Source organism: Castanea sativa, chromosome 12 (genome assembly GCF_040712315.1).
Source record: "Castanea sativa cultivar Marrone di Chiusa Pesio chromosome 12, ASM4071231v1".
NCBI lineage: Eukaryota > Viridiplantae > Streptophyta > Magnoliopsida > Fagales > Fagaceae > Castanea > Castanea sativa.
The window spans coordinates 10,060,989-10,133,077 of NC_134024.1; the positions used below are offsets into that span (position 1 = coordinate 10,060,989).

A 72,089-nucleotide genomic window follows, 5' to 3' on the forward strand; every position below is an offset into this window, starting at 1 on the left:
TCATGGCAATGAAACTGCACTTTTGGCTCTAGAGAGCATATCTAAACTTCAGAGTGCTCTCTAACTTACCAATGAAAGGGAAAGGACAGCTCTGGAAACAGCGGAAGAAGCTAGGCAAATGGCAGGATAGGCTCTTGAAGAGGAAGCCAAAGCCAAGGAGAGGAAGAGAAAGGCTTGAGCTATTTGTGCAAAAGCTAAGGAAAATGTCGTGTTTGTTGAAGAGAAGTAGAGAATGTGGAAGTTTGCATGCATTTTGTCATGGATATTTTTTGTTATTGTTATGTTGTTGTTTTTGTGTTTTGGCTCAATTGAGTTCTCTAGAGTGAAGAGACCGAGGTTGTTGCCCTGAAGTAGTTAATTGGTTAGTAGAGATAGTTATGGCACTGTAAAGAATGTTGTTAATGAATTTGCATTGTAATGTTGTTGTCCTAAAGTAGTTATGGCATAGTTATGGCACTAGCCTATTGATGTAATGTTTTGATGTGTTAATGAACAAAGAATTTGTCAATTATTGAGTATTGTTTTATGCATACCATAACAACCATTCAATGAAAGAAGTATTGGTCATGGCACTAGTCTCTGGGCATATAATGAAAGAAGTATTGGTCAATTATCAATGACCTGCGCATACCATAACAACCATTCTACAATAACAACTTACATACATTCTGTATTGGAAAAATCTACTTGAACACAATCTGTAATAGCAAATGAATAAACTTCTATATAATCCGGTTTGGACAAATAATGTTCCATACAAACTGAATTTCATAAATACCACAACTTCCACATAATACCACAACTTTCATATAATACCACAAAATTTCATACCATAATAACAACCTGGAGTGTATTGTACCTTAACTTCTAGTAAATTACAAAGAAGATAATTACAAAAAGCCAACAGTGGTCTTAACAAAAAACACTAGCTGCAGGCCAACATGTTCCCTCTAGCTTTACTCCCAATGCTGGCATGCGTACCCACAAGCTTCATTTCTTGCCTTTGCTCCTTCCACCCACTGAATTCATTTTTGGTGGCCTTTGTGCCACAAGCTGTCACAACTTCCATATAATACCACAAAATTTCATACCATAATAACAACTTAGAGTGTATTGTACCTTAACTTCTGGTAAATTACAAAAAAGCACATTCCAAGGTCAACTATATATATATAATTACAAAAAGGTGATTGTTTTTTACGCTAATTGATAATTACAAAAAGCCAACAATGGTCTTAACAAAAAACACTAGCTGCAGGCCCACATGTTCCCACTAGCTTTACTTCCAATGCTGGAATGTGTACCCACTAGCTTCATTTCTTGCCTTTACTCTTTCCACCCACTGAATTCATTTTTGGTGGCCTTTGTGCAGCTAGCTGTCCTCTAGTCCTCACACCACCAGTGCTCCTATTTGTAGGTGAAGGCTACAAAACAAAAAGTAGATCCACTTGTTAAAAAATATCCCAGTCTACACAACCATCTAGGAAAAAGGTAACTACGCTAAGTTACCTGTGAAGAACTTGGTAGGGTATCCCAGGTCTCCCTAAATGTGTGAAACTCTGGCTGTGAGAAAGAGAACCATCCTGCTCTCATGGGAGATGGCCTAGCTTGATTTCCTTGCTGTGAGGATGAAGGCTGAGTGGCAGACCTCATGTTGTAAGTTTGGGTAGGCTGCTGGGATGGTGGCTGGGGTGCAGCCTGAGGTGCAGATCTAGATCTGGTACTAGGTGCAGGCACCCCTCCCCTTGCCTGCAACAAAACTCAATTTTAGTAAATTAATTGTAAGTTTAAAAACAAGTTTTTTTTTTTGCCATTTAAATGTCAATTACTTACATCTTTTTCTCTTTCAAGCCTCTATCTCCTCTGCCATGGTGTCTCCTGAGTGATGCCAGCCTTGCACCCTCTTAAGTTATGCCCTTCCTTTTTGCATTTCCCACACCTTACAAGTCTGTTCAACCAACTTGCTTTTTAAGGGTTCTTATGCTCATCAGGAGCCCTCTTTATTTGCTTGGGTGGCTTGCCTGGTGGTTTGTGTATGTGAGGTGCTAGAGGAGCAAGCTGTCCAGTCTCAACCCATTCTGACTGGCCAGGCATGGGAGGAAGTACCTCCTCGTACATCTCCATGTAAGTTTCTTTGTGATAGCATGGGTGGGTGTAGGCTTCTGGTGTCTCAATGTTTGTATAAATGGTTGTTATGGCATGTTTGCATGGAATGCCATTTAAATCCTAATACCTACAGCTACATGTCTTCTTGACAAGATCAACTACATGCCTTTCATATTGACTGGCTACCTCATAAAGGAAACTGCCAGCTGGGGTAGCACTAAATGGCTTGCTTTCAACCTTCAATTTCTCCAACTTATCTTATATGCTTGGACACACCTTTCTAGCATACTTCTGTATCCCTTTTTTTTTTTTTGTAAAGCCTAGTCATAAGTCTAACCCTAATCCACTCCAACATTGTCAAGATAGGCTTGTCCCTAGACTTCAATATCATTGAGTTAAAAGACTCACTCAAGTTATTTACCAAACAATCTGTTAAGGCCCTAAGAGTGAAGTGTGACCTTGTCCATTGTGCAGGTGCAATGTTTGCAAGATACTCATATACCTTTTCATTCAAATCCTTTATGTACTACATGCATCTCTCAAACTCCCTTACTGTTGTGGCAGCAGCACACCTCTATAGTGCATCCTTCAGCTCCAATCCCTTGTAATCTACTTTGAAATTGTTGTAGATGTGTTTCACACAGTATCTATGCTCCACAATAGGGAATAATGTCTCTATTGCAAGTATAAGCCCCTGCAAATAACCAAACAAACAAACAAAGCATGTTAGTTCAACTACATATATACTAAACTATTCAAGTATAACTGAACAAAACTTGCATACCTTTTGCCTATCAAAAATGAAGACCAACTGAAGCTCCTTTGGCCTCCCTATATCATCAGCAAAAATTTTCAAAAACCATATCCAAGACTCCTTGTTTTTTTGTTCCACAACAACCATGGCTACTGGAAAAACGTTGTCATTTGCATCCCTAGCAGTGGCAGATAAGATTTGCCCTCTAAATCTGTGCTTTATGTGATAACCATCTAAACCTATAAATGGCCTGCATCCACCTAAAAATCCTACCTTTTGAGTATTGAACCTAACATACATCCTCTTAAATTTTGGTTGGGAAGTCTCATCAACCATTTATGTCTGGAGTATAACCTTACTCCCCTTGTCTATAGTGTTTATCATTTGTGCATAGTCCCTAAGGACACCATACTACAGTTGTTCATCTCCATTGATCAAATCCTTTGTCTTTCTCTTTGATCTATACACTTGGTTTACACTTAGGTCAACAGATAAATTTTGCATCACATAGTTGTGTACACCACTCACCTCCCAATTCGGATTTTTGCTAAAATCCTCAATGAACCTCTTAGCAACATAAGCTGATGTTGCTTGGCTATTTTTAAAAGACTTAGGGTAAGTACAATCATCAGTCAAGGTCTTAATCTAAATGTTAGCTCTCCACTTATTTGAGATGCATAACATCTCCACCCACACCCATTCTTACAGTGAACTGATATCTTGGTCCTCTCATTTAGCTTGAATTTGATGTCAATAGGTTTTCTAATTGCATACTCCCTCAAAGCAACTCTAAACACCTTTGCATTAGGAAACTTCATCTCCTTCTTCAGTACAATATTTCTCATGTCACTCTTAGCATTAAACTCTGGTTGCTCAGGTACCTGCTCATCATCAGACCCATCCATGCTTACCAGGTCATCCTCAAGAGCTGGCTCAGCCCACTCAGGGTCTACATGGGGTGCATTGCTTGATTCTGGGGTTGTATTGGGATCATCACTTAATTTTGGAGCAAAACTTTATGGAGCTAAGTTTGGAGCAGCAAATATGTCATCACCAAAGTCATCCCCCTCTAGGCCTTCATATAGCCAATCATCATCATCATCTCTATCAATGTATGTACAAACCCACCCACATATTGAAGGGTTGGGTCCTCCACAAAACATTCTCCAACATGAATTTCAATGTCAAATGTGAAGTCAACCATCTACAATTAAAATAAGTAGTTTGTTTATATACTGACATGCTGAAAACGACAACAAGCCAAAAGAGACAACAAGCGAAACATAGTACTATTTTGTTTTCATATAAAATTTGTTTTGTTGTTGAGAGACAACACATAGCCAAATGACCACATATAGCACATGCAAAACCAGATTCCCAACAAATTCATAAGGACCACACTACCCATAGTTCACAAACAAGTGTAATCATTGACTAATAAACTTGATTCTTTCAGGTATACGCATTATATAAACAACCATAGCAGTAAATAACAAAATGCACATTTAACATATACCAATTTTGAGAAAATTTTACAAACCATAACTACGTGGGTGGGTGGTGGGAAAAAATGCCATCAAGAACCCAAATGCAGATCAACAGCAGTCACACATATCTTCCCCTAGCTTCAATGTTGCTCAAATTGTGTTTTCTCCCCCTCCAGACACTCCAAACCACGAAGAACACTACGATCTCACCATAGGTCTCTCTCTCGAAAAGTTTTTTAGTTTTGGGTGTTTTGATCCGCGTTATGTTGTGTTTTGGGATTAAGAGGTGTTTTTGTGACGGCTGGGACTGAGGTGGGTTACGGAGATTGACGGAAACATACCACAGGTGGGTTAAGTGATACTTTTCAAACCACGGATAGGCAAAGTAATTTTCGCCCAAACCACAGGTGGGTTATGTGTAATTGCCCCTATTTATATTTATTATTTGAAAGTGATTTAAATTTTGTAAGGTTTTTTTCAAGGAAACATAATACATTTTACATTTAATTACTATATAAGCCGAGATATTTTGTAAATAATTTAATGTATGGTTGGAATTTGTTTTCAATACTCCTTACACACGGTTCATCCCCTATACGTCTTGAATGACCTAAAGTGAAAGCAAATATAAATAAATTTATTACTTATATTAGGAAAAAAAAAATACAAGACTTTAATAACAAAAAACATATATAATTTTATCAAGAACCTATCAACATCAGTATATATTCATATTTCGAATTGCATATCAGGTAAGGTCGCATAGTGGTGCTTAAGGCTATATGCTATTATGCTTAATCCGCGTGGTAAATTTCACTTTGCATGAAGTAGTTCTACTTCTAATTCTATATATTTAGTGCATCAAGACTGATGGTTTTCTTTTATCTTTGATGCTAATATCAGGAGTTGCTGCTGCTGGTGCTCACGTCCAAATAAGTGTCAGAAACACCGTTTGTAACATTTGTGTGGCTGTGGATCTATATTATGCTTTGTTTCATTGCCTTTCTCAGCACCGTCATTTCTTTAGTGGCTACCTCTTTTCAATTAAGCAAGTTAATTTACAAAGTGTATTGTGTAATTTGAATCTAATTTAATGTTTGAGTGTTACCATCCTAGAATATTTGTACTGTTACCTTTGTTGTTTCATATATATATATATAGTGCGTGTGTTTTTTATTTATTTTCTTATCAAATGTTTGAATTTGTCAACAAGTAATCTGATAGAAATTGGGAAAAGGTTTTGATTGATAAAAAGAATTACATATATATATATATACACACACGCACACACCTCTACTAAATTTTGTATCCCTTTCACAAATAGATAATAATAAATAATTAAAATATAGTTAGAATTATATTATATGAGTTAATTAGATAGATTGATAGACTAATTTTAATTTCCTTTTACAAATTTATAGAAATTAGATTGACTAACATTGCATTATTAAAAATTATATATAATTTTTAATATGAAATAGACTATCGTATTTGCCAATAAATTACCAAAAAAAAAAATTACAATTCTAATCTTAAATATAAAAATATTGTTATCACTTATACATATAAACATATATTATATTAAATAATAGTATATGGACAAAATTATAACTCTTTTTCTCTAACTTTGTCTTGTTTCATTTTTGTCCCTATAATTTCAGTTTTAATGTTGCGGTAACTTTTTCTTTTTTTATATACAAGATAGAATTCTACTCTAGAATAATCTAAGTATATATGTGTGTAAAGTTCCGTCTTGGAGACTTGAACTCCGACCTTTGCCCCCCACACTCCACAAGCACTTATACTTGTGGAGTGACACTTGTAAAGTGACCATCGCACCAAGAGTATGCGGTGGTATGTTGTGGTAACTTAAATATGTTTTCAATGCAACTCTTCTATCTATATCACTGTTAAGGCCCATAAAATAATGTAGTTTTGCTTTGATACAAAATATAAATTGCATCTTTATTGAGCTCTCTGTCATTTACTACAAATTAAGAATTATTTATTTTTAACAGAAATTACCAAATAAAAAAGAAGTGGAAGTGAGAGTAATTATTAATGAGAGAGAGAAGAGAGCTATTAACTACAAGTTTTTAAGCAATGAATGAAGAGAACCGAGTGTAAATATTAAGGGCATCCATAACATCTACAAAACCTAAGGCAACAGCATATTGAAATTCTGCTACGCAAAAAATTAGGAAAGAACACCACCCTCTCTCTCTTTCTCTCAACACACACAGATACTTTAGCAGATATAAACAAATTAAATAGATTATTAAATAACTACATCAATGAATGGCTAGTAAACTATAAACACCCTGTGCAACCAATTATATAACAACATCCATACAACCCAAAGCTCAGATGCACACCAACGTGAAACTCATATTAAACCAACCGAGTAAACTTCATTCCAACTGACCCAGAATAAAAGAGAGATATAGAAGTGAGAAGCCTTTTATAGAATAGACGTTACTCGAACTGAGTTATCAGCTGATCCAGTCAAGAAGATGGGCAAAGTCGGGTGCCAATCAACCGTTGTTATAGCAGCAGTGTGTGGAAGAGTTCTCAACCCATTTCTCTGACCACGAACCTGAGCCAAGTTAAACAAACGATAAATTAAATTAGAATAATCATTACTGCAGAAAATCAGCATTTGTAATTCTGGTCAATATATTGATCAGGGTCAATAGCAAGTCAACACTGATTTCCATAGATTAAAGAACAAAGGAAAGCCAATGACATTGTGTGCACTTGGACGTGTCTTCATGCACAGGCACAGGCACACACATATGAGAATGAGAAACAAGAAGGTTGGGGTGGGCGAGAGATCAACCTGATATATAGGTGCTCTTACTGAACCAGATGTCACCAGTAGCCTCCTCCCGTTAGCATCTAACGCCATTTCATGTCTGCAAAGTTTTGAGCTCTCAGCATCACAGAACCTACAGAATGGAAAAGAATCAAATTATCAAGGTTCCTTCTGCTAACTATAACACAAAAATATAGAAGATGCAACTATAATAACAAATACCAGAACATGACAGACTTTTACAGGGCAACAGCATAAAACAATATGTGCAAAGGCAGTACCAACATTATAAAAAGTAAAGGGTTCACCACCAGGAAAGTGAGGGAGACGGATTATGCACAGCACACGATCCTCCACAAAAATTAGCGGAATCAAATAAATGACAGTTATTTTAGTATTTATGTGATTTCAATCTTCCATGAACCTTCACTAGTTACAAAACCAATGAATTAGGGGCGGAACTAGGATTTTCTGAATGGGAGGGCCAAAATTATAGCAAATACAAAATTGAACTAATTTAATTGAGTCGTTCAAGAAGGAAAATTATGCTCATGTAGATTAGGCAAATTAGACCATAGCCCCACCATAGCGCCTATATCTAATAACATAAAGGTCCTATGATATTGAACAACATTATAATTCCATAATCCTCCAATTTGAAATATAAGTAGTATAATATCCCAGTTCCACAACACATTGGCTATTACATCATTGAGTACATAGAAAGCATTTAATGAATCTCACTTTTTGTGAAAGTTCAAGAACTAAGATGACAGTTAAATTGCAGAACCAGTCAGTACAGCTAATCTTAACCAATATACTCTTTTCCTAAGGATAATAGTCTTAACCAAAATTCACTTTAGGTAACAGAGTGCCGGCAAGACAAATACCTACTACAGTTTCTTGACCATAGGACTTGACCTTGGTTTTGCAAGCTCCATTCAAAAATCTAACACCAGAAAACAAATTCTGTGAGGGTTATATTAGCATAATATAGCAAAACCATATACTATATCAAGTTCAAAGAAAAAACTAAGCTGTATTTACAGAACTCCGCCTAAATTTGAATTGAAAACCAAGATATACTTGCCTTTCCATCTGACCCCAAGCTAAAAATGCTTGTCTCATCAGGCCCAAAAAGAAGAGAGCTTATCGCAGAATCATGTGCAGGCCATCCAGTAATTTGTAGACCAGCAGCCATGTCTTTGACAAGTTAAGGGGTATGCATAATAATGCGGATATTTCTGCTCAGGCACCCTCATCCATGATTATTGGGCAACATTTTCTTTTCATTAACCATTTAATTTTCCATCAAATGACTAGGTTAAACCCCTAGTTAAGATACAAGTAAGCCTCCGAAATGCACTTAAAAGGGCCGGGTTAGCAGAAAAGGAGTTTGTCTTCTTAAGTATGTGCAACCACAAATTTTAAAACCAAAGGTTTCTGTTTTCACATGCAAACTGGATAACCACTAAAATGCAGATTAAGAAACCAGGTCATATAATCATTAAAAGGATACCAAACATGTGAATCATTCCATCAGTAGCAGAAGCTGCTAAAATCTTCCCATTGTGATTGAAGCATAAGGAAGTTATTGCAGGTGGATCTTTACCAAGAGGAAGGACTGTCTTCACGAAAGGAAAAGATCATTAAGGGATAAAATAAAAACTGGCAACTGAGTGCAAATATAAAGTTCTAAAACAAACAGTCACGAACCACAGCCTTCCAGGTTTTCATGTTCCAGACAGTTAAGGAAGCAAACCCTAAATTGTCGTTATAACTTGAGCCATTCCTACAAAGAAAATGAGTTCCTATCAATCTATTGCACCAGTAGAAAGAACAATAAAATTGATAAAATAAGAAAAACTAAAAAAATGGTAAATAATAGATAAGAAAGATAAACCCATGTTCAATCTCCTGAAAATTGCATGATTGGGAGATCAGGGTCCATAAGAAATACTCCCAATGGTTTTAACCAATACTAAAGTCATTTCAGTAGCACAATGCAAGCATAATTCTCTTTTTATATTATTATTATTAATAATTTATTATTGAAATTTTACACATGCATCCAATGGGTCTTGAACTCTAAACCTTAAACTCCATCCCATTCCTTGAATTGTTTTTTTATTTATTTATTCATTAATTTTTTTTGGGGGGGGGGGGAGCTCATTGGCATAGCAGTAGCATCATACTTCTAGTAGAGGTGTTATTGAACAGATCACCAGGCGACCACAGAATGTCATATTTTAACACTTCCATACAAACATTTAAGACTATTAGAAGAAAATACCCTTTGGAGGCTGCCGCAGAAACAAAAATTGGTTCTACAGGGCTGCACTTTAGATCCAAGACACTGCAGCACCAAAAAGATGTTAAGAGCAAACACCAAGGAAGAGGAGAATTGCAGCCATAGCATATATAGGATAAACCTTGGAAATGCTTCAGTTGTGCTGAGATCGCAGACAACTCTCTTTGCATCAACATTCCATGCTTTAATGCCCCCATCAGCTGTGCCTATGAGAAGCTTTTGTCAAAAAGAACCACAAAACTTAAAAGAATGAATTTCGATCTCAAATAATCAACATCATTCAATATCAAACCATATATGCAATCACTCATAAAGGCGAATTTACATACCAAGCGGTCAGATTTACACTCCCAGTCAAGTGACATGATCTCTGCCCCACAATAAATGGTCGCATTTCTTGATGCCGGAGTTGAAGAGTCATATGTCCATATCCTTTGTTTTAAATGTAAGGAGAATAATAAGGAATCAACTTGAAATCAGCCCATAATTAGAAATTTAAAAAAAGGGACATGCACCAAGCCTTCTCTGGCATGCTCAACAACCAAGGTAGTCACAACTCAAATCAATAACCCATCTATGCAGGATAAATCTAGAAATTGTTTCTTTTCTTCTTCTTTTCCTCTTTTTTGAGGAAAGGGGTGGGGGTCCGTCTAAATCCATTTTAGCAAATAGGAATTTCAATATATACAAGCCATAAGGGACAAGGAATCTTAAACCCTTACATTAAATCTTTATTAAGTTTAATGTTACCTACTTCCAAAAAACGAATACCTTACTGTACCATCTATAGAAGCACTGGCTATATTGTTCCCTGATGCAGAAAAGCGGCACCGACTGATTGGACTTGTGTGACCCAAAAATGTCTCCTAAAAAATCATGGTATTCCAGAAATTAGAGACACTCCAATAAAGAATAGCTTAGACATTCAGGTAAAGAACAAAATGTCTTTGTAGAAAGGATTAAGGAGCAAGGTACAAATTGATAAATGAAAATGATCTAAATCTAAAAACTTCAAATTTTGAAATATGGATTTATCAGATATTGTACCTGAAAGTCTACTTTAACTTCTGGAAATTCTTCTTCTATGTGAACTTCCCTGCCATTTTCTGCCACATCAAATTCAATAATTACTTAACCAGCAATGAGTTCATAAATATTGTCACAATTAACTCACATATTCAAGTGAAAAACAGGAAATCAGAAACCAGATTAAAAAGCTCAACCCACAATACCATACAGTGAAAAAATTAATTTGACTGTTTCCTCAGAAAAAAAAAAAAAAAACAAACAAATAATGAGTTCTCAAACTAGTTCAGTAAAATAAATGATGCTTTACATTACCATGCTGTCAACCACTCATACAGAATCTTGATTCTCTTTAGATCTCTTTAAAGATTATATCTACATTTTAGCCTTCTTTTGCTGTTCAGATTGACAATACCATTTCACACATCAACTCTCTTGCCACCGAAGTCATATTTTTTTCTTAAATATTCTACATTAGCCAATGGATCTGCTCATATAATGAAGCATAAATGTAGGGTTACTTTACACATTTTTTAAATTCGCAAATTTTTTACATTATCTGCCCTTATCTTTCACAACTGCTCTACTAGACTTCTCTAAATTTACAGGTTTCTGATACCATCTATCTTATCTTCCCACTAATGAAAGCTCAACATGTCACCCCATAAATGTCAACTACTCCTATAATTTTTATAAAAACAACTTCCATTAGCTTGTTCCCTAGCATGAACTTATGGAAGAGAAAATGTACAGAACAGCAATCTACCAATACAGGGGCCATCTTGCCACATTTGACTAGAATCACCAGTTCTACCATCTCCCATATCAAGATTTGATGAAGTGGTTGAATCATGAAACAACTTGGATGTGGTAAGCTCAGATTGAACTTGAGAAGGCCCAGTAACAAAATCTTGATCCAGCACTGTTTCAGCTAATTGTGGAGTAGCAGGAGCACAGGCTTCATGTATCTCCCTGTATATAATAGGATCTTCATGCATAAAACTTGATGAACTTTTGGTTTGTCCTGTGCTTGCATCCGGTAGTGAGGAAGCATTACTGAGTTCCAAAAAAAAAAAGAAAAAAAGGATGACAGATATCAAAATAGTTGTGTCTATAGCTGTTATAGTCATAAGTCAAATAGCAAAGACCATTCCTTACCACTTTAACCGACCTAATTGAGCTTCTTTTTCCTCCAGTAAAGCTTGAAGTTGTGACAACTTAATATTGAGTTGCTTTATATCCTTTCTGAGACGGTTGGCGGTATTCTTCTCTGCACTGATCTTTAATAGGGCAGGGAGGCGTGGTGTGGTTAAGGATATATTCTCAAAACTCAGTCAGTAATAAATTGACTTTAAAAAAAAATAAGTTTTTAAAAAATACCCCATATCATGATGATATCATGTAATTGTTGGCAGAAACAAATCAAAGAGAATAAATGAGCTCACCTTTTTTGAAGAAGCACATATGAATATTGAGGAAAGAGTGGCATAAAAAAAAAATGGCTTATCGTTATTTTAGAATTCCATTTAACACCCAAGGACACACTTCACAATCATCAAACTTAAAGGCGTTTTTTTTTTTATGAGTAAACTTAAGGGCATTTTTTAAACAAAACTGTTTTTAAAATGATAGTTGTAAACTAGTAAATGCATTAGAATTTTTTTTTATGACATGAAACCTCACTAAGGTAGGGCCTTTTGGATCCACCCCTAGGGAGTAAATGCATTGGAAATATATGGGAATGGTGAAACCAAAGTATCAAATTATATTATATTCTATTATATATATATGACTTGCTCTGAAGGATATGAGTTCCATTGAAGATCTCACTAAAGAAGTTCCTCACAGAAAGACGTAAGGCCTCATACCATTCCTTTGAGAAATAAATACGAAATTCAGGATCCAGGTTTGGGTTCTTTATATACGGAATGGCTGCACCACATGCCCAAAATTATAAATCAAGGAGAAGGTAGTCCAATAGAACACAATAGAATGAATAAAAGAGAAACCCACCAAACCATGCTGTCCAGTCCTTGCCCCTCTGCAAAAATTCATTGCCATTCATCTCGAACAAATCTACAACTTTGTCCCTCCTCCCTGATTGTATGGCATGGGCAATATAGTATCGCAGAATTGAAACCTCCAATTTAGACAAAGTAGCAATAAGTACAGTTTCAGATGCTGAAGAAAAGCACTTCTTGAAAAAGCTCAAGAGACCAACTAATTTTTCTGCCTGAAATTTGGGTACGTATACTGAGAAGATTAAGTCTAAAATCTTATCCACTTGAAACCCTTTACCAATATCTGTGCCTAATTCACTCTCAAAAGTTTGCAGAGTATTAGTAAATCCTCTGAAGACAAGAAACTCCCTCACAAGTTCCTCAGCATACTGAATGTTCTCCATCTTGTTCTGCTACACCTACAATGATGAAGATACCTTCAGCCCCATAATTATTTACATCATTCACGTAACAGAATTTTTTTTTTTTTGGGGTTTAAGTCCCTGAACAGGAGATTGCACTATACACATCTCACTAATCAATAGATGTATGAAATGTAAACAGTAAAAAGTATATGCCTTCATATGGGATTTATCTAATAGTACATTTCTACACTCGCTAGAAAAGTAAATATGACTATATTAGTTTCCTACTTCAATTAGTTCGTATGTCATATCCACAATCTCTACATGTATGCACATAACTGCTTCATTCTGCGATTTATCAACAAACAAAAAAAAAAAAAATGCTTCATTCTGCACATAAGAGCAGTCCTGTAACATATAACAAATGCCTAATTGCAAAAACTAATTAAATCTTATTTCAGTAACAACAAAAGCAACCAAAGAGTACATTAATGAAGACACTGATGATAATGGTGATGGTGACAACAAAGATGACATAAATAAATGACAATGACAATAAATAATAATAAAAAATATTTCATTGCAACAACAGCTTAATGTAAATTCAAATAATACACAAACCCAAGGGTAATGCACCAGGGCTTAAACTCAAAATGAGTATTCAACGTCAAAACAACATCCATAAGCCCTGATATTTACAACCAGGGCATGTCCTTCATACAGGAAAAAGGAAACTAACATATTTATGGGAAGTAAGATATTGGGACTCCAAAGATGTCAGTCTAGAAAAGGTGTGGAAAGGGGTTGAACTAGGTACAGTTAGTATCATACATGTGTTCAAAGAAGCTAAAATTATAAGAAATAGGACAAATTTCAAACATTGATAGTAATAAGTTCATTGAGCTACCTTGCAACAAATCAAACTTGCTCGATACCGTTTCAATTTCAGCAGATATGAATACTTGCTAAATACCTACTCAGTACTGAATCTAATACATGGGGCTATCAGAACTTGTTAATTCTTGTATAAAATCACATTCCAATTTCCATTTCAAATTCGCAGTTTGCGCAGAGGATCACACAAACAGGTAACTCCAGTTCCTTCGATAGCAAATCACATAGCCTCAGTATCAAAATTAACCAAACTCAGTGGACCCAAAATTCAAGATTGACAGTCTAAAACACCAGCTCTACCAAATTAGCCATTCCACATGGGAAAGTGCCAATTTTTTTTTTCTCAAAAACACACAAACATTCACATCTTAATCCAATTCAAACACGCCCCACAAGTCAAAGTCCCACTTAACAGATACTAATTCCAATCCCCTATTTACCCATTTGATTTTCTTTCAAAATTTATCTAAAAACCACACAAAAGCTATCAAATTTGAAATGAAAATCACTTCAAGCTGGAATTTTTGTCAACAAATTTAGGTTTCTTAAAAGATCTACCAGGGTTCGCTTTGATAAACAGTTCAAATATAAAATGGAATTGGAAGAGAATTTGTGAGGATTGTACCTTACAGAATTGCAGAAGAATCGAAAATGCACGAACTTCAAGGGTTTCGAAGAGAGATTTTTATGATTTTCAGAGAGAAATTATGATTGGATTATTAGTAGGGCTAGTTGATTTTGATTTTGGTTTTTTTTTTTTTTTTTTTTTTTCTGCTGAGTAAAATAAAAGCGTAAGCTCTGGCACTTATGGGGCTTTGGCTAAGATGCGCTGCTAATGTGCGCTGTGAAACTCAGAAATATTTGTAGCTTATAAAGCCTGGCCAGGATTATTGCGGTCCTTGCGGATATACAGTGTAGTGTGGAAAAAACTTAAGTGATCTAGTGCAATGCTTCCTCGTCTTACCTGAGAGGTGAGCTTTATGAGTAGGTCTCGCTGTAGAGTATAGGTCCATTCCTTCTCATGTGAGAGGAGAGAGGATATTGCTATCAGAGTATGTAAGAATTATCCGTATTGTTAATGATTATTTAAAAAAAAGTTTTGATTTTATTTTTATAAAAAATATATTAAAATAATGGTGAAAATAATTATTTTTTAAACTAATACCCTTAAGTTATTCATTAACCTTTTTCCTAATTATTTTACTATCAACAATCTAATTGCATAACTTTTCATAAATTGTTACTTTGTTATTGACATATTTTTACTCGTTGAGATTAACTTGCATTTTTTTTTTAATTTAATGGTTATAATAAAGAAGGAGGTGATTTAAATCTTGGATATTTCTATTAAAAACATCAAAATGTGTTAATTAATTGAGTTACAATACTCTTAATAATTATCTTGCATTTTTATGAACGTCTATTTCCACTTCTTGAGATCCCTCTTATATAGAATTCTTACATATCCATTTATGATTCCATGGTCATTCTTTTATATAGTATACAATTTAATTGTTAAACCAAGTGGAGGAAGGGAATTGAATATTAATTCTTCTCACAATCTTTTTTTTTTTTTTTTTGCTATTGTTATTGTTGCTATCATTTGTATCAACTTGATTGGGGGTCTTATTACTATAATATTAATGTGACCTTCGGACCGTCAATTACATGCATAATAAAGAGTGGGGAAGAGCAATGACATGACACTGAAATTATATATAAATAAAGCCTATGATAGAATAAAAAAAATAAAAATAAAAAATTCCACTCTTTATATATGAATAAAGAGTGGGGAAAAAAATGATGCAAAAACTTGGCATTAATGAACAGTGGATTGCAAAAATAATGAAATGCATCTCAACTGTCACATATTTAGAACTTATGAACGGTGAGCCAAGTGGCTAACACTCCAATCCAGGGGACTCCAATAAAGGAGATCATCTACCACCTAATATCTTGCTTTTGAGGGAAGAAGGGATTTCATTATTACTAAAGAAAGCGAAGAAGAGGAATTGCATGAGTGATTTTGCCATGAGTAGAATTAAGAGGCCCTAAGATATTACATATATGTTGTTCGCTAATGATAGTATGATCTTTCGCAAGACCACAAAAATAGAATACAGAGAAAAAGATAAGGTTATGTTTGGTAACAATTTTTGTTTTCTATTTTCAAAAACTTGTTTTTGAAAATATAATGACAGTGTTGGTGCAAACACAATGATAATAGAAATAACACGAAGAGAAACTGAATAATACTTCTGAATTTTTATTAGTTTAAAGAAAGAGATTACACAACACTATTTGGACTGAGGCGCGGCACTCGCTCTCTTTAAGGAGATTCAAGCCCTTGGTTGGCTAAATTTTGTAACCGGTGTAGACCGTCTCTGACTTGTCTCCCCCAGGATACAACAGCCCAACAAGTGTCGTATAGCTAGAACAACATCTGCACAAAGTGTTCAAGCCCAAAACTCCACCAGAATGAACACCCTTTATTGCCAAGAATCTCTCTATTTTTTTAGTGTATATTGTAGTAACTTGGATTATGTCTGAATGGGTCTTTTTATAGACTCAATGGGCTTCACGAAATTACTACCCAAATTAATATGATTAATTAGGTCCATTATTCTGATATAGTGCGTGTGCAGACCGTCTCTGACTTGTCTCTCTCAGGATACAACAGCCCAACAAGTGTCGTATGGCTAGAACAACCTCTGCACAAAGTGTTCAAGCCCAAAACTCCACCAGAATGAACACCCTTTCTTGCCAAGAATCTCTCTATTTTTTTAGTGTATATTGTAGTAACTTGGAGTGTGTCTGAATGGGTCTATTTATAGGCTCAATGGGCTTCACGAAATTACTACCCAAATTAATATGATTAATTAGGTCCATTATTCTGATATAGTAGGTGTTACAAGATTAATTATTGGATAATAGGAGGATCCAAGGTGCTGATTCATTTTCAAATTTGACACCTCCACCCTTCACCTCCCCCTTGCGCACGTATCTAGCCCAATATTTGAGACAATTCATGTTAGCCCATTAATCACCACAATTAAAAAGAACAAAATAGTCTCTCTCCTTTTCAATGTGGGATTAAACATTTTCACTAACTCCTTATCTTCCACATTCACTCCCACATCTTTACATTTATGTTATAAAATTTATTCATTTTAATTATTTAATATTAAAATGCTCCAACAATCCCCCACTCATTTTAATATTAAATTTTTAGTTAAAGAGAGATTACCAGGCAAAGATGGGTCACTATGCATCATGAAGGTGTGCTCTGCATTAAACCTTCACTTAATAAAACAGCGATCTCAACTCCAGAGTCGTAGTGGTCTCCGACTTGAACTAGGACTGCTTTAGGGAAATTAAGTGTCACTGCTTACACATAACAACTCAAGTGTTGACATGAGCTTTTATAGCTAGCACTTTACGGCCATGTGTTAATCCCGGTTTCATGAGTGTATTTGAAATTAAGTCCAAATCTCATAGGGAGCGGCCCCACCCCCACACTCACATAGGTGAAATTTTTTCAAGGGTGCTCCTGTAATTCTGACACCCCACTCATACGAGTTACAAATTTCATTAAGAGTTTTTTACTCAACCTCTTCACATTACAAGATAAATGCACTTACATCATAGGAATGAACAATTAAAAAATTATTTACAAAATAAATAATTAACAAAATAAATTGTGCATTTCTTACGACCATCGTATGATTCGTTTTTTCTATTGAACCTAATTCTCAGGATCTCTGTTCTTTGGGTTGGGTATCCTCATACATGGCTCATGATTCTATGGATTTTAGTCCCATCCCCCTCGATGTATTCCAGACTCTATCTTTTGCCAAGGCCTTGGTAAATGGATCTGCAAGATTATCATTAGATTTAATATAATCCACAGTTATGATGCCACTACTCAAATAAGATCACACAGTACTTTGCTTTCTTCTTATAGGTCTGGATTTACCATTGTAATAACGGTTTCTAACTCTATCAATTGCAGCAGTGCTATCACAGTGAATTAATATAGGTGGAATTGGCTTTTTCCAAAGTGGAATTTCATATAACAAATCTCTAAGCCAATTTGCCTCTTCACTAGCTGAAGCTAATGCTATTAATTCAGCTTTCATTGTTGAATTAACAATTATTGTTTACTTTTTAGATTTCCAACAAATGGCACCACTACCTAAGGTAAAAATATAACTAGTAGTAGAGAGAGAATCACCTGACAAAGTATTTCAATCGACATCACTAAAACCTTCAATCACAGCAGGGTATTTTTTATAAAACAAGTCATAACTTTTGGTACCAATTAAACATCTCATGACTCGCTCAATAGCTAGCCAATGATCTTTACTAGGCTTGCTAGTAAACCTGCTTATCACTCCTACTGCATATGCAATGTCAGGTCTAGTACAATCAGTAGCATAACGCAAACTACCAATGATGCTAGCATAATTATTTTGATTAAAAATCTCATCATCATTATTCACAAGAAATAAATGAACACTAGAATCAAAAGGAGTAGCTACACTTTTGTGATCATGAAAATTATATTTTCTCAATATTTTATCAACATAATGTGATTGATCAAGATATATTCCATTACATGTTTTTGTAATTTTCATGCCCAAAATAAAATTAGCCCCACCAAGATCTTTCATATTAAAATGGCTTTTAAGCATATTTTTTGTCTCATTTATAACATGCATATTTGAGCCAAAAATCAACATATCATCCACATAGAGACTAATAATAACATATAAATTATTCCATGATTTAGAATAAATACATTTATCACATTCATTTGATTTATAACCATTCTCAATCATGCAGGAATCAAACTTTTCATGTCACTGCTTAGGTACTTATTTTAAGCCATATAGAGATTTAGTTAGCTTACATACCTTGCTTTCTTGTCCAGACTCTACAAAACCTTCGGGTTGATCCATATGAATCTCTTCCTCTAGGTCCCCAATTAGAAAAGCAGTTTTTACATCCATTTGATGAATTTTCAAATCAAAGATTGCAGCAATAGCAATTAACAATCTAATAGATGTAATTCTCGTTACTGGAGAAAAAGTATTAAAGAAATCAAGATCAGCTTTTTGTTTAAAGCCTTTTGCAACAAGTCTATCTTTAAACTTATCTATTGATCCATCCGGTTTCAACTTTTTTCTAAGGACCCATTTACAACCTATGGTCTTACAACCCAGTGGAAGATCTACTAATTTCCAAGTTTTATTAGAAATTAGAGATTCCATCTCATCATTGACAACCTCTTTCCAAAATATAGCATCAGGTGATGTTAAGGCCTCTTTTAAATTTTGGAGATTTTCCTCAATGTTAAAAACATAATAATCATGACCAAAATCCTTTTCAACTCTAACTCTTTTACTCTTTCTAGGTTCCATTTCAAAATTTTCTTGATTTTGTAAATGTGAAGTAGAAGAACTAAGTTGTGACAAAATATTTTCTTTACCCCCACTATTTTTCAATTTAAAATGAAATTTTTCTTCATGAAAAATTGCATCATCAGATTCAAAATTTTTTTTTTTCAAGATCAAAAAATCTACAGGCTGCAATATTAAATGCATAACCAAGAAAAGTACAAGTAGTAGCTCTTATACCTAATTTAGGTATTTTAGGGTCTATAAACCTTACATAAGCAAGACAACCCCATACTCTCAAATATCCCAAATTTGGCTTATGTCCTTTCCACATCTCAAAAGGTGTGGTGTGTGACTTTTTATATGGCACCCTATTCAAAACATGACATGCAGTTAAAATAGCTTCACCCCAAAAATGTAAAGGTGCACCAGATTCAATTAACATGGCATTTGTTAACTCAATTAAAGTTCTATTTTTTCTTTCAGCCACACCATTAGAAGCAGGTGAATATGGTGCAGTAGTTTCATGGATAATCCCAAAGACTGAACAAATGAGTTGAATGCACTTGATTCATACTCACGGCCTCTATCACTTTTTATTCTTTTTATTTTTCTACTGAATTGATTTTCAACTTCTTTTAAAAAATCTTGAAATTTTTCAAAAGCATCACTTTTATTTTTCAACAAATAAATAGTTGTATATTTTGAGAAATCATCAATAAAAGTGATAATATATCTATTTCCTCCACGAGTTAAAATTCCATCAAATTCACATAAATCGGAGTGAATTAACTCAAGCAATTCGGTATTTCTTACAACACTTTTATGAGGTCTTTTTGTAATCTTAGCTTAACTACAAGTTTCACATTTTTCAAAAATTTTTGACAGTCTTGGAATTAATTCTAAACTACTCATAATTCCCACATATCTACTATTTATATGACACAAACGAGCATGCCAAAAATTAACAGAAAAAAGCATATAAACTAAACTGGTAGATGGTTTATTATTCTCAACATTCAATTTAAACATTCCATCACAAACATAACCCTTGCCCACAAATAATCCTTTTTTAGTGATTACATAATTATCAGATTCCATAGTTTGCTTGAAGCCAGCCTTGTTAAGCAAAAAGCTTGACATCAAATTCTTCCTCATGGACGGAGTGTAAAGTACATCTTTCAATGTTAGCACACATCTAGAAGTGAATTTCAACTCAACCTCACCACTTCCAAGAACCTTGGTTTTGCTAGAGTCACCAAGCATAACAGTTTTTTCTTCTTTAAAAGGAGTGTTCAACTTGAACCAATTTTTGTCATAGCAGACGTGCCTATTAGCACCAGAATCTGCCCACCACCCTTCAACATATTGCACCATATTGATGTCTGTAATCATAGCCACTAAAGACTCTTCAATTACGTTAGCCTGCGAGATAGATTCACGTTTCCGAAATTTGCAAAATTGAGCAATATGCCCACTCTTGCCACAGACAAAACAGGATCTATTAAATTGATCTTGTGAAGGGGGTCTTTGGTTCTTATTGTAATTTTTATTCGGGTTTCCCCTTCCTTGAGGTGATCTATTATTGTTTTTAAAGGCTTTCTTTTTTGGCTTCAATTGACCATTTTTAGGAAAATGATTTTTGGACATATTATTATTGGATGAAATAAGGTTTACCTTTGTGGTGGAATTACCATTGCTCTCTTGTGTCATGAGTGCATCTTGTCCTCTAGCCTCCTCCTCCACACGGATGCGTGTGATCAAGGTCTCCAAAGATGTCTCCTTTTGTTTATGCCACAAAGTCTTTTGGAACTCCCTCCAAGATTGTGGTAGTTTGTCAATTATACCAACTACCACCAAATTATCTCTGATATTTACGCCTTCGAATCTCAACTCTGCTACAATTGTTTGGAAGTCTTGTGCTTGATCCACCACTGATTTTCCATCCACCATTTGGTAACGGAAAAATCTACTAGCAGCGTACTTCTTTGCACCTGCCTCCTCAGTATCATACTTGCTTTGTAAAACTTTCCAAATTTTTTTAGCAGACTTGTAAGTTGTATCATAATAATCATAGAAATGATCGGCAAGACAATTCAATAGATAAGAGCAAAAATTATATTAATATTTTGTATACTTATCTATTTTTTCTTGATGAAAAATATATTCTTCGTCACTCATTTCATCGTTAGAAACCTTTGATGGATTCTTCTCAGTGAGGATGTAGGCAACTTTGAGAAGGCTTAAGTAGAAGAGGACCTTTCCTTTCCACCTCTTGAAGTGGGCTCCCTTAAAGCGAAAGGGCTTGTTGAGATCTCCAACAGGCTCATTTGGTTTTTCTTGTGTAGGCTCCATGTGTTGAATCTCCTTAAAATTGTTGGTGCAAACACAATAATAATGGAAATAACATGAAGAGAAACTGAATAATACTTTTGAATTATTATTAGTTTAAAGAAAGAGATTACACAACACTATTTGGACTGAGGCGCGACACTAGCTCTCTTTAAGGAGATTCAAGCCCTTAGTCTTCAAGCCCAAAGCTCCACCAGAAAGAACACCCTTTCTTGCCAAGAATCTCTCTATTTTTTTAGTGTATATTGTAGTAGCTTGGATTGTGTCTGAATGGGTCTATTTATAGGCTCAATGGGCTTCACGAAATTACTACCCAAATTAATATGATTAATTAGGTCCATTATTCTGATATAGTGGGTGTTGCAAGATTAATTATTGGATATTATTCTGATGGGCTAGATTTACACAATTAATGGTGAGATAAGGAGTTTTCTGAATAATGAAAAGGCCCAAACGGATAGTCCATTAAGTGGGTTAATGGCTCATTATTTTCCATAATAAAAATGGAATATTTATTCGGGTCATTTACTCACCAACGGATATGGTAATTACTCTGAATGGGCTGTCAAGTAGGAGGATCCAAGGTGCTGATTCATTTCCAAATTTGACACCTTCACCCTTCACCTCCCCTTTGCGCACGTATCTGGCCCAATATTTGAGACAATTCATGTTAGCCCATTAATCACCACAATTAAAAAGAACAAAATAGTCTATCTCATTTTCAATGTAGGATTAAACATTTTCACTAACTCCTCATCTTCCACATTCACTCCCACATCTTTACATTTATGTTATAAAATTTATTCATTTTAATTATTTAATATTAAAATGCTCCAACAGACAGTTTTCTTGTATTTTTAAAATCAAAAATATGTTTGGTTGGTTGAAATTACAAAGATAATTTTTTGAAGAAAAAAATAGAAATTACTAAAATATGATGTTACTAGGATTTGAACTCTAATGCTAACTCATTTAATGAGACGGATTTATTAAATTAAATGGGCATTTTCATTGACTTTTGAAAATTAGAAACCAAAATTAGCATTTTGCATGTTTTTAATTTTCTTTACAAATTGAGTTTTAAAAACAGTTTTTGTTTTCTGTCCATTTTGGATTGCTAAACAAGTTCTTTAGTCTCAAAAATAGAAAATTATTTTTGAAAATAGAAAATAAGAGAAAAAATCAGTTACCAAACATATCCAACTCTGAAGGAATATGAGGAGGCCTCTAGTTAGCAAATTAATAGGCGCGCAACCACCATCTTCATTAGAAAAAGCACAAGCAACAACTCTGTGACTTGTTGGGGGAAAAGTAGTTAGAGACTATAAGAGATACTTGGAGTTGGGACTATTGTCGCTGATAAGTAGATTAAACAAGCAAAATTTCTCCACCATAAATGAGCAAATATGGAAGAGAATATACTAATCTTGTGGAGATGTGGTTCAGCTTTTTGAAACTGAACTTTTTGAAAAAGTGGAATTTTTAAAAAGTACAGTATGAAATTGGGCTTTTTGAAAAAGCTGAATGTTTAGTAAAAACTATTAAAAAATACTTTTTGAAAAATTTGAGTGCCTGGCTAATACTTATAAAAATGGCAGTTTGAGTTATAAATTACCACAAAGGACAAGATATATATAAAAAGAATTCTTTGTTTTAATTACCTCTCTTAATGCAAGTTATGGACACAATATTTTCACAAAAATTTCACAATAAAGTTTATATGACAAGTTGTTAATGGTAGGGGAAAAAAAATAATGTCACTAATAGGTCTAGATGAGAACCAATAACAACTTACTATGTAAATTTTATTATGAAATTGTTATAAAAATATTCTATCAATAGCACTATTTTTTTTTCTAAAAAAAATGGTACTAATTTAAAAAGTTTAGATATATAATAAAATGTCACAATATGTTTACAATACTCTTTGTTTTTAGTTGTGGTCAATCCTAGTCTAATATTTTATTAATTTATTTAATTTTATTTTGACATATGAAATATTTGATACCCCAACTATTATGAAATTTTTTTGTGTCTTAACACAATTGTAATTTTTATTTAGTACATTTCCCTACATCATATCCACGTCTCCCACTCACTACCAAATTTTTTTTCCTTCCCTTTTTTCTCATCCACTCGTTTCTTCCCCCATTTTCGTCAAATATATTTTCTTTTCCTCCATCATCTTGTCTCTTCTCTTCTTCAGGTCTTCTTCCTCACCCAAAATACAATTCTTCTTCACCCAAAAGACAAGATAGAAAGAAATATATTACATAAAAAAGAGAGAGAGAGAGAGAAGAAGCCGCAATTGTAGAAGAAGAAGCCTGCAGCAGTAGTGAGTTTATGGGTTTATGTTGGAATTGAAGAAGAAGCCTGCAGCAATAGAAGAAGAATCACGGTATTTTTTATTTTATTTTTTTTGGCGTGAAGGATGGTTGATTTATGGGTCTATGTTGGAGTGAGAAATCTGGCATAAAGAATTGTTGATTTATCAAAGGGCAAAGTTAGAGTTTTAAGTAAAAATGAGGGCAATTTGGTAACTGAACTAATAACCCAACGGATAGATTCATCAACGCGCAGGAGCTTTTGTAAAATGCTCCTCACAGCTCCATTATGCAAATGCGCATTCTCTTTACAAACTCAAAATGCAACTTTTTTTAAAACGTTGCTTTTTATACCTAACCAAACACATATATTATATTTGTAGTTTCAAAACGTGCTTTTTGAGTTGGGAGAGCTGAAACAAACAGGCATGTTAGCATCGCCTTATGAGAAAAAATATATAGTTAGTAGGTATATTTTTGGTCTATAAAAAAATATAATTATATTTGGGCCCCCTCTTCCAACTAATCTGCCCCCTTTCCTCTAAAATCATCAGCCCAACCCAACCTAGAGTCCAGCCCAAATCCACGTAAATGTTTAGCCCAAAACAAAACAAATTTTATTTAAAAACAAAACAAAATAAATGTACAAAATAAAAACCAAACTTAAAGGAAACTACATGATGGTGGGCCGTGGCGGAAAGTCAAGGAAGAGACTAACAAAATTAGAAGATGAGAAATAAAAAATTAAAGATGTAGAAAGAAGTTGAACCGAAAATGACATTCAAAAAGAGAAAAGGACGAGAGGTTAGATAAGAGAGTTACCTGGAGGAGAAGATGAGGGATGTGATGACTTTGAGAATATGAGAGGTAAGAGAGAAAAACAGAAGTAAAAAAGATTGAACAGTTGGTGATGATAAAATGTGGGAGGGTAGATGGGAAGCTCCTAGGAAGGGGCTTCCTTTACAATTGCCATTACATTCTTTTCTATTTTCAAAGATACCATTACTTCAATTCATTAGTCCTTTTATATATTTCATTTGATAATCAATTTTAAAATTTTAGTTTAGCAATAATAATAAGTACCATAAATAATAATAATAATAACTAGTCTCATCACACGCGCTTTGTGCGTGCAATGGTGTTTTTTTTTAGTGGTCTTATTTTGTAGAAATTAAAAAAAAAACTATGTTTTTTTTATTTTATATATATAATTTTTAGTTTGAAAATCTAATTTATAAGTGAATAAAAGCAATTTAAAAATTAACAGGGGAGTGATCATATTTTTTAGGCAATATTTTAGTAGGAGTTAGAGTTGCATTTTTATCGGATTGTCCTTTAATTTTGTCTCTACTTAAACATAGAGGTGTAGGAGCATTTTTGAAATAAAAAATGAGGAATCCAAATAGGAGAAGCCTCTTAAATAATTGTATAGGTAATAATAATAATACAAATATATATATATATATATATATATATATATATATATATATATATATATATATATATATATATATATCTGGTGCATAATTCTGAAACGGTATAACAATACACACCGATAACAAAATATTCTATTATAGTAGCCAATTTGGAAAGGTCTTCGAAATAGAATTCAAAATCTTCTTGATATCCTCATTTGGAATTTTGTTTGCTTATACTTCGGGCCCTCCCTAGCTTACAATCCTAGGTCCATCACGCTCATGCACTAATGATGTGACACAGTAATGCCTAGTTGGCATGGTGGGATCTTGTGTCAACACATTGTAAAGCATGGCAAGTTGATGTGGCCAATTACATGGCTAGGGTTGATGTGGTAAAACCGTCTGACGCCACATCACCATGCAATTCCTCCCCCCCCCCCCCCCCTTTTTGTTGAAAAAATTGGTTTTTGCTATTCACGATTCAATGCTTTGCCAAGTGCAAATTTGGCTCTAATACATTAATTTTATTGAGTGGTTGAAAAAAGGGGAAAAAAAAAATGAAAGTAAAGAATTGAACATGGTTTAGCTTGATGGCCTATGCTCATTGTAGAAAGCCCTTGGTAACCATATCTTTGCATGTGAAATTGTTTTTTTTTTTTTTTTTACAATGAATCCAATGCAAAGTTTATATAGTAGAGAACTTTAGAATTTGTTTGCTTAGAACAAAGGTCTCAAACTCCTTAAAATAGAAAACGAAGGTCCCCAAACGCCTTAAATTATTCTCCTTCAATGAAACCTTTATTGGGGACCGCCCGCGGGGGGGGGTGGGGGGTTGAAGATCCTTGTTTATTTGTTTCGCCCACTATGAAACTTTTTCTTTTTCCTTTTAACTTCCCAAATCAAATATCCCTCTTCCATGAGAAATTACTAGTACTTTGCTTCGAAGGCTATGTACACAGGGCCATCTGTTAAGCCTAGTGATTAGCAATACAAGTCAATCTCATCTAGCTTTACAATTTATAACTTGGAGCTTTTAGACACACAAAAAAAAAAAGAAAAAAAGAAAAAAAGTTATAACTTATGACCACTATTATTTAGGTATATTAAATTAGGTTCTTAATTAAATTGCTGGAAAATTGTAATTATCTTTGTAAAAAAAAAAAAACCACTATTTCAGTTTTTATTTTATTTTATTATTATTGATAAGACATTTAAGTTCCCAAAAGAGGGGGGGAAAGATAATAAAATAAGGGAGTGTTGCTTAATCAGCTAGATCCTGGCATTATTTAGCTCTCTTTATTAAGTACATATACCTCTGTCTTCAAAAAACATCATTTCAACACAAAAGAAACCTGCAGGTATATAATTGGATAACCGCAATAGCAATCAAAGCTGAAACGATAATGCCAATATAGAGTTTTCGTTTGAACAGCACCAAAGGATCAAGCTTCTGTTCACTCGTACTGTGACATTTTGACTCGAATTCAGCTTCCCGTATCCTCATATGTATCACTTGCAGATCCAGATAGTTCAGGTCTAGATGATACTGTGTCCAGTAAAACTTGTTCACAGTATTTAAAAAGGTCATGAAGTATATTATAGAGGACGAGAGGGAAATGGCAAAAGGAACCCACCAGTTTTTGCACTGCGGAGACGTTGATGATCTGTGTGAGATTGCTATTGTGTATATTCCAAGCAGTATGAGGTATGCAATTGTCAAGTTTTGAGCTCTAGTCTCGTGGTACCGAACCCGCCTTTCTTGTTTCTCGTTGACGATGGCCAGGTCGTTGCAGTAGAGTCTGGGGTTGTTCTTCATGTCCATAACATCTCTGCTTGAAGTGGCAAACAAATGACGTGAAGACTTTAGAGAGTCAGTGCGTGAGTAATTTACTCAGAACCATAGATTAAAAAATAAAAAACAATGGGGAAATTATTGTGAGACACTCACAAACGTAGATTCATTGCCATACTTTTTTTTTTATACTTTGTAGGTTGTAACATTAAGCACGAACACTATTTATTCATAAACCAGTTTGAATAATCAGCTTTATGAAGTTTCCTTGAAGTACAAATTTTTTTTGTCATCACTGGGCCCAAGACAGAAAATTATCAGTTGTAAGTTTCCACGAAATTATTTCTGTGACTTGTAAGAAAATGCTTATATTCCAGATAGAGATGGTTAAACCTAGCTTTCTGCATTTCCCCTGTTTTGGTTTGAGTAATACAGTTTATTCAGAAAAAACAAAGACAAAAGAAGTCTATTATTGTGTTGTTGTCAAGAATTGCAACAAGTCCATAACACGCTTTTTTTTTTTGCTTGGCTATAAAGGCTTGACTGGAGAAAGCAAGAGATAAGCCGAAGGAGAGGTGATAGTTACACCAGGGACACAGATTCAACTGAAATTGTGAAATTTCACAATCGTAATTGAAAATGGTGTTTTGAAAATATCATTTTACTAATATAACTAAAATTGTGTTTCGTGTTTGAAATATGACCGTGTGTAAGTTATGCAAAAATAAACAAAAACAAAAAAACAAAAAAAATCCTAGCGTGATCAGAGGAGATCATCTCGGACAAGGATTTGTATTCATGTATCTTAATCTTAGTCCACTGACACTCAAAAGAATGAGAAAAATTTCAATCCTACGGGAGGTGTCTTCACTTATCCTTCCAAAAGATGTGGGAATCCTTGTAGGAAATAATTTTTGTCCAAAAAAGAAAATTCAGTTGAAAAGGACGCGCGCAGACGCGTCCTTTGAATGGTTCAACCACAGACAGGTCACATCTCTTCATATCTCTATATTTCTCTGGCATTTCCTTCCTCAGCTTTCAAACCAGATCATGATCACCACGTACACGTCGACCCACATGGTTCAGGTCTCCATACTAGCAAGACGACAGCCTAGTGTTGATCTTGATTGGGTGTAGTGATTCCCTGCTGTGTATTCCTTCATAGGTGGATCGATTTTGGTGTTTAATTGGGTGAGTCCAACCTTCGACATGGGTTGTTGATCTTGATGGTGGTGATAGTTGAATTCTCGTTGAGATGAATATTGTTATGATTGGTTGTGGTGGTGTTTTCCATGTGGAATGCCAGCTGCTATTGGAGTTTAGCCTTCATGGCAGTGGCAGCAACAATATCATCTTCATGGCTAGGCAGTACTGGCCGCAAATTTCTGGATTTTTTTTTCTTGCCTCTGCAATAGCCATTTAAAGTTTAAACCTCTTCTCCATTCAATTGAGCTAATATCCATGGACTGATCTTTACGCCTCCAAGATTTTTCTTTGAATTGGTTTCTTTAGTTACCAGTTTAGATCCCAAATTTTATGGCTTAGTCAATTTTAGACTTCTAGAGAAATTAAGCCCAATTATTAATGTACTAACCAATTGACATGAGAAAGAATAAATAAAGTAATAAACACAATAACCATGTGATAAAATTCAAAATTTCTTATGCCTTGATACTGAAGACTTGGCTCCATAATTATGTGAAATTCTGAGTTAAAATGCCATGCTTTGTTTTTAACAATCTAGTTAGTTTATGAATTGGCGGTGTGTAGCAAGCATGGTAAGAAGGTGTACTTGACTGCTACTCCTCAGTGTCCTTTCCCTGATCATTGGAGATGCCCTTCAGATTGGAAAGATTATGTTTGGGCTCAATTTTACAACCCACCATGCCAGTACAGTCCAGGCAATTTGCCTAACCTTGAAGATGTTTGGAAGCAGTGGACTTTCAGATATTCCTGCAACCAGGATCTTTTAAGGACTGCCTGCTGCATCTCAAGCTGCTGGAAGTGGCTTTAATTCCAGCAGGAGCAGCCAACCTCACATCAGAAGTTCTTCCTGCCATTAAGAACTTGGCTAAATATGGAGGAGTGACGCTTTGGTCAAAGTATTATGATGATTTAACTGGCTTTAGCTCTTCCAACAAGAATGATGTCTAAAACTCTAAATTACTTCCTAATGAATTCCTGTACTTCCTTTGCTGATTTGGTCATTGAGCTGATGCTTGAGTACTTTGGTATTATAATTTGATGTACATATATAGTGTATAGAATCACTTTAAACTGTCGACAACTTGTTTATATATGATCTCATTTTGACGCAAAGAATGCAATAAATACGTATACAAAAGTTTGATGAAATTTACGTATGCTCAACGCAATATTAGGAACTTTTAGCTATTTGACAATCCATGGTACCAATTTCATGGCCCAAACAAAAATTTGTTTTGAGTCACCTTTACTATCTAGGTGACATTGTGGAATAACTACATGTAGCTTGAGATGAATGATGGCTATTGATTGTGAAGGAGCTGAACTGAGTGACTTCTCTCTTCATTGTTTTGTATACTTGATCCAGGCCTTCCTCAATCAATTCCAGAACCGTCTGTGGCATTGGTGGCATGTTGATGTGATCAATTGATCCTTCCAACATCTTCACCACTTCCCCCATTGAAGGTCTTGTAAATACCTCATCCTGTATGCACCAGAATGCGACTTTCAGAGCTCGCACAAGCTCCTCGTCATCTGCTGCCCCTTGTAGTCGCCTATCTGCAACTTTTATTGGCGTCCCATTTGTCATCTCCTAAAAGGAAATAAACATTGATATGGTTAAGAATTAGTCATACAACTAGTACTTTTGTTTACGAGTACAAGCAATTAGAAAAAAATGAGTAGACCATGAATCTATATATGTTGTGCCTAAGGGTAGACTTCCATATGTCACTCGACAATATTGTGATGTTGTCCTGAAAAACACAATTAGGAATACTATTTTGCTTGGAAGTAAGTAGCAAAATAGACCTCTCTCCACACACACACACACCAAAAAAAAAAAAAAGAAGAGTAGCAAAATAGACACATGAATAGAAGTAGACGGGCTGTTATGCCTATCTAATGTTTTGGATGAGAACATTTGGTTATGCTCAATGCACAAGCTCCTATTTCTACAGAGAGTTTCCAAGGGCTGGTTAGTAGATAGAATGACAGTCTTGTGGGATTAACCGGGCATATCTTCACCTTAATGATTATTCTTAAAGATCGTTTCTATTTATCATGATTATGAGAAGTTAATCTCGAAAGTTTTTTTTTCCTGAAGAATCCAAAAGTATTGCATTGATCTAAGTTGAGAAAGACATCAGAGGATACCTTAAAAGCCCATCCAGGGTAGAAGAAGTTCTCAGCATCAAAAGACATGTCAAGATTTCTCCTTCCCCCAATAATCTCTAAAAGAAGCATTCCATAACTATAAACATCAGCCTTTACAGTTATAGGGCGGTTACTAACCCACTCTGGAGCTAAATAGCCTCTAGTTCCTCTGACCATAGTGACGACTTGTGAGAGCTCTCTTCCCATTAACTTAGCTAGTCCAAAATCAGATACTTTAGGACAGAAATTCTCATCTAACAAAATATTTTCGGGCTTTATGTCACAGTGTATTATTCGATTTCTGCACTGCTCATGGAAATATGCAATTCCCTGTGCAGTAGCCACAGCTATATGGAAGCGTGTTGGCCAATCTAGTAGCCTGTCTCTGCAATTATATGAAGGAAAGATCCATTTGTCCAAGGACCCATTTTTCATGAACTCATAAACTAGAAGCCTGCCAAAACAGCCAAACAATAAAATGTCAATCATAAATAATTTTTCTAGAAAGAATTTAAATTTCAAATTATATCAATATTAAATTATGAGGTGATCTAAATGCAAAATCTCAAAATGTCCACTACAGCTTTAAACCATATCATTCATAAATCTCAAATACCCAGTGGACATTTTAGATGTTACATTTATGTCAAAATATAACAAAAATGACTACCTAGGAACATTGCTTACCGTTGTGTTCCCTCAGAGCAGTATCCACAGAGCCGAACCAAGTTCATGTGATGCATGGAGCCGATAGTGTTTACCTCAGTTATAAATTCCTTCTCTCCATGAGGCAACACCCTGTCTAGTTTCTTCACTGCAACCAAAGTCCCATCTGCTAGGCTTCCCTTATATACACTCCCAAATCCTCCTGTAAAAGAAGCATTACTTATACATGAAAAAAAAAAACCATATAATTAATACAACATCCTCTGTTTGTTGAAATTAGCATTGTATTCTATGCTTACCTATTCCAAGCAACTGGCTAAAATTCCATGTCCTGGTTTGTAACTCACGGTAGCTAATATTCAATGGAGCACCTGATAAGATCAAGGAGCTCACCAAGGCTCTCTTTAAAGCTCTTCTTCTATGAATGTTATAGTACAATAAGAAACAAAGCAGCCCAATGAGTACTGTCATGCTGAGAACAATTGGAATGACCAAGACCTTCGTTCTTGCATTCTTGGACCCTTCTAAAGAACCCCCAGAATTTCCTTCTAGTATGTTTGAACCATTAGACCTAACCTTCACAAAGAGAGTTGAGCCAGCGTCCTCAAACCCACCAAAGTCCAGGCTCCTCAACACCCAACAATAAGGCTTCTCATCATCAAGCCCATAAACAGAAGCAACACACTCACAATCTGATAAACAAGCGTCCCCACACTTTGACACAGTGGCAATATCACTATAATTTGCTATTACAGAAAAATCAGAATAATAGTAACTGGTTTGCTGCACCGTTGAAATCCTAAACTCAGATGTTGGATATTTATGCTGTGAATCACATTTACCAATCAATGAGGAGTTTTCCGAGCACTGACTACTACCTTCTACCTTAGAAGTACCCGGTAAACATGTACAAGAAGCATTGGTCTTGCTCCTATCCAAATAACATACCCCATTGCCACAAATTCCAGCAATATCACAAGGATTTGAAACTGCAGCCCATTCTGGCACCCACTGGCGCGAGCCATTTACATCATCATCCCATCTATACAAACGTATATTTCCATTAGTCTCAAGTGACAATCTTCGAAGAACCGCTGACCTTGTTGTCATGTTTGAGGTTGCTGACAATCCACCTTTATCATTATCATTCTTGTACACATACACAGCACCATCCGAGAATTCCCCATAAAAGATTCCAAAGCTTCCAGCATCATCTAAGACTGCTACAACATCCCCAGTCACATTTGATATATCAGGTGCTTGCCAGTAGGAATAATTGGTGAAAGATTCTGGCAAGTTGTTATAAGTTTCAGGCAAATTGTATGTTAACGCGAGGGTTAGTGAATTGGGTTGTTGAAGCATTTTGAGAGTGTAATAGCCACCTTGTGAAGCTGAGTTAGATGTTGTTAGCTCTAATGAGACCGTGAGAGGTTGGTTTGGGAGTAAAGTGTCAGTTGGGTGTGAAAAACTCTGCCATACAGTGTAGTTGGGCGTGTTATAGAGGATGAAGTTGCCAGACTCTGACATGACTGCATATTCTACGCGTGCACCGGAAGTGTTGGACATCCAGACAGTGGTGTCGCCATCGATGAGGACAAGGTTTCCGGTGCTGTCGAGCTCCAAGATTGCGTTGTTGGTGACCGGGGAGCTTCTATAATATTGGATTGAGAAGAAAATGAAATTTGTTGGCTTAAGGAATCGGATCATATATTACCTGCAAAAGCCTTAGTAAAGACTAGAGATGGAGGAATGGTTCATGATTTTTCTCTTTTTTTAAGTTAGAAAACCAGTAACCATATCCACTCTATTAAGTACCAGGCTCTTTCAAGGACTCTGCAACACTAAAGTTCTACAAACTTGGGTGATGGGGTACTATTGCTTTGTTGCAACAGTCAAAAACCAGTAACTATCAGTGGGGTGTGTCGGTTCGGTTTGGTCGTTCATAAACAGTAAAACGTGAAAAAGCAACTTTACAAAACGCAACGTGCATCCGGGCAATTTATTATATACTTCTTTATTTATTTACTTCTTTCTCTTGACTTATATATTTTGTCATGTTTTTTATTTGCTGTTATTATTATTATTTTTTAAAGTTTTCTTACTTATGAGTTTACGGGTGTGTTTGGATACCGCTTATTTTGCTAAAAGCTGAAAATTGAAAATACTGTAGCAAAACAATTTTTTAATGTGTGAATAGTGTCGAATGACCCATTTTTAATAAAAAAGTTGCTGAAAAAAACAGTGCACAAGACCCACTGATAGACACATTCTAGTGAAAATTTTGCTGCTCAAAGAGGTAGTGGGTCTCGCGCACAGTACATGAGACCCACTGATAGACAAAATCCCATGTGAAATGCGCTTTTCAATAAAATAAAATAAAAAAGGAAAACGCAAACGCAGAATGCCAGAAAAGCAATCCAAACGCATCCTACGTTTTGTCGGTTTGGATACAGATTATTGTTGCCACGTTTTGCAGATTCTGCATTTTGTCGTTCTTTTTTTTTTTTTTTTTCAACGTGCATGAACAGTAACCGGTGTTGTTCATGCACGTTATTTCAGTGTGCAGAGACCAATTTCACTGTTCACGCACCGTAGCTGTACTGTTTACGCACTGTTCATGGGACCCACAAGTACTTTATTAAAAAAAAATATTAAAAATTGGTTCCACATCACTATTCACACATTTAAAAATTATTTTGCTACAGTGTTTTTAGTTTTCAGTTTTCAGCAATAAGCTCTATCCAAACGGACCCTACATGTGTGTTTAGCAAAAATTATTTTTGCCAATTTTTTTTTCTATTTAGCTTATTTTTGCTACTATTCATGGGTCTTACTACACTTTTTGGTACTATTTATAGGTCTCGCTGTACTATTTCAACTAACTTTTACCTTTATGTACAACACTTTCAGCAAAAAGTTTTCAATTACAATAAAATAAGTGAATCCTAAACAAACCCTATATATCTAAGACCTTCTCGTGGACTATGCAAGACAACTATCATGCTGGTATATGCCCCGTATTTCTTAGAAAAACAAGGACAATATTTGATTAGTCTAGTTTTGATCCTGTGCAAAGTATTTTTGTTTATATACACAGAAATGGGAAAAGTATATTATACACGGTGTATTTACATAAAATTTTGTTTCACACTTATTATTGCACAATTTATATAATCAAATATGAAATATACACACTTTTTATTAATATCCATATACATTTAAAATGTAAAATGAATGATAAGTCTAGACATAATATACTAACGAGTGTGAGGTAATCTATGATTATATATATATATATATATATATATATATTACTAATAGTAATAGCTTAAGTTCTTTTAAACAAGTGGTAGTTGATAATAAATTAACCAAGACCATCAATGCACAATTAATAATTAAGTAATAACAACCAAATCTATAAAGGACTCATTAAATAGATGATGTCCATTGAAACTTACCTGTTTGCTGACCACACTAACGTTCTATCTCCAGGAAGCTCCGCAAACCAAATGGCCAGTTCAAACTGATCACGCCTTTCAGCTGGAGTGAACCCGAAAGCAAACGTGCCATTATCCGAAACCCATGTCTGTTCTTCACTAGCCAACAGTCTCGAACCCAAACCAATGTGGCTAGCTGCTGCCATGCAAGCACCAAAACTGGCTAGACATAAGCAGAGCAAAATCCAAGAGGAAGAAGAAGAAGAAGCCATGGGATCAAGTTTAAGCTAAAGTGGAAAGTGGTATTGATGTTAAAAAAAAGGTTTAGCTAGTCTTTTTGTATGGAAAAAAAAGTTGATGAATTAAAACTTACAAGCAGCCGAGAGTTTTATGCGGCCAAAAAAGATGGATAATAATAACACGTATATAGAGGTAGGTGAGCTACACTTTGAAAATGGTTGCATGAAATATTGGTCGGTAAAGAGATATAATTGGATATTGCGGCTGTGGCACGTGTTTATTGCTGTGTGGTCTTTAAATGGACTGTAGAGTTTGTGATCAGTCCGAAAGGCCAAAGGCCTTGGACAGTGGACACGTTCCTCTAATTATTGGCAAGCCTTAAAATTCAGATATTCACACTTTAGCTTAGTTGGAGTATATATGGACTGGTACGACTTGGTACCAGACCTTTGGGGAAGGATGATGACTTTTTGAGCTCATGTTGGCCGGTTGGCGTTACATCAAGACTTGGATTGCTTTAATCTGAAATTATCATTTGGCTGAGATGGTTATAGTGAAACCTGTTGTTTTGGCCTTAACTCAAATTTGGCAGTAACTATCAGAAAAAGGATGGCATCTAGTGTGCAACTTTGCCTCCAGCAAGATCAGAAACTCACAATAGCATTGCCACTTAAGAATTACAAATGGCATTTAAACTTTGTGTGCATGAGCATGATATATATATATATATATATATATATATATATATATATATATATATATATATATATATTTTCTCTCACATATAAGATTTACATTAGATACATGTTTATTTGTATATACATTTATATATGAATGATGCTAGTGTACATACTTTTACCAAAAAAAAAAAAAAAGATGATAGTGTTCATACAATATGTGAATGATTATAGTATACACATTGTGTGTACGAGATATACAACTAAAATCGTGTTTTGAGTTGACTATTTCAAAATTATAACTCATAAAAACACAATTTTAATTGAAGTGTGTAAGGTAGCGTGTACAACAATAATTAACATTTATATATAATTGTACTATGAAGCTCATATAAGTTGGTTGTGTGTATCATGGAGAGAGCAAGAGGTTAAACTAACTTTGAACTTTTAAGCAGGAAATTTCTATTTATATCGGATGTAGATTTCTGTATTCTCTTGTAATGGCACGACATATCAGACATTAACAATAAATAAACCAAAATTGATATTGAAAGGGAATTCATGTGCAATTCTTTTTCAACATTTATCAACTTTGTAAGGTGGATAGTCATGTCTAAATGGACCAAGGGAATCAACTATTGAAATTTAGTCACTTATATTATGACTCTGCAAAACCATATATCATCTGAGGCTCATTAAATTTTATTTTGACATTTAGATCAAATGCGTCAAAAATTTCTTTGAATTGAAGTATAAAATCCTTGTCTGGCTAGCCCATCATTTTCAATTAAACGTGCAGAGTAAGATACAACCACAAGTGCGCAAAAGAAAAAATCATCAAAACCCTTGATCATATTCCATCCATAAATATTAAATAAGTCAATAACTAATTAATATCATTTCAAGTTGTATATATATTTATGTGGTTTCCAATAACTCAATAACAAAGTTGTGTATTTCAAACTTTCAAATCCTATTTTAACTACAATAAGAATATTAATATAGCTTGTCGTCGTATCTCCAATGCGGGTGGGTCTCCAAATTAGCAATAAGGAATTTGTCTAATGGTATATTGTAAGGGAGTACTGTTTTTCACGAGTTGGAACTTGGAAGGCATTCCCACGAGCATGTCCTTTGTAGGCGTTTGGTAATGCATTATCAAATCACACCCTTTCAAAGTATAGCATTTTTAACTTCACTGTCTTTGTAGGTACACCTTATTCAAACAACTCTATTCAAAAGGTTGGAAAATTATAATGTCCTACTAAATGCATTAGTGATCATTTGGTACATTAGAAGTTATAAACACACACTAACGATTTTATTTACAATTTATTGACTTGTACAAGCGTGATTGATTGATGTAAAAAAATAGGTTCATCATTCATATACTCAGTCGTGAACAAAAAGTTTCCATTACTCATTATTATACAAAACAACAAATTGTGAAATTAAGTGTAAAATTAATTGAGTCAAATATCGATAGATTTATTGAGCTCCAAATTATCATTTGAAACTGCACTGTCTCATGGAAATTCTAGAAAAAAATTATTTTTTAATAAAAATTCTTCTTTTAAATTTACAGTGTAAAGACACAAAAAGTGACAAATATTATACTCATTTTTTTCAAATATGTAAAACACTTATCATATTTTCCTAATCACAATATTCACGTGTGTTTTGACTTTTTGACAGCACGATTTCAAACGGCTATAAAACCAGAGGCGCGTGTAAGTGTTAACTGTTAATAACTGTTTAAATAGTAAAATCAAGGAACTTTATGGCATTTCTCTCTATCAAAACTCAAAACGACATTGCAAATTCTCTCTCTGCCCGTATTCGTTGAAACTTCTAATAGTGGAGAAAATACACCCTGTTACAGGTGTATGTTTCTCTCCTCTCACAGTTGGTGGGACCCACCGATTGTGGGTCCCACCAACTTGTAAGAGGGAGGAAATATATACACGTAATAGGATATACTTCCTCCTAATAGTGATAGGACATCATTATCTATCTAAAAAATTTAGATTTTTAAATTTCCTATATCTGATTCATAATCTAAGCCCTAACTTTAACCCTAGTCTCATCCAATTCTCTTTCAATCCAACCCTTCCTCCTCTCAATGCAAAACCCTTTACCTCTCCAACAAATGTAAGCTCTCTCTCTCTCTCTCTCTCTCTCTCTCTCTCCATTTGTCTAGTGAATTTCAAATTGGATGTTTGTTTGCCTAGAAAGTGAGGAATTTGAAATGAAATTAGGTGCAAGTTTTGATTTTTTTTTTTAATGGGTTTTTGTGGGGTTTTGGAATTTGTTAATAGAAATGATAGGATTGGAATTTGGAATCTTTTGAGGATTAAATTAAAGCTGTTCTACTTTTTGTTGCCGAGAAAAGCAGGGGGGAATAGAAATGGAATATGATTTTTTTTTTGTTTGGATGTTTGAACTGAATTTTGTTAAAGGTAAAGTGATGAGTAGTTGAATATATATACTATTGGACATCTTAGAGCTTCTGTTGGAGGCATAAGAAGCTAAGTACAAAAGTTACTAACTTTCTATAATATGTGAACAATGGTGTTTGCAGTAGCAATTATAAAAAAGCATGGTTGGTACTCGGTAGGTAGTCTTTCTCACAAATTTGGAGAGTCTGATTCCCGGACTCAAATCCGTAACATATTTCTTTGGTGGAGGGTACTTGCCCTCACACAAGGGTCCAATGATTATTAATATTAGGTAATTCCATCAGTAGACATTGTCCTTGTTTCTTCTTTATTTAAAAACACATCATGCACCCACTGTTTGAGAATAAATGCCTTTGCCCCAAAAGTCAAAGGACTCTGTTGTAGAACTTTCTATTTGAAGGTGCAGTACCTTCTTTATATAATACATTACCAATTGAGGCATCATTCCATTCCTTGATCTCAGTTTCCACGTATGGAGTCCTCCTTTATTTCTGTTCTTTTTTATTGGCTTTTAAATTAGTCTTTTTCGAAGATGTGTCATTAACATCATCCTTCTAGGTGCTTATTGGACCCCTTCAGCAACTCATGATCTTTTACTAGTCAAATCAAAGAATCCTTTGTCTCACTGACAAGTACAATCAGCTCTCTCATAAATCACTTATGGGAACAAACCCCTATTTATTGAGCTGAATTTTGTGTTTTCTTAAATGTGTATATGGTCCGTTTGGATAAAACTTATTTTGTTGAAATTGAAAACTGAAAATTGAAAACATTGTAGCAAAATAATTTTTAAATATATGAATAGTTTTGTGGGACCTATTTTTAATGAAAAAGTTGTTAAAAAGTAAAATTTGTGGGATCTATGAACAGTGCATTTGTGCACTGTTCATAGCTGAAAAGTCAAAATAAGCTGCTGGGTAAAAAAAAAAAAAAAAAAAAAAGCAAAAACGTAGACGCACAAAACGGCGGATCCAAACGCCCTCGAAGACGTAAAAAGCTCTAAATTTGTTTTGTTTGATTAGAATACATACCTTACCTCCATTCAAACATTCTGTTAGCAAGCTGGAATGATAGAACAATTTTCTCCACATGACTGATCCTAGCACAATTATTTTCATTTGTTGGGTTGAGCTTTCTATATATACTAAGAATGCAAATGTTACTTCTCCTTAAGTTTCATTAAAATTCTCTGTGGCCAAGTTGCGGGATATGTAGCACAGGATTTGGAATAAATGATTGATTCATCAGGTTTTTTTTTTTTCATAAGGATTGATAAATTTTTATTAATCAAAACACAGGTACAACTCCTTCTGAGCATAAACCACAAACTCCAAACAGAAAACAAGCATCTCAGCTACACCAAGTTCCTACTAAAGTAATCCTACAGCTAGACAACTGGCAAATCAATAAATTCAAACACGAAATAAACAACTTATGAAAGCAGCACACTGTTAGGAATCTCCTATACGCTACACAGAAATCCTGTTCTGGATTGTCCTTCATATGCTTACACTACATAATTCTTCTCCTAACATTCTGACATACTCTCTGAATCAGCCGCTCTTCTGAGTTAAAACTTCCCCCCATGCACGTGTTTATTTACTTATATTTGATTGTTAAGATAATTACACTTTGCCCACTTGTGGTTTGCTTCTAATTTGATGTGCCTACTCGTGGTTTAACTTTTTACACTTTACCCACTTGTGGTTACCACCGTTAGTCTCCCGTAGCCCACCTCTCCCCCAGCCGTTACTCTAACATAGAAAATGTAAAAAATCAAGGCCCAAACAAATCAAAACACGCTCACTCCCATTCAAACCAACTTGCTCACCAAACGAAGATCTCAGAAGATGTTTTCAAGTGCATGACAAAGGTGGAGTTCTTGTACATGTCGTTTGGGGTTTGGTCCGAAATGATGAAGATGTTAGAGATGAAGTTTGTGAAATCGGTGGCGATGGAGCTCTACTAGTGGGCATCAAATCCAGAAACTTGGATAGAGCAATGGTTCTAGACCATTTTGAATTAGAATTGGAGGTCCACTAAGGGGCTGGATTTGGATCCGCATGGGAGAGGAGGATAAGGAGGAGAAAACCCAAGAAGGTCAGTTTCAAAGGCATGAGATCATGATCTGGCATAGTTGTGGTAGTTGAGGGTGAGATTTTTCTTTCTAATTTTGTTTGAGTGAGTGGTTTGGAGAGAGGGAAAGAATCCATAAAGGAACTGATCTGGCTGTTTCAAATTTTGATTCCATTGATAAAAACATTTTATGTTGTACACTTGTACTTTATCAAAAAGATTAGGAATTTTCAACAAGTACAGCATTGACCTTTTAAAAAAAAATGTAAGCAAGCATTACTGCATTGCTCAGACTCATTCAAATCAATACCCAAAACGATCCAAACTTTCTTTTAATATATAAACAGCCACACCAATCAACAACAACCACAAACTACAAACTGCTAATAAGAAAGGTAAACACTGAACTGCAAGATGGTATCCACGCCGTCCGTGGTGTGCTGATCCTCTTGATGCGCGACCCCAACGTGGTGTACCCTTTTGCATTCTCATACTTCCCGGTCCCACCAACCACCGCTATCTGAGACTCATGTGACGCCGTCCGATGCAACCCAAAGAAACTAATCGTATCCTCCACCACCGTCTGGTCTTGGTGTTGTTGAGATTTTTTTCAGATTTGGGAGTTTTGATTGGATGTTGATGATATGATTTGGTTTGGTAAATGTTGATTGTGGTCGATTCCATTGTTGGGTTGGCTAAGTTGCGGTTAGATGGTGGTGTATGGGTGATATCTTTTCTGGGTTTTGGTTTGAGGTGAAGAGAGTGAAGAGTGGGTTTGAAAATTATGTTGGTTTTATTTGGGTTTTTTGATTGCAATGGACTCCAAAACAAGATTAGGTTTTTACTTTTTATTTATTTTTACGGCAAGACTGGGGTTTGTTAATTTTTCTGGGATTTTTTGAACTTTTCTAGGTTTTTAGTTTTTGAACTTTTCTGGGTTTCTAATTTTTGTTGGCAAGAATTTTTTTTTTTTTTTCATATTTTCACTAGAGCAATTGTACATGAATAGTTCACTGCTCTGTAAAAATTGGATCTTAATTTGGATTTATATTAAGTTGTTATTTTTCTTTTCTCATACGGCTTTATCACGCTTTCAGATTTATAATTTGTTATTTGCTTGTGGTTGAGATGATAGGTTCAAATACAAGTTGAAGTTCTAAGAAATTGCATAATTTTTTTTTACCAATAGCACATTTTGATCTTGTTTTCTCTTGAATTTTTATGTTTTTTATGTTTTGGAAGGAGAGAGACATAAAAATAGTGCAAAAATACATATTTACCCTTCTTTTTAACAGATGTGGATAACAGTAAACTAACGGTGGTAACCACAGGTGGGTAAAGTGTTAAAAGTTAAACCACGGGTAGGCACATCAAATTAGAGGTAAACCATAGGTGGGTAAAGTGTAATTATCCCTTGATTGTTAGATGAATTATTGGTTTTTTTTTTCTTGGTCCTTACTATTCTTTGCTAAATCATTATTGTTTCGTAGAAATGGAGATTTTTGTGTCTTAGGAATGAAGAATTTTTATCTGCAATACCTGAGTCCGAGTTTGTAGAAGATAAATTATCAGAAGAATTGGTGAAGCCTGGATTCAATCAAATAAATGATGTGCAGAAAGATTGGCTTTCGAGACTTAAAAAGGTAGGATTTTCTTTTACAACATTTGTTCAATGATCTTCAGTCTTTGGATGAGGATCATTTGTTTGCTCCTTTTTTCTGTTGTTTTGGGTTTTGTTACTGATTAATTGAAGTTTATGCCTCTAAGGGAAGATTGATTTTGAATGCTCTCTCTCTCTCTCTCTCTCTCTCTCTCTCTCTCTCTCTCTCTCTCTCTCTCTAATATTTTTATTTTTTATTTTTTTTATCTCCATGCATCAATATGGTCTTAATGGATGCACTACTTTGTTGCACATACCCAAAATGATTTTTGATCTCATTTTTATATTTTTTTTCCATTAAAAAAAGGATTGTGGTATCATTGTTCAGTTTTCATGTCACTGTGATGTAAATGAATTCATCTGTATATAATTTTCTTCCTAATTAAATCCTGAACCCATTAAAGACTAGAGGCATAAACATAATGTTAATGCCTTTTTACTAGTAAAGCCTGGTGCTTACTCACCCTTACATGTTTTAGTTAATGATTTCTGTAGTCTGAACCCCGTTCCATTATAATGCTCTAACCAAACAATATTTAATATTGGTTGGTGCATGAATATTATGGACCTATAGGCCATAGCCTTAGTTTTGAAATAGACATGATCTTTTTTAACTTATAATTAGATGAAGTGTTCGTTAATTTCAGTTTAAAGAATTGTTGCACATAGTGTTGTTCACTAGTATAATGTTTTTCCTCTTTAAAGAATGATAACCAAGTGTTTTGCACATTTTCAGGATTGATGACTATTTTGTGATAATTTTGCAAGTTACAAATGCACTTTTGGTGCATAACCTTAGACAGTGCCATGGACAGCAAAGAACATAATGCAAGTAAAGCATTCTTTTTATATTACTTTGATGTTATGTGGCATTCATCTTTTGGTGCTAATTTTTCTACTTACTAGTTACCATATAAATTTATTTGCAAATTGCAACTTTATTGAAGCTAATCCACTCAACAACTCATGCATAGATTTTATAGTTTCCTACAAGACCATAAATAATCTTTGCTTCAATGTTTCCCTGTCTCTCTGTTTTTCTTCTCCATTTGGTGAGAATTATATATATGTCTACTTGTTGGGATGAATCTCTACTTAAAGGGGCATTCTTTTGACATGTTGTACAAATAAGAGTTGTCTATATGACAGTATGAACCTAGTGTTCCATGTCTGTGGTTCAAACCCCACATTTCCCTCCCCCATTATTTACCTATTTAAAAAAGTTTGAACCCTATATTGTTATCATGATTTTAGAGTTCATATTTATATTCAAATTTAGTTATGTCCAAGATTGAGGAGATATGTCCCATGTCTGTGGTTCAAACCCCACCTTCTCCTCCCCTATTATTTACCTATAAAAAAATGTTTGAACCCTATATTGCTATCATGGTTTTAAAGTTTAGATTTATATTCAACGTTAGTTATGTCCAAGATTAAGGAGTTATATCCTAATAAAACTGTTTTCATGCTGGAGATCTTGCAAATAAGAAATGCTTAGATATGATCGATTTCACTAGCAAAATTTAATCCTATAAAAAATTACATAAATCAAGAAATTCAAGAAAGGAAGAAAATGATTGGTTGCGCAAAGCTAACAACCAATCTACTAAGGTTCTAAAGAGAAATAACCTGATGTCTGATATGGATCTCTCATTATCTTCAAAAAACCTGCTATATCTCAGTTTTAGGCCTACAAAACTATTTTGGGGAAGGATAAATCAGATAGCTAGAAGCTCTGAAATCTAAATGGCCTGTTAAGCTAGACCGATCTTCTGGGATAAGCTTCCATAAGGATCGGGCAGTGGTCTCGAATGGCACCTAGGGAGATGAGTGACTTTAGCATTTGGGTAAAGCACACACCAGGCTGGGTTCATATAAAATCTGTCAAACCGTTCAAGAATAAGGTTGTTGATATCCCTTTTGTTAGTCTAGGTGAATCTAGGCCTGGAGAATCCCATATCCACCATGTTGCATTTGTCCAGACAATCTTTAAACAGCAAAGATCAATTGATACTCACTCCTTTACCCCCGAATTTATCTTCTTCAACAAAAGGCTCATTAAAGTCCCAAGCCATTATCCAAGGATTATTGTGTAAATTTGCAACTTTTGTTAAATTTTCCCAAAACACATCTATCTGCACTTTTAAGACTAGCATAAATAGCAGAGAAAAGCCAAGTAAGGTCAAAGGATTATAGCTTTACCTCCATGTGGATCTCTTGTTCAGTGTTTGCAAGGGGTACCACTTCCACCTTATTAGAGTTCCAAAGGAGCCAAAGTCCACTAGCATATCCAATTGTTTCGGTGTGTATTGCACTGTCAAAAGAGAGTTTGTCCTTGATTTCTCTTGCCCTAAAACCACCAAGTCGAGTTTCCATAACCACTAGGATCGCAGGATCATGGTTCTGAGCAAGCTCACAGAGTTGATTATGAAAGTTGGGCTTCAAAGTGCCCCTACTATTCTAGACTATAATTGTCACGACCCAAATCCATGGAACATGAATTTAGATGCATGACTAACCTACTGAACTTATATAACTCAATAAACATCATTAATCCAAAATAAATTAGAACTCCAAAGAAACAATACTCTTAAAAATCTCTTACAAAAATCTAAACTCCACAAATTGGAAATAATCTCCATTATATAAAACATGAATTACAAAATAAAGGTAACTAAAATTTTATAAGTCTTCAAGTAATACTGAAGTCGCCTACGACTTCCACGCTCTACCTTGCACATTACAAAGCGATCCAAATGTTTTATGTTCCCAACTATACTTTAATCTGAAAACAATAATTGATAGGGTGAGCCACACATCTAGTAAGTAACCTTGCACATTACAAAGCGATCCAAATGTTTTATGTTCCCAACTATACTTTAATCTGAAAACAATAATTGATAGGGTGAGCCACACATCTAGTAAGTAATTATATAGAATACACAATGGAATAGATTCAAGCAAAGCATGAGTTTGATTTCACAATTTCACTCAAAATATCAAATATAGTTTTCCAAACATATAAAGAACCACTTAATACACATATAATCAAATCTTAAAGTCATTCGAAAACATATACAGATAATTGATCAGAGCACTGTGTCACAAATACACATATCACATATTCTCACATACAATCCTGTGAGCAGATACTAACAACTAACCCCTACTAGTGAGGGATCAACACTTATTCTCACATACAACCCTGTGAGCGGGCTTACACATGTACCTAATCAATTCTAAAAACACTTATTTTGAGTCACATATCACAAAAAACAAAGTTTATACAACATAGAATAATTTTCTTAATAATCACAATTATTCCAACAATAAATGCATATCAAATATCTCAATATTAAATTGATACATAAATCAAAGGATGCTTGACTCTCTTGGGGAAAGAATAGGAATTGAGGAGTTTATATTTTACAATTCTTGAGTATAATCTGAAAATTCAATTTGCTAAAAGAAACATTTTAAATACGATTTGAAGAATAAGAGTATGACTTTGAAATCACTTGGTTTTAACAAATTTAGAAAACAATAACCTTTTTAGAAAACTTATTTTGAAACTCAATTATTTTCGAAAAATAGTTTAGTTTAGAAATCATCTTTTAAATGAGATTTGGACATTCAAAACGTTATTTAAAATCCGAAGTTTCTCTTTGAAACATTATCTAAGAGTCGAAGTTTCTCTTTCAATGATGTAAAAATAATTCTTTCGATAAAATTTAGAAAATGCAAGCTTTAAAAACATAACTTTTGAAAACCTTTAACTTCTAAGAACCTAAAGAACAAAATTTGTGCATATTATGCATAATTACTTACAGCACTTGAATCACTTTGAAAATCCAGCTGAAACACCCTCCAAATAGTCTCAAAATACTCTTAAATATGACCTATAATCAATCATGGAAATATACTTAATATCCTCTACAAAATATAAAGCTTATAGAACTATACAAATAGACTCACTAGGATTATACTTTGCTGAAGTAATAATACTTTCAACACTAAATTAACGTTTCTCTAATCAATAATACATCCTTGCATTAATCGAAACTCATTTTACCATAAGGGCGGATAAGTGTTGTTCAAGGGATTCAAATGAACTCCCTGACTTGAAAATAAAAATATTATATATAATTTTTTTATTAGCTTACTTTACTTTAAAAAATATATTTGAACACCCTGACTTAAATTTTGCACACCTTAATCATAGATAAGTCCAACTCAAAACTAAATAATAACACAGGCCAACCCAGTCCAATACTAAAACAACACAGATCAGCCCATCCCAAAACCAAATAACAGCACAGATCATATAGATCCCTCTCTCATGAATCTCATCTCATCTCAATTAATTATCTAACTATCTTGGTATCTTCAACTCTAAGAATAAAGAGTGAATATTTGTGAGTTGCGAGTGTCTATTTTATTATAAATTTTTATTATATGTGTGAGTGTGTTTAATATTGATTATGTACATTTTTTTAATAATTTTTTTGTGTGAATTGGGATGTGTGCGAATGTGTGCATGTATAGTATAAACATGATATAACTTTATATAATTTAATATTTAGGAAATACAGAGGGTTTGTAATGATTCAAAATATGAAAACTCGTAGAAAGAAATTGTAAAATTTTATGCATTTGCATGTTTTTTTGTTGGTAACTTGATATAGTCAAGTTTTATTTTAATTCAATTTTGTTTAACTTATATTTCTTAATGAACCCTCCGGATAAAATTCCTAGAGCCACCACTGTTTTACCATGAGGAATCCAGTAGCCAACACAGGATTTAATACATAATCCCAATGCAAACAGTGGGCCAAAACCAATATGATTCTGTTCATGAATTTAACATTCATTCACCCTACGGATTTAATATAAGAATTTGGGTATGAAATCTCAAATCTGTCCTTATCCTTTTAAAAGAATTGTAGACGTGTTGAACCCTTTTTTTTCCCCCTAGATGTGTTGAACTTACATGGTTCATTGTGTTTGGGAATAGTCAACACCTAGGCATACACTATCAATAAGAGAAAATAAGACTTTGACAAAATAAGAGCTAGCTAGTGAAACATGTGTGGGGTCGGGTGCAGATTTTCCAACAACTCAGAATTAATATTATGGTATAAATCAGCACCCCAAAAGCTCTTATAGTCCTACGAAAACAATGCAAGCCTTATTCATGGATTTAATAATTTCGGCTTTTGTACTAGAATCCGAACAGTGGCAACCTAGGATTCAAAAATTATTGAAATAGTGTAAATCGTAACCTAAGAAACTACCAACTCAATAATCTACACATCACTAAAGTTTTCCATGTTAAAATTTTAACTCCTTAATTCTTTGTTTCAATCGGTGAGAAATCTTACCTTGAACAATTTGATAGTCTCTTCAATTGTATGTGCTCTAAACTCCAAGGAAAAACACATTTTAGCCTCTTTGATAAAACCCATCCTATGAAAACCCTGATTATCTCTTCCTCTACCCTGTAGTTCGTATTAGAGATGTGGGCTTAGTGGGGTAGTGGGCTGTAGTTACTAATAAAAAGAATACCTATGACCCATCAATTATATTTAAAAGAAAATTTAATAATAATCTTAAATAAAATTATGTGGGGTATTACAATAATATTCATGGATAGAAGATGGTTGAGGGTAGGACATTCATTAAAAGGAGGGAGCAGCTCCACCTCTTTCCTTAGATTCTATCCAATCTTCATCAGCATCTCACTCATCTGGCCCTTCCCTGGGATCAATGTCAAACAATGTTTGAGAACTACCATCTCCATCTTTCAAGCCACTGAATGCAGATTGAACTCCAATGTTGGCTTGAAGACTTAGATGAACTTGGTGGTGTGTCAATTTCCCATTATGGAAGTGGAAAAGGGTTGGATTTCTGGCATCCTCCTTTCGGATAGTGATTCGTTTGGGTTCATATTGCATAAGATCGAAATTGGAGAGATCTGTGGGATTGTTTGCCAAACTATTTTCCTTTTTTCCTCCGAAGATAGTCTGTCCGCCAAGAACTGCCACCATGGGTTCGGCATCAAGCCCCAGATCGGATTCGTGAGGGAAAGATGGCCTATCCTTGCACTCTTCTCTATTAGTGGGAAAATGAGTCTCCATGCTTTTCTCAGTTTGTCGTTGAACCACCCTATCACGTAGGTGGGGTTCGCCCTTATCTTCCCTATGACAATTTTCCAAATTTTGATCACCTTTCCATCTAGGTTTATGGCCTATCTTGGCTTTGGTAAAGGCCAAGAACTTGAATGGTGAGTTAGGGGAAAGGATGGATCCATGAGTGAGAAAAGAGGTCAAGGTGGGCGAGAGACTTTAACTGAAGTGGAGCGGCATTGTTAAGGTTAGCTTTAGAGACCTTACCCCTCGAAATTACTTTTTTACCCTTGATAGAAGACTTGGAGCCATGCTTATGGGCTGAAAAGGAGTCAGATGGGGGGTTCGAGTTGGTGGGGGCCAAATAGGACCCAACTTGTTTAATAAGGCCCAACTCATATGGCCAGGGGATTTGAGGGGGGGGGGGGTAGGGTTACGTTGGTTTTATGAAGGGTGTCACCATTGCCATTAGTGTCCAAAACACTACTGTCTTTAAATAGCTGGGAAGGCGCCGGCTTCAAGATTGATTTGGTGGGGCCCTCTAGGCCATTACCTTTCCTTGTCCCCTTGTGTTCAGCATTTTTCTTGGTCACTACCATCCAAGGGCTATACTGTCCTTCACCCTCCTTTGTTCCACTCACTTATGGCGTACCACTACTTTGGCCACTACAGCGAACTTCATGCTTCTTGAGCGAACTTCATGCTCCTTGCGTGGGCTACCCATTGAACCATCAGGAGCCTCTTAAATCGCGGACGCCAGTTCTATTTCCTTGCAGATGGTGAAAGGGCAAGCTTCCCTCGATCCGATGCCCCAACAAGAGAAGCAAAGCTTTTGAATACCTTTGTAAATCACCGCTTGTTCAAAGTTTCCAATGAGGATGGTGTTAACTAAGGGCTCATTGATATCAATTTAAATACAGAGTCTGGCATACTTACCTCGGGCTTCCATAGTTATGTGGGTATCAATCCTCAACACTTTCCCAATAAACTCCTTAATCTGCCTAAAGACTTTTACTTCGTATAATTCGATAGGTAACTCGTTAAGCCTAACCTAAACTGAGATTGAAGAGACATTTTTCATGGAGGGCTTGAAGAACAGCTCTCATGGCCTGATAGAAAGGGAGTGGCCCCCCTATAAACCATGAACCTTTCTTAAGTATAACGTAGAGAACATCTTTGGTATCGAAGCGTACCAAGAAGAACCCATTTCCTAGGTTTATGTAGTCCAGTCTATTGGTTGGCTTTTAGAGTTGGTTGAGCTTAATTTGTAGATAGTTGAATCCCATAACCTAGTATAAAGCTTGACGATAAGAGCTTTTGACCAAGGCTTTCTGATTCGGAGCTTGGTTTCCTTGGTTAACTTCACTGCAACAAGTCCTTGGTTTTCCATAATGCTTATCGTTTTCTGATTCTACATCAGCCTCCATTTGGTCTGAGAAGTTGAAAGATTGCGCATAAGCTTCTGGTATTTATCCTACCAGCTTGTCTTTGAAGGATACTTTAGGGGGAGCCCATGAGTTTTGGTTGTCTCGGGGGAAGGAACCCTCGCTTGACCCGTCATTGAAATCGGCATGGTGGCTATCCTTAACTTTCTTGTTGCTTCGAGTGAGCTTTGCTTCCTCTTCTCTAGAGAGAACGCATGGCTTCATTCTTTTCCAAACCCTTTTGAACTTTCGGCTAAAAATTTTTATGTACTTTTCCTCATCCATGGATTGATCTTTATGACTTTAAGATTTTTCTTTGAATTTTTTCCTTTAGTTACCAGTTTAGATCCCAAATTTTACAGCTTAGTCAATTTTAGACTAACTAGAGGAATTAAGCCCAATTATTAATGTAATTACCAATTGACTCACGCAAGAATAAATAAAGTAATAAACACAATAACCATGTGATAAAATTCAAAATTTCTTATGCTTTTTTTTTTTTTTCTTTTTTGAGAGTGGTAATCTCTTATTCCACCACAAGAGACTTTACCAGTTGAGCTAACTAGAACCCACAGTTCTTATGCCTTGGTACTAAAGACTTAGCTCCATAATTATGTGACATTTAGAGTTAAATGGCATGCATTGTTTGTAACAATCTAGTTAGTTTATCAATTGGGAGAATTTATCAATTGTCAATGTATGGCATGTAGAATAGGGCTTGAATTTAATGGTCATGTGGGATTCCCATGACATGTGGACTCAATATAAGTGTTGGAGTCAAAGAAGGTCTTTATTTGGTTTAACAAGTTTGCATATTTGTAGGAATATAAGTCCTACAATATTGCTTTGGAGAGACTTGGAATAAGAGTGATTCTCCTTGTGATATATATATATATTCCAAGTATCAATTTTGTGTTCTAGCAATTAGAATTTGTGAAAAAAGGTTTTTGTTTGGTTCTTTAATATTTGTGAGTTGCAATTTAGAATAGTGAGAGAGGTTTTGTTGCCACTTGGTTTTGGTTTTGATTTTGCGATCTCTTGGCCTGTTACAACTTTTGAATTTGATTTGTGCTCTCTCTCTTTGGTTTGTGTGCAATTGTGTTTGGTATTTGTGAAGCTTTGGTTCTTCGGTTTGTGTTTGTGAGAGAGAGCTATTTGAGTGTATTTGGGATTTGGGTTTGTGTAGTGTCTCTACACTAATTTGTATTATCCCAAATTTGATATAGTGAAATTTCTTCACCGTTGCCCATGAATATAGGCTATTGCCGAATTGGTGTTTTGTATTTATTTTTCTTTTGAATTAATTTTGGGTAAACTACATAAATGGTCCCTATCCTTTACACTATATTTCAATTTGGTCTCTAACCTTTCAATTGTGTCAATTTGGTCCCTAACCTTTTAGTGTTGTGTCAATTTAGTCCCTGCTATTATTTCATGGATGGAAAAGTCTGACATGTCAAACGGCTTAAATAAAAAATTAATTTATTGCCACATTAACGAACACATGTCCTACCACGTTATTTTTTTTTAACCCAAATTAATTTAACCCAAATCAATATTTTTTTTGATAAGAAAATTTGTAGATTTTATTAAACAGGGGCAGACCCTCCTTCCAACGGCACCTTCTCTCTTCCGGCAACGCCTTCTCTACTTCGGCACCGCTTTCTCTATTCCAGCAGCACCGGGTGTGTCTCTCTCTCTATCTCGCGATTTCTCTCTCTCTCTCTCTCATCCTTACTTCATGTTTGGCTCCCTCAAAATTCAATGATTTAGTCTTTTCCTGCTCTTAATTTCATGTTTTCATTTGGCTCAGCTTTGTGTATTTTTCGTATTTTCCTACTTCATGTTTTGGCGTTTTGCTTATATATACTCTTTTTTTTACTTGATTTTTATAGCAACCCCCTCATACCTAATTGGATCGCTCAAAAATTTCCTACCATGATGAACTTCCACAGAAAATTCATCCATTCTTGCAAAAAAAAAAAAAAAAAAAAAACAAACAAAATAAGATACATAAACAATATTATTTTTCACTAGTACTAGTTAGGCTTTCATGCACTTCTTTTATTTCATTAAAGGGACAAAAAGATAAATACAAATTTAATCTTTTGTTAACATTTTTAGAAACAGGTCCTCAATTTCAATAACCATCTTTGGAGAACATGTTAACTTTGGAATTTAGTATATATAAAGAATGATGTGTCAACTTGACCATCTCCATGTCTTGACTCTTTTGTTGAATTTTCTATGTGAATCTGGTACCTTTTGAATCATATGACTTATCATGCAGAGGTTCATTTGAATGTGTCTGTCTGTATGTGTATATTACTACAAGTGGGTCCAACCATTTAGGGTAGAAATGGTTCCAAACATATTCACGGTGGACTATAGCTGAGTTAAAGGGTTTAAAAAAAATGGAGTTTCTACATTGCAGCAACCATAGGGCCAATCTCCACTATGCGAGATTGAGCATAAAAAACAAGTAAGAAAAGAGTATATATAAGCAAAAAAATCACAATATAAAGTATAAAAATACGAAAGACACAAAGCTAAGCCAAATGATAATACAAAATTAAGAGCAGGAAAAGACTAAATCATTGAATTTCAAGGGAGCCAAACATGAAGTAAGGATGAGAGAGAGAGAGAGAGAGAAATTGCGAGATAAAGAGACAGACCTGGGGTTGCTGGAGTAAAGAAGGCGCTGCCAGAGGAAAGAAGGCGCCATTGGAAGAAGAAGGCGCCGCCCCGTTAGGGATTTTGGGTTTTAGGAAGATATGTTTTTAGATTTAATTTTGGTCTGCCCTTGTTTAATAAAATTTGCAAATTTTCTTATCAAAAAAAAAGAAAATTGATTTGGGTTAAATTAATTTGGGTTAAAAAAAAACTAGCATAGCAGGACATATGTCCGTTAATGTGGCAATAAATAAATTTTTTATTTAGGCCGTTTGACACGTCAAACTTTTCCATCCATGAGATAACGGCAGGGACTAAGTTGTCACGTTACTAAAAGGTTAGGAACCAAATTGACGCAATTGAAAAATTAGGGACCAAATTGAAATATGGTGTAAAGGATAGAGACTATTTATGTAGTTTATCCATTAATTTTCTTCGTTCATGTTATTTGTTTGGAGATCTTTCTCAAGCCTAGAATATTTTCACAATCAATTTTGATAATTTGAGCTTATTCTATTTTACAATATAGCAAGCATGATAAGAAGGTGGACTTGACTGACTGGGAAGATTTTGTTTGGGTTCAATTTTACAACCCACCATGCCAATACAGTCCAGGCAATTTGCCTAAACTTGAAGGACTGCCTGCTGCACCTCAGGCAGCTGGAAGTGGCTTTCATTCCAGCAGGAGCAGCTGACCTGACATCGGAAGTTCTTCCTGCCATTAAGAACTTGGCTAAATATGGAGGAGTGATGCTGTGGTTGAAGTATTTTGATGATCTAACTGGCTTTAGCTCTTCCAACAAGAAATCTGTCTAAATTACTTCCTAATAAATTCCTGTACTTCCTTGCTGTACTGGTCATTGAACTGATGCTCGTGTAGTTTCGTCTTATAATTTGATGTATTACAAATATAGTGTAGAATAACGTTAAACTGTCGCCTACTTGTTTATGTATGATCTCATTTTGACATAAAGTGTGCAACAAAAATATTTACAAATATTTGATCAAATTGATGTATGCACAACACAATATTGAGGAGCTCTTAGCTATTTGCCAATCCATGGTACCAGTTTCATGGTCTGAACAAAAATCTGTTTTGCGTTACCTTTACTATCTAGGTGACATTGTGGAATAGCTACATGTTGCTTGAGATGAACGATGGCTATTGATCGTGCTATTGATCGTGAAGGAGCTGAACTGATTGAACTGTGTCTTAATTGCTTTGTATACTTGATCCAGGCCTTCCTCAATCAACTCCAGAACCGTCTGTGGCATTGGTGGCATGTTGATGTGAACAATTGATCCTTCCAACATCTTCACCACTTCCCCCATTGAAGGTCTCGTGGATACCTCATCCTGTATGCACCAGAATGCAACTTTCAGAGCTCGCACAAGCTCCTCTTCTTCTGCTGCCCCTTGTAGTCGCCTATCTGCAACTTTTATTGGTGTCCCGTTGGTCATCTCCTAACAAGAAATAAACATTGCTATGGTTAAAAATTAGCATACAACTAGCACTTTTGTTTATGAGTCACGGCAATAAGCAAAAACTGAGTAGTAGTCCATGAATGTGCCAAAGGGTAATTCTAGAAGCATCTTCGAGAAGATTGACTTCCAAATGTCAATTGACAATATTGTGATGTTGTCCAGAAAAAACACAACTAGGATTACTATTTTGCTTGGAAGTAATAGCAAAATAGACACATAAATAGAAGTAGACAGGCTGTTATGTCTATCTAATGTTTTGGATGAGAACATTTGGTTATGCTCAATGCACAAGCTCCTATTTCTACATAGTTTGGAAGGGCTGGTTAGCAGATAGAATGACCATCTTGTGGGATTGTTATCATGATTACGTGATTACGTGAAGTTAGTCTCAAAAGTTTTTTTCCGGAAGAATCCAAAAGTACTGCATTGATCTAAGTTGAGAAAGACATCAGACAGACAATACCTTAAAAGCCCATCCAGGGAAGAAGAAGTCCTCAGCATTTAAAGATGTGTCAAGATTTCTCCTTCCCCCAATAATTTCTAAAAGAAGCATTCCATAGCTATAAACATCAGCCTTTACAGTTATAGGGCGGTTACTAACCCACTCTGGAGCTAAATAGCCTCTAGTTCCTCTGACCATAGTGACAACGTGTGAGTGCTCTCTTCCCATTAACTTAGCGAGTCCAAAATCAGATACTTTAGGACAGAAATTCTCATCTAACAAAATATTTTCTGGCTTTATGTCACAGTGTATTATTCGATCTCTGCACTGCTCATGGAAATATGCAATTCCTTGAGCAGTAGCCACAGCTATATGGAAGCGAGTTGGCCAATCTAGTAGCCTGTCTCTGCAATTATATGAAGGAAAGATCCATTTGTCCAAGGACCCATTTTTCATGAACTCGTAAACTAGAAGCCTGCCAAATCAGCAAAACAATAAATTGTCAATCCTAAATAATTTTTTTTAAAATTAAATTTCAAATTATTTAAATAGTAAATTATGAGGTGATCTAAATGCAAAATCTCAAAATGTCCACTCAGCTTTAAACCATATCATTCATAAAGCTAAAAAAAAAAAAATTTATATCCAGTGGACATTTTTAGATTTACTTTTATGTCAAAATTATAATAAAAATGACTGCCTAGGAACATTACTTACCGTTGTGACCCCTCAGAGCAGTATCCACAGAGTCGAACCAAGTTCATGTGATGCATGGAGCCAATGGTGTTCACCTCAGTTATAAATTCCTTCTCTCCATGAGGCAACACCCTATCTAGTTTCTTCACTGCAACCAAAGTCCCATCTGCTAGGCTTCCCTTATATACATTCCCAAATCCTCCTGTAAAAGAAGCATTACTTTAATGCAAATATACATGATTAAAAAAAAAAAAAACAACTATATAAGTAATACAACATCCTCTGTTTCATTTCCTCTGTTTGTTGAAATTAGCATGTATTCTATGCATACCTGTTCCAAGCAACTGACTAAAATTCCATGTCCGGGTTTGTAACTCACGGTAGCTAAAATTCAATGGAGCACCTGATAAGATCAAGGAGCTCTCCAATGCTCTCTTTAAAGCTCTTCTTCTATGAATGTTATAGTATAATAACAAACAAAGCAGCCCAATGAGCACTGTCATGCTGAGAACAATTGGAATAACCAAATCCTTCTCTCTTGCATTCTTGGACCCTTCCAAAGAACCCCCAGAATTGCCTTCTGGTGTGTTTGAACCATTAGACCTAACCTTCACAAAGAGAGTTGAGTCAGCGTCCTCAAACCCACCAAAGTCCAAGCTCCTTAACACCCAACAATAAGGCGTCCCATCATCAAGCCCATAAACAGAAGCAACACACTGACAATCCGATAAACAAGCATCCCCACACTTTGACACAGTGGCAATATCATTATAATTTGCTATTACAGAAAAATAAGAATAATAGTAATTGGTTTGCTGCACCGTTGAAATCCTAAACTCGGATGTTGAATATTTATGCTGTGAATCACATTTACCAATCAACAAGGAGTTTTCCGAGCACTGACTACGACCTTCTATCTTAGAAGTACCCGGAAAACATGAACAAGAAGCATTGGTCTCGCTTCTATCCAAATTACATACCCCATTGCCACAAATTCCAGCAATATCACATGGATTCGAAACTGCAGCCCATTCTGGCACCCACTGGCGCGAGCCATTTACATCATCCCATCTATACAAACGTATATTTCCATTGGTCTCGAGTGACAATCTTCGAAGAACCGCTGACCTTGTTGTCATATTTGAGGTTGCTGACAATCCACCTATATCATTATCATTCTTGTACACATACACAGCACCATCCGAGAATTCCCCATAAACAATTCCAAAGCTTCCAGCATCATCTAAGACTGCTACAACATCCCCAGTTACATTTGATATATCAGGTGCTTGCCAGTAGGAATAATTGGTGAAAGATTCAGGCAAATTGTATGTTAAAGCGAGGGTTAGTGAATTGGGTTGTTGAAGCATGTTGAGAGTGTAATAGCCACCTTGTGAAGCTGAGTTAGATGTTGTTAGTTCTAATGAGACTGTGAGAGGTTGATTTGGGAGTAGAGTGTCAGTTGGGTGTGAAAAACTCTGCCATACAGTATAGTTGGGCGTGCTATAGAGGATGAAGTTTCCAGACTCTGACATGACTGCATATTCTACACTTGCACCGGAAGTGTTGGACATCCAGACAGTGGTGTCGCCATCAATGAGGACAAGGTTTCCGGTGGTGTCGAGCTCCAAGATTGCGTTGTTGGTGACCGGAGAGTTTCTATAATATTGGATTGAGAGAATGAAATTTGTTGGTTTAAGCGATCGGATCATATATTACCTGCAAAAGCCTTAGTAAAGACTAGAGATGGAGGAATGGTTCATGATTTTTCTCTTTTTTAAGTTAGAAAACCAGTAACCATATCCACCCTATTATGTATCAGGCTCTTTCAAGGACTGTGGAACACTACAATCCTACAAACTTGGGTGATGGGGTACTACTGCTTTGTTGCAACTCGAAAACCAGTAACTATCCCAGTTTTCGAAGAATTTATTATTTACTTATTACTTGCTTACGTCTCTTTACTTTTATATTTTGTCATGTATTATTATTTGTTATTATTATTATTATTATTATTATTTTAAAGTTTTCTGACTTCTGAGTCTGTTTGCAAGACAACTATCATGCTAGTGTAAGCTCCGTATTTCTTAGAAAAACGAGGACAATATTTCACGAGTCTAGTTTTGATACTGTGCAAAAGTATTTTTCTTTATATATACGGAAAAGGGAAAAATCTATTGTACACATTGTATTACAGACTTTGCACATATCATTTTTAAACATACCTTAAAAGTTCATTTGGATACAATTGAAAATTAAAAATTAAAAACTAAAAACACTGTAGCGAAATAATTTTTAAATATATGAATAATACCGTAAACCTATTTTTAATAAAAAAATTATTGAACAGTGAGATTTGTGAGTTCTATGAACAGTGCACAGATTCCACTGGTGTGCACTGTTCACACAGAAAAATCAACAACCACAATTCAAAAAAAAAAAAAACCACAAACACTGGAAGTGGGAAGCACGTTTAAACAAACACTAAGGGTCTGTTTAGATAGAGCTTTTTGTTGAAAACTAAAAACTGAAAACACTGTAGCAAAATAATTTTTAAATGTGTGAATAGTATTGTGAGACCCATTTTTAATATTTTTTTCTGAATAAAGTGTTTGTGGGTCCTATAAACAGTACGTGAACAGTAAAGTTACAGTGTGCAAACAGTGAAATTGGTCTCCAATACAGTGAAATAAGGGACGCTTTTAGTGTATTTACGCAGCAGCACACACCGAATACAATAAGCACTGCCTTATGGTAAATATTGTTTCACACTTTGTAATTGTACACTCTATATATACAAACATGAAATAAACATACCTTTTATTAATGTCCACATTTAAAATATAAAATGTATGGTGAGTTGGACAAAATATACTGAGATAATCTATGATTTTATATGTACTTATCCTACTGCAGCACAACAAAAATCTAGTATAATAGTGGGAGAAGTTTTAGGACAGTAATTAATTATTTATAGTATAAAATTGTTAGAATTAATAATATTAAATGATTAAATATATATTTTGCTAATAGCTTAAGTTCTTTTAAACAAGTGGTAGTTGATAATAAATTAACCAAGACGATCAATGCACTATTAATAATTAAGTAATAAGTAATAACAACCAAATATTTAAAGGACTTATTAAATTGATGATGTCCATTGAAACTTACCTGTTTGCTGACCACACTATTGTTCGATCTCCAGGAAGCTCCGCAAACCAAATAGCCAGTTCAAACTGATCACGTACTTCCGCTGGAGTGAACCCAAAAGCAAACGTGCCATTATCCGAAACCCATGTTTGGTCCTCACTAGCCAACAGTCTCGAACCCAAACCAACGTGACTAGCAACCATGCAAGCACCAAAACTGGCTAGACATAAGCAGAGCAAAATCCAAGAAGAAGAAGAAGAAGAAGAAGAAGCCATGGAATCAAGCTTAAGCTAAAGTGGCCAGTGGTATTGATGTTAAAAAAAAGGTTTAGCTAGTCTTTTTGTACGGAAAAAAATTGATGAATTAAAACTTAAAAAGGAGCCGAGAGTTATGGGTAATCATAAAACTTAATTATAGAGTAGTGGGTGAGCTAAACTTTGAAAATGGTTGCATGAAAAGTTGGTCGGTAAAGAGATATATAATTGAATATTGTGGCTGAGGCACTTGTTTATTGCCATGTGGTCTTTAAATGGACTGTAGCGTGTAGAGTTTGTGATCAGTCCAAAAAAGCCGAAGCAAAAGTCTTGGACAGTGGACAAGCTCCTCTAATTATATATTGACAAGCCTTAAAATTCAGATATTCACACTTTAGCGTAGTGGGAATATGGACTGGTATGACTCGATACCAGACCTTTCGGGAAGGATGATGACTTTCTGAGCTCATGGTGGCGTTACATCAAGACTTGGATTGCTTAATCTGAAACTATATCATTTACCTGAGATGGTATTAGCAATATCTGTTGTCTTAGGGTCATAATAAAGGCCTTAACTCAAATTTGACAGTACAAATCAGAAAAGGATGGCATCTAGTGTGCACCTTTGCCTCACAATATCAAAAATACACGACATTTAAAAAAAACACAAGTCGCATTCAAATTAGGATAGTGTTTATTACACACAATCGTGACTTAAAAGTCATGAGTTGAATGCATTTTAAGCAGCATGTGGATTCACACATGTAACAGGTTTTTCGTTTAAATTAATTATATGTGCATGATATATATTAAGATAGACATTAATTAGATACATGTTTATGTGTATGTACATTTACTGTGAAGCTCATATAAGTTGGTTATATATAATGGAGAGAGCAAGAGGTTTAAACTAACTTGAAATTTTAAGCGGGAGAATTCTATTTAAAATTAAGTTTTTAAATTTTCTTGTATGGGCACGACATAACAGAGACTGCACTTTGACATTAACAATAAATAGCTCCATCAAAATTGTCATTGAAAATGGACTATAATTCACAAACCATCCTTTTTCAACATTTATCAATTTAATTTGTAAGGTAGAAGGTCATGTCCAAATGGACTAAAGTACATCAACTGTTGAAATTTAGGCACTTCTATCATGACTGCAAAACCATAAATTTAAGGTTCATTAATTTTAATTTGATATTCAGATCAAGTGTCGTGAAAATTTCTTTGCATGAAAGTAGAAAATCCTCCTCTGGCTAGCCCATCATTTTCAGTTGAACTTGCAGAGTAAGATACAACTACGAGTACGCAAAAGAAAAAATCATCAAAAACCTTGATCGATCATTCCATCCATTAATATGAAATTAATTTATATCATTTCAAGTTGTATATATATTTATGTGGTTTTAGTTAATTAACTCAATAAGCAAAGTTGTGCATTTCAAAGATTTCAAATCCTATTGTAACTACAAAAAGAAGGGTAATATATACTAGCATAATCAGTTCACACGCGCTTTGCATGTGTAACGAGGCTTTTTTTTTAGTTTAATATAATTTTTCAATTTGAATTTATTTACTGTTAGTGAGATTACGTAAGAAGAGATTTTTAAGAAATTAAAATTAAGGATTTGAAATTGAGTAAATTGCTCGGTTTAGTGTGTGCTAGAATTTAGGGAAAAAAAAGTATTAAATGTGCGTGAGATATATTTAAATAGAGAATATGCCAATTTTTAGGAAAAAATTTCCCTAGTAGTTTTTTTTTTCTTTGAATTTTGTTGAATTACAATTTTAATACTATTTTTTTAAGAATAAGGATTATCTAATTAGATAAGAAGTATTTTTGACATTTTTTTAAGTTATAACTAACTTTTTAAATCCTCAAAATGTATAAAGATAACATGTTAAATGTCGAAAGTGGGTCTCCAAATTAGCAAATGAGGAATTAATCTAATGGTATATATTGTATAGGAACTGTTTTACACGTGTTGGAATTTGGAAGGCATTCACATGAGTAGCCCGTTTGGTAATGCATTATCAAATCACACCTTCTCAAAGTACAACATTTTTAACTTCACCTTCTTTGTAGGTACACCTTATCAAACAACTCTTTTCAAAAGGCTGAAAAATTATCATATACTACTAAATGCATTAGCAATTCCGAAAGAAAAAAAAAATGCATTAGCGATCATTTGGTGCATTAGAAGTCACAATCGCACACTTACAATGATTTTTACAATTTTTTGCCTTGTACAAGTGTAAGTGATTAATTTAAAGTAAAGTTGTGAACTAAAAGTTTTCATTACTCGTATTATTATATAAATTAACAAATGATGAAATTAAGTGTAAAATTAGTTATGTCAAATGTCAATAAATTTATTGAAATTAGTGCTGTCTCATGAAATTCTAGGGAAATTTTTTTTCCTAAGAAAATTCCTTTTTTACATTGTAGAGACATAAAAAGTGATAAATATTATACACATTTATATAAAAATGTACAATATATACAACTTTTTGTAAATGTGTAAAACATTTATCACGTTCTACATGTGTAAAATATTTTTCTAAAAAAAAAAAAGTTTTTTCTAAGAGAGCTTACGTCTACAATATTTTCATAACAAATCATAAGTAGTTAGTTGTTATTGGTTTAAATTTGAATCTAATACTAAGATTACTTTTTTTGCTCCAATAATAACAACCTGTAATAACCTACCACTTAAAATTTATTGTAAAAATATTGTGAATATATCATTTCTCTTTTTGTAAAAGATGTGCTACATTTACAATATTTTTACAAAAAATCATAAGTAGTTAGTTGTTATTGGTTCAAATTTGAATTTAATACTAAGATTATTTTTTTGCCCTAATAACCCGCAATAACCTACCACTTAAAATTTGTTATAAAAACTAGTTTCATCACACGCGCAAAGCCCATGCAATGAGGTTTTTTTTTAGTGGTCCTATTTTATAAAAAAAAAAATTGTGTTTTTTTATTTTATATATATAATTTTTATTTTGAAAATCTAATTTATATATATATATATATATATATATAATTTTTATTTTGAGAATCTAATTTATAAGTGGATAAAACAATTTAAAAATTAACAGGAGAGTGGTCTAGGCAATGTTTTAGTGGGAGTTAGAGTTACATTTTTACCGAATTGTCTTTTAGTTTTGTCTCTACTTAAACATAAGGGTGTAGGGGCATTTTTGAACTAAAAAATGAGGAATCCAAACAAGAAAAACCCCTTAAATAATAACTAGCCTCTGAGCACGCGCTCACGCGCGTACTCAGAGGCTCTTCTATTTTTTGAGTACAAGTTAATTTAGAGTATTTTACGCGCGTACTCAGAGGCTCTTCTATTTTTTGAGTAAAAGTTAATTTAGAGTATTTATTATAATTTGGGATTACTACATTTTTCAATCACAAAAAAAACCTAGGGGTGTGATGAAAAATTATTTCACCACACATAATACTCATCACACCCCTAGGTTTTTTTGTGATTAAAAAATGTAGTAATCCCAAATTATAATAAATACTCTAAATTGACTTTTACTCAAAAAATAGAAGAGCCTCTGAGCAGGCGCGTAAAATACTCTAAATTAACTTTTACTCAAAAAATAGAAGAGCCTCTGAGTACGCGCGTGAGCGCGTGCTCAGAGGCTAGTGTGTCTATATATATATATATATATATATATATATATATATATATATATATATACAATTATAATACAATTTAGTAATAGAGATCTAATATACAATTTATCCTATATTCTATTACCGCAAAATTTTACCATTATCCTATGTAAGACATAGGATCCAATCACAAAAAACTTAGGGGTGTGATGAGTATTATGTATTTCTAAGTGATAATGTTTACCTTGATGTTTTTTTTTGTTTTTTTTTTGTGATTGGAAAATTTAGTAATTCCAATTTATAATATATGCAAATTATTATCCTTTATCACAAAAAATTGAAGAGTCTTTGAGTACACGCATAATAATTTCAATCCATTATAACTTGAGATTACTACATTTTTCAATTAGAAAATACCCAGAAGTGTGATGAAAAAAATATTTCATCCACAAATGCAAAACACTCATCACACCCCTAGATATTTTGTGATTGGAATTTAAAATATTTAATCCAATTTGAGACTTATACGTTTGTCCACTAATATTATGCATTTGCAAATTATTGACACAACCAAAAGTTTTTAAGGCTAACTCCAAAAAATGAACACCAAAATAGCGTTGAAATAATATGGGTGAAATAATTTTTAAATATATAAATCTCATCACAAAAAATGAACATCAAAATAACATTCATTTTTTGTAGCTAACCTTATGACACTTTTAGCCGTTTTAGTAGTTTTAAATATGCAATTTTTGTGGAAAAAAACATATGAACCTCATAATAGAATGAGTGAAAAATTGTGACACTAAAAAAAAAAAAAAAAAAAAAAAGCCTCTTTGTGCATTTGTTCAATAAAATTTACGTAACCGTTAACAACCAAAATAGTTAAAAAGTGTAATGAAACCTAGCACCAAAAAAAAAAAAAAAAAACTAACTAATGATAGTATTGAAGATTCCATTAAACTCAAATATTTGGGAAGTCCACATGGTCACATGCGAAGCCCACACAGTCACATGAGAATCAATTTTTTTTTTTTAATTATATTTACAAAATTTTTCTTATAAAAAAAAGTTTTTTTAAATTTATGTTAACATAATGTTTAGCATAACTTATAAATAGAAAAAAAAAAAAAAAAGAATAAAATCAAGTTAGATTTAGCACTACTAATCTACTATTGTTCATCTTTCACTCTATTTATTGATATATTTGATTAAAATCCATCTGTTCATAATAAAATAATGAAGACACACATCCACATACAATAAATAAATAAATAAAACAAAAAAAAAAAAAAAGAAGAAGAAAAAACCCTCCAAATTCCAGACCAACAATGAATCTCTTGGCTTCTGGATAAATGTATTTGATGATAGATGGTGCTAGACCAAATGATCTAAAGATCTAACTATTTTCCAATGGCGCATGATCTCCATAAATTTTGAAGTCCAACCTGTTGATTGAAGACCGTGAAGTGCAAATTCGAAGTCCTATCGAAGAGTGAAGTGCAGGGGTGAGGGGATAAAGCTCATCATCATAGGTATCTGATGAACTTGCTCATTAACCACCTTCAACAAAAACCAAAAATAGTTAGCACTAACAGCCAAATAAAATTTTTCCACCCAAAAGAACAAAAAAAAAAAAAAAAAAAAAAAAAAACTCGTCAATTAAAAATGATGATGCAAGGAAGATCAGTAGGTTGGATGTTTCGGACTTCAAAGGACTACTGGTTCTCTCTGCGGCCTGAAAAAGAAAGAAAAGCGAATCAAAGGCGACTGGGGCTGCCGGCCAAAAACCCTCCGATGGCAAAGTTAGTTTTTCTCTCAATGTTATCTGAGTTCCAACTTTTTTGGAGTAATAAATGAACATACCTTTGCCTTGTCTGAATCAGGCTTTATATAGTGCCTTCATGAGCGGTTATCGAAATAGGAACCTCTCCTGGATTCAAGGAGGCTTAAACGTAACTGTCATAACCGCTTAGGAGTTACACTTCTATTTCATAACGGATACATGGCAGTTATGCGTGGGATAAGGGATTGTCACATTATATTCGGAAATTCTCCTAAGTATGATACCCTCGTCCTGGAATTCCTTCGTCGAATATGCCTGTTGATTCTAAGTGTAGCATCCTCGTCCACGAATCTTTACGTGGACGAGTCCTCTCGGGGCAGGCTGTGCGCATCCCATGGACGACAGATGGAGCCTCGTCGTCATCCTCAGGATGACCTTGCCCGTTACCCTCGTTCTAAGGATAACTCCTGGACGGCTGCCGAGGTGACGATCGTCCAGGAACGGTCAGCGTTTTCGTCCCACATCAGTTGCCCCTCATCTAGGAGTTATGCAACGCATCGACAGATTTCAAAACGCGCTACGTGTCACACATCCATAGGGGTTAGTCAACTAGTTTGCTTCTTCGAGGCATGCGCCACGTGTCGCCTTCTAATTGGTTCCGTCGTTGCGGTTATCGAGATTTTCTGCCTATAAATAGTGGTTTCTCTCCCATGCCCCTTTCACTTTTTCAAATTTTCTGCTTTGACACTCTCGTCCGTCGCTTCGTCTAAGAATATCTTCAGCGTCCTTAGTGTCCCTCGTCTAGAGCCAGGTAATCTCTCTACACTTATTCTAGCTTTCCATTTTAAGTGTTAGAACGTTGTCAATGGCCTCCTGCTCGTCTAGCGACAGTGTGGTCAAGGCCATAGACGAGTATCACGACGACTCTAGTTGTGATACTTCCAGTAATGCCAGTAGTAGTAGTAGTGGTCACACAACTGAGGAATACACATCTGGTGTTCCTGGGATTCTTGCAGAAACCTTTCAGGAGTGTATTAGGACGAGGACAGCCTCTGGGGCTGACACCTCGACGAGCTCCCTGCCGTCCTCCCCTTTGGACGAACGGGAAACCGTGTATAGTTGTGCTCTAGATGTTCCTTCTAGGACGGACGAGAGAAGGTTAGATTCCCTTAGGAGTTGGTTTCAAATTCCTGACGACCTAAACCCTAGGTTAGCTGTCCGAGGTGAATGGTGTTGCCAGCCTCGTTTTGGGATAGGTGTCTATGAAACTTATCTGTTAGGGGGGCTTAGACTTCCCTTGAATGCCTTTGCTAGGGAATTGCTCATCAGGCTGGGCTTGGGAGTGTGTCAGCTTAACCCTAACGCATGGAGACTAATTGTCTCCATGCAAGTCTTATGGATGGAGGTGTTTGACGGGGACCGTCCTATCACCGTGGACGAGTTCTTGTACTGCTATAAACCCTCCGAGATAAATCAATCTCGAGGCTTCCATCAGTTCACAGCCAAGGGCAATGACTGTAGACTGATTAAGTCTTTGCCCTCGTCTGACAGGAACTGGAAGACGGAATTTTTCTTCGTCTCTGGTTTCTGGGCGGGGCATCCTGTTGAGATTGGTAGAGACTCGTTTGCTCCTTATACTGGAGACATAGGGAACCTTCGTCCAGAAGGTATGTTGTGCTCTTCTTTTTTGTTTCTTTTTTATTGTACTTTTTCTTTGGACGATGGTCTAACCTTGACTTCCTTCTTTCCTTTCCAGCCGTTGGACAACCTTCTCTGAGCAAGTTCCACCGTGATCGCGTCCACAGGCCCCGTCTACATTCTGAACGAGACTTTCACTCGTTAGTGACCCTTAAGCGTCTACACAAGTGGGGACTTGGCCCTGAACCGTCCGTCGACGCCTTAGCACACGAGCTAACTACCCGTAGACGTGAGTGTTCCTCTTTAAGACATGTCTGTTCCATTTTTGTTTTATCATTATTATTTATATGTCTTTTCCTTTTTTTTTTCTTTTTTTTTTTTCTTTTTTTTTTAGGAATGGCAACCATGAAAGGAAACAAGGGGAAGGAAGTGGTCGACGAGGCAGCTAGATCTGAACCTCAACCCCAACCTCGTCTTGTTTCTGGGGAGAAAAGGAAAAGCCTGTCCAAGCATGTGGACTTGGCTAGCTTGCCAAGTCGTAGGGGGAAGAAAGCTAAGTCTGGGTTGTCCAGGCTTGAAACTGTTAGGCCTGAACTTCCTTCCCAGCCGCCCGTCTTGGTCGTTGATGTTGACTCGTCCACGCCCCTAAGTGCCACTCCGTCCAAGTCTCCTGCTCCTGACTCGTCCCAGCCTCCTCAAGGGATTTCTACTAACTTGTTGGGGAACGAGGATCTGGCTTGGGAGCGATTCCAAGAAGCTGTGAAAGGCGAGGACGTAGCTGCGTGCTACAACATGTCCTTGAAAGAGTTCGAGCACTCTGGCGTCCACGATCTCTTCAAGGTGACCATCTTCACCTCGTCTTAATTTGTCCATGTTTGCCCAACATTATTTCTATCATCTGAACTTCAAATTCTTCTATGTAGGCAATGTCCAAGTTCATAGCTGCGTCCAGGCAGGCCACAGAATTGGACAGGACGAGGATCCTTCTAGAGAAAAGAATAGAAGAGATCAGAAACGACTGCAGGACGTGGGCAGAGGTGGCGAACAAGGCCAAGGACGAGGCTGAGGAGTTCAAGGCCTTGGTGGGGGAGCTGAAGTCCGACACTGCCAAGAAGGACGAGCGTCTTGAACTTCTTCAAAAGGAAAACGACGAGTTGAGCCTACTTTTGAAGAAAGCTAAAGACGAGGCGGTGGAGGAATTCAAGGCGTCCAAGGAGTTTACTGACCTGATGGACACAAACTATGCAGCAGGGTTTGAGGACTTTAGGATGGACGCTATGGACAGCTTTCCTGAAGTTGACTTTAGCGTCATCAAACTCAACCTTGCTGCTGCTACAAGTTCTCTCGTCCAAACAGGTTCAGATGATGTCAACATTGAGGACGACGCTTCCACCAGACCAGCCCAGGACGACCCCAACGCTGATGCCCCTTCCTCTTGAAGAAGATGTTTCCGTCTCCGACCAATCATCATTGTCACTTAGCTTTTCTTTTCTTTCTTTTCTTCTTTTTTTTTTTGAATGTATTCAAGAATTTGAAATGTTATTAAGTACAATTTACTCGTCTAGAGTGTTCTAGACGAGTTTATGAACAATGTCTTTTTACTGCTTATTTTATAAGGGTTTTTGGATGGTGGCCGTCTACCCTTTTCAAGTTTAAAGAATATCTTCTTTGTTTGTTATCATTTATGTCATTGTCTTTTAAACAATGCTCTAAGTGTTGAATGACCGTCTACAATCTCTTTATGAATGACCCACTTAGGACTGATGATGACTGCATTACTTTGGCCTGTCCTTTAGGCAATTATTATTCGCCTTCTCGAAAGTAGTTTATAATGTTTATATTTTCTTGTCTTGACTAGTGCTCGTCTCTGGAATGTTATACCTTAAGGCTTACCTTTCCTTCTTAGACGAGTGAGCCTTGGCCTTTTTCCTTTTGCTTTATCCCTTCTCTTTTTTTTTTTTTTTGAAGGAAAGCTTTGGACGAGAAGGCCTTAGCATTTTTCCCTTTGCTTTGTCCTTATTATTTTTTTTTTTTTAAGGAAGCTTGGACGAGCATGCCTTAGCATTTTTTCTTTTCTTTATCCTCATTTAAAGGAAATCTTAGACGAGTTTTACCTTCGTCCCGAGATTTTACTTGTCTAAGGCTTTTGCCCCGTCCGTGGATATTATCAGGGAAACTGGAATTCAAGTACATAAGAAACCCAAACCATATTATTACATGAACATTGTTCACAAACTTGGCACATGCTTATCAGCTAGTGCCTTATTAAGATATCAAGTACATAGCATCGTCTTTCATAAGCTAGTCTGTAAGTAGTGCAAAAGTTTAAGAACTAGTGCACTTTTATTCATAACACACCATAATAGTAGTAAAAGCAAAAGTAAATATAAGCAAACACGCAAATCACAACTGTAATTTTGCCACTGACTTCCCTCGTCCCCGCTCATCACTGATAGTACCTTCACAGATGTTCTACGTTCCAAGGATGCTCTAACTTCCGCCCGTCCAGGGCTTCCAGGTAGTAGGTCCCCTGCCTTTTGCAGTTGATCACCCTGTAGGGTCCTTCCCAATTGGGTCCCAGTTTTCCATGAGCTAGGTTCCTGGTCGCTAAGGAGACCCTTTTGAGGACAAGGTCCCCCACACTGAAACGTCTGGGTTTTACCATGGCGTCATGCTGTCTGGCCATGAGATTTTTGTACCTTGTCGTCCTTTGCTCCGCATCCATTCTTACCTCATCAATAAGATCGAGGTCGAGGAGAAGTTGTTCCCCGTTGTCTTTCTCCTGGTACTCCATCACTCGGTAACTTGCCATATGGACCTCCGCTGGTATGACAGCTTCACTCCCATAGACTAGTTTAAAAGGGGTCTCTCCTGTCGGAGTTCGTGCAGTCGTCCTATAGGCCCAAAGAACACCTGGTAGCTCGTCTGGCCATATCCCTTTCGCCCCCTCGAGCCGAGTCTTGATGATTTTCAGCAGGGATCGGTTTGCTACTTCTGCTTGTCCGTTTGCCTGTGGATGGGAGGGTGAGGAATAATGATTCTTGATCCCGAAATGATTGCAAAAATCCCTGAAGGGTGTGTTGTTAAATTGACGTCCGTTGTCGGATACTAACATCCTGGGTACCCCGAACCTGCATAGAATATTCTTCCACACAAAATTTTTCACATTCTGATGAGTGATTGCTGCAAGAGGCTCGGCTTCTACCCACTTGGTAAAGTAATCTATTCCTACCACCAAAAACTTCATCTGCCGGATTCCTACGAGGAAAGGACCCAGGATATCCAGGCCCCACTGTGCGAAGGGCCATGGGGCCATCATTGGGGTCTGGTATTCTGACGGCTGTCTAGGCACATTGCTATAACGCTGGCATTGGTCACATACCTTGACATAGGCTTTAGCGTCTGCCTGCATTATTGGCCAATAGTAGCCGGCACGGACGACCTTATGGACAAGGGACCTTGCCCCTGAATGATTTCCGCACGATCCTTCATGAACTTCCCTTAGAACATAGTTTGACTCGTCAGGAGCCAAGCATCTTAAGTAGGGTTGGGAAAAACCTCACTTGTACAACACCTCATTAATGAGGACATACTTGGCCGACCTGACCCTCAACTTTCTCGCCTCATCCTTGTCCTCTGGAAGCCTCCCATCCTTGAGGTAAATTATTATCGGACTCATCCAATTCTCTCCTCCTCCTATCTGCTGTATGTCAGGGATGTCTATGCTCGGCATATACTGGATGTCACCGAACTCGTCTATGACCCCTGCGGAGGCGGCTTTCGCCAAGGCGTCTGCTTCCGCATTCTCCTCCCTGGGAAGTTGAATAAAACTTATGGCTGAAAATTTTCAGGCAAGGCGTTTCACTTTGTTAAGGTACTTCTTCATTCGATCCTCCTTGACATCACACATCCCATTTACTTGGTTAATGACTAGTTGAGAGTCTCCTCTGATTGTCAACGACTCCGCCCCTAAGGACTTGGCCAATTCCAACCCCTTGAGTAGAGCCTCGTACTCAGCCTCGTTGTTGGTAGTTGGATACTGCAGACGGGCCGTATACTCCAGCTTGTCACCCTCAGGGGACTTCAGTACAATTCCAATCCCTCCTGCATACATTGTGGACGATCTGTCTACATTAACCACCCACATTTCACTTCCTTCGTCCTTGTTCAGGTTGTCTTAACTGGGGGTGAATTCTGCAATGAAATCTACCAATGCTTGCGCTTTTATTGTGCTCCTCGGGAGGTACCTGACATCAAACTCGCTAAGCTCAACGGCCCACTGTACTAGCCGTCCAGCAGCTTCCAATTTGCTCATCGCCTTTTTTATGGGATGGTCTGTCAGGACGTTAATGACGTGTGCCTGGAAATAATGTCTCAGCTTCCTAGAAGCCGTGATTAATGCGAAGGCTAGTTTCTCCATCATCGGGTATCGTCCTTCTGCCCCTCTCATCGCGTGGCTTGTGTAATAGACCGGCTTCTGGACTCTCCCCTCTTCTCTGACTAACGTTGAGCTTACTGCGTATGAGGACACTGCCAAGTACAAGTACAACTCTTCCCCAGGTACAGACGGACTCAACAGTGGTGCCGTCATTAGATACGTCTTCAAGTCTTGGAAAGCCTTTTGACACTCGTCCGTCCATTCAAAAGCCTTCCTAAGGACTTTAAAGAATGGTAAACATTTGTCAGTAGCTTTCGATACAAACCTGTGGAGGGCGGCGACTCGTCCAGTAAGAGACTGGACTTCCTTGGTATTTTTCGGTGGCTCCATGTTCAGTATCGCCTGGATTTTATCCGGATTCGCCTCAATTCCTCTGTGCGACACCATAAACCCTAAGAATTTACCCGATGAAACCCCGAAAGCACACTTGCTCGGATTTAATTTCATGTGGTACCGTCGCAACGTATCAAAAGTCTCTTGAAGGTCGTCAAGATGTTTATCCTCGTCCTGGCTCTTCACCAGCATGTCGTCCACATAAACCTCCACATTTCGCCCGATTTGAGGACGGAACATATGGTTAACCAGCCTTTGGTAGGTCGCCCCCGCGTTCTTCAAACCGAAGGGCATAACCTTGTAGCAATACAACCCTTGACTCGTGACGAATGAGGTCTTCTCCTGATCCGCTTGATTCATCTGAATCTGGTTATACCCTGAGAAAGCGTCCATGAAGCTGAGTATCCTGTGACCTGCCGTCGAGTCCACTAACTGGTCAATGCGCGGCAATGGGTAGCTATCCTTGGGGCAAGCTTTGTTTAGATCAGTGAAGTCCACGCACATCCGCCACTTGCCATTGGCCTTCTTGACCATGACTACGTTCGCCAACCAGTCTGGGTAATGAACTTCTCGGATAAACTTCGCGGCGACCAACTTCTGCACCTCTTCCTTAATGGCATTGTCTCGCTCGGGAGCAAAAACTCTTCTCTTCTGACGCACTGGTTTCGAGTAGGGACACACGTTCAGGCTATGGGTAATGACGCTCGGATCAATGCCAGGCATGTCCTCATGGCTCCATGCAAAGACATCGAGGTTTTTCTTCAGAAACCGAATCAAAGCGTGCTTTGCCCCCTCTTCCATGCTCGCCCCAACTTTGGTAGACTTCTCGAGCTGGTTATCGTCCAAAGGGACGTCCTCTAATGCTTCAATGGGCTCAGCCATAACCCTTCTTCCGTCTATACTCATCGCCTGCATGTGCTCGTCCATGGCCAGCATAGCTAAGTAGCATTCTCTAGCAGCCAGCTGGTCTCCTTGTACCTGGCCTACTCCATGCTCAGTCGAGAATTTGATGGACATGTGGTAGGTAGAGGTTACCGCTTTCCAGCTGTTCAAGGTTGGCCTTCCAATAATTGCATTGTATGACGATGCACAATCAACAACAAGGAAATTCACCTCCTTGGTTATCTGCTGCGGATATGTTCCGACGACCACTAGCAACGTGATGGTGCCCACAGGTTTCACCTTCATTCCTCCGAATCCTACCAACGGCGAGTTCACTGGTCGAAGCTGATCTCGTCCTAGCCTCATTTGTTGGAATGCGGGGTAGTAGAGAATGTCTGCAGAGCTGCCATTGTCTATCAATACCCTCCTGGTCGTGTAGTCAGAGATGAGTAGGGTGATGACTATCGCGTCGTCGTGTGGGTGGTGAATTCGTCCTGCCTCCTCGTCCGTGAAAGTTACAGCCTGTTGGTCTACCTCCCTCGTCCTAGGAGGTCGTCCAGATTGTTGGATGTTCTGCACCACCTTCAGGTATGTCTTCCTTGACTTGGACGACTGCGCCGTTGAGCTTCCTCCTATAATTACCCTTATTTCTCCTAGTGGGGGGCGTGATAATTCTTCCACCTTGGCCTTCATTTTCTCATCTCTCTGGTCTCGTCCAAGGAAGTTCCTCAATTTTCCCTATCTAATGAGATTTTCTATCTGCTGCTTCAAGTCAAAGCACTCGTCGGTATCATGCCCATGGTCCCTGTGAAAACGGTAGTACTTGCTCCTATTACGCTTGTTGGGGTCTCCCTTCATTTTGTCCGGCCACTTCAAGGACGGATCATCCTTGATCTGCATAAGAACCTGCTCTAATGGCATAGTCAGGGGCGTGTATTGCTGATTCCTCGTGGAGGAACTGGCCTTCTTACCATCCTTATCTTTCCTCTCGTCTACCCGAACTTTCTTTGGACGAGGTCCCTGGTCCGGATAGCGATGGTGGCCCACTTCCGAGCGTTCTGCCCTTTTTCTTTTCTTGGCTATGATGGCGTCTTCAGCATTCATAAAATTCTAGGCCGAATGGACAAGCTCGGCCATAGTCTGTGGTTCTTGCTCGTAGAGCTTATGAATGAACAAGTCAGAATTGACCCCATTGTGGAAAGCGGCCAGCAATAGCTTGTCATCCATCTCGTCCACCGTTAAGGCTTCTCTGTTAAACCGGGTGATAAAAGATCGCAAACTCTCATTGTCCCCTTGCTCTATAGTCAGCAGGCTGGAGGAGGAACGTTTGTGACGTTGTCCTCCAATGAAGTTGTTGACAAACAGCTTACTCAGTTCTTCAAATGATCCCACTGAGTTTGGGGGGATCTTACTGAACCACACTCGCGCTGGTCCCTTGAGTGTGGTGGGAAAAGCTCTGCACATGATCTCGTTTGGGACCCCCTGCAGGTGCATGGTTGTCT

At 36.0% G+C, this 72,089-nt stretch overlaps 3 protein-coding genes across 8 annotated transcripts; all 3 read right to left on the reverse strand.

Annotated features, from left to right (window-relative positions):
- Window positions 1–6,425: 6,425 nt before the first annotated feature.
- On the reverse strand, window positions 6,426–14,538 carry LOC142621048 (uncharacterized). The gene is made up of 16 exons (XM_075794365.1): window positions 14,384–14,538; window positions 12,513–12,918; window positions 12,312–12,431; window positions 11,658–11,802; window positions 11,266–11,555; window positions 10,521–10,579; window positions 10,245–10,339; window positions 9,803–9,905; window positions 9,595–9,689; window positions 9,456–9,518; window positions 8,879–8,954; window positions 8,682–8,790; window positions 8,253–8,365; window positions 8,053–8,111; window positions 7,187–7,295; window positions 6,426–6,943 (listed from the first exon to the last, which is right to left on the reverse strand). Exons 2-16 carry the CDS (start codon window positions 12,901–12,903, stop codon window positions 6,809–6,811), a joined length of 1,962 nt encoding a protein of 653 aa, XP_075650480.1. The 5' UTR covers window positions 12,904–12,918; window positions 14,384–14,538; the 3' UTR covers window positions 6,426–6,808.
- Window positions 14,539–29,195: 14,657 nt separating this feature from the next.
- Window positions 29,196–34,865, reverse strand: LOC142618568 (G-type lectin S-receptor-like serine/threonine-protein kinase At5g24080). Of its 2 annotated transcripts, none has more exons than XM_075791512.1 (5): window positions 34,528–34,865; window positions 31,369–32,720; window positions 31,091–31,271; window positions 30,404–30,857; window positions 29,196–29,840 (listed from the first exon to the last, which is right to left on the reverse strand). In XM_075791512.1, exons 1-5 carry the CDS (start codon window positions 34,776–34,778, stop codon window positions 29,499–29,501), a joined length of 2,580 nt encoding a protein of 859 aa, XP_075647627.1. In that variant the 5' UTR covers window positions 34,779–34,865; the 3' UTR covers window positions 29,196–29,498. The 2 variants fall into 2 exon arrangements, with proteins under 2 accessions (XP_075647627.1, XP_075647628.1); XM_075791513.1 differs by having other exon boundaries at window positions 31,369–32,783; window positions 34,528–34,664.
- A 17,421-nt stretch (window positions 34,866–52,286) lies between these two features.
- LOC142618335 (G-type lectin S-receptor-like serine/threonine-protein kinase At5g24080) lies at window positions 52,287–58,000 on the reverse strand. Of its 5 annotated transcripts, none has more exons than XM_075791250.1 (5): window positions 57,635–58,000; window positions 54,795–56,122; window positions 54,485–54,665; window positions 53,927–54,242; window positions 52,287–53,304 (listed from the first exon to the last, which is right to left on the reverse strand). In XM_075791250.1, exons 1-5 carry the CDS (start codon window positions 57,886–57,888, stop codon window positions 52,951–52,953), a joined length of 2,433 nt encoding a protein of 810 aa, XP_075647365.1. In that variant the 5' UTR covers window positions 57,889–58,000; the 3' UTR covers window positions 52,287–52,950. The 5 variants fall into 5 exon arrangements, with proteins under 5 accessions (XP_075647365.1, XP_075647364.1, XP_075647363.1 ...); XM_075791249.1 differs by having other exon boundaries at window positions 52,288–53,301; window positions 53,789–54,242; XM_075791248.1 differs by having other exon boundaries at window positions 52,292–53,304; window positions 53,789–54,242; window positions 57,635–57,999.
- Window positions 58,001–72,089: the final 14,089 nt, after the last annotated feature.

Coding starts and splice junctions, on each gene's coding strand:
- LOC142621048 (XM_075794365.1), bottom strand. CDS start 12,903: ATGGAGAACATTCAGTATGCTGAGGAACTTGTGAGGGAGTTTCTTGTC. Junction 8,955..9,455: donor TCTGCGGCAGCCTCCAAAGG/GTATTTTCTTCT, acceptor TTTTCTTTGTAG/GAATGGCTCAAGTTATAACG. Junction 7,296..8,052: donor TGGTCAAGAAACTGTAGTAG/GTATTTGTCTTG, acceptor TCCATTCTGTAG/GTTCTGTGATGCTGAGAGCT.
- LOC142618568 (XM_075791512.1), bottom strand. CDS start 34,778: ATGGCTTCTTCTTCTTCTTCCTCTTGGATTTTGCTCTGCTTATGTCTA. Junction 31,272..31,368: donor TAGCCAGTTGCTTGGAATAG/GTAAGCATAGAA, acceptor CTTCTTTTACAG/GAGGATTTGGGAGTGTATAT. Junction 30,858..31,090: donor TGCTCTGAGGGAACACAACG/GTAAGCAATGTT, acceptor CTGTTTTGGCAG/GCTTCTAGTTTATGAGTTCA.
- LOC142618335 (XM_075791248.1), bottom strand. CDS start 57,888: ATGGCTTCTTCTTCTTCTTCTTCTTCTTCTTGGATTTTGCTCTGCTTA. Junction 54,666..54,794: donor TAGTCAGTTGCTTGGAACAG/GTATGCATAGAA, acceptor CTTCTTTTACAG/GAGGATTTGGGAATGTATAT. Junction 53,305..53,788: donor TCCCTGGATGGGCTTTTAAG/GTATTGTCTGTC, acceptor ATTTCTTGTTAG/GAGATGACCAACGGGACACC.